At 48.2% G+C, this 72,089-nt stretch overlaps 1 protein-coding gene and 1 pseudogene across 1 annotated transcript; both read right to left on the bottom strand.

Moving 5' to 3' along the window:
• Window positions 1-18,166: 18,166 nt before the first annotated feature.
• On the bottom strand, window positions 18,167-42,056 carry LOC144942459 (fibromodulin-like; the record flags this gene model as incomplete). The annotated part of the gene is made up of 10 exons (XM_078869326.1): window positions 18,167-18,174; window positions 19,518-19,622; window positions 20,000-20,072; window positions 20,704-20,731; window positions 22,312-22,502; window positions 23,221-23,417; window positions 24,366-24,498; window positions 30,801-30,990; window positions 33,822-33,901; window positions 41,892-42,056. Coding segments are annotated over 10 exons (1,170 nt in total), but the record flags the coding sequence as incomplete, so codon positions are not given.
• A 684-nt stretch (window positions 42,057-42,740) lies between these two features.
• On the bottom strand, window positions 42,741-43,239 carry LOC144942366 (DCN1-like protein 5 pseudogene; annotated as a pseudogene).
• Window positions 43,240-72,089: the final 28,850 nt, after the last annotated feature.

Raw genomic sequence — 72,089 nt, 5'->3', positions numbered from 1 at the left:
TATCGCTTCAAATAACAGGAAAGTGTTTTCTTTGAATAACAGATCAATACTCTTTGGTTCTTTCGGTAAAGTCACGAAGGAAGAAATTAAATTAAAATAAATCACGACGTTTCGGACGCAACACAAGCGTCCGTCATCAGGCGAAAAATGGTGACCGCAATGGTGACCATTTATTTTATTTCTACCCACGTAACTTTACCGATAGTACCAAAGAGTATGGATTCCTGCAGTCACGAAAGCTTCAAAACAGATCATTGTGAATAGGAATAGAGTTTGCTTGAGTTAATATATTTCTGTGAAAACGAGTCAAGGTGAATGTAAGAGGTCTCTGTGTGAGGCATCATTGCGAATGGATGAGGTGTTAATTAATAAGGCAAATATATAGGACAATAATTAAGGAATAATCCACGATGGCCAATGTGCATTGACCACGGTCGACAACGTCCCCCTCGGAGATGGAGTAATGACAGCAGCTCGTGTGCAGGTGCGAAGTGTATTAAAATATTGCATGGTCGTGACGGCGGCTTGCAGTGGATTGATCATGCTTCTTGTTGATTACATATCTACGTATTGATCAATATACATGTCATACTAGAAAAGTGAATGCCTATGGTTAATGGTTTCTGCGCAGTGAAGAACTCGCGTCTTTCCCCGCGGGGGTGTTTGACAAACTCACCCAGCTCACTCATCTGGTTTTGGACACCAACCAGCTGAAGAGCGTTCTCAGGGGCGCTTTTTAAAAAAGGAGCCAATTCCAGCACTGCCAGGAACGGTCTCTGCTTTGTGGCTGCGCACCGGGATAGAGACGACGCTCGGCACAAGTGGCGTTCAGTTTGTAAAGCTACCGCGTTATTGACATTCACAGTCATCGTCATCATCATCGTCATGGTGCCCTCTTGTGCTCCGAGTTAGTCTGCAGTGTCACTGAGCAGTGAGGTGAGCGTCTGCGTTAGTGCATCAGTGAATATTGCATGGAGTGAATTATTATAGATGATATTTAGTGTTTATATAAACTGTTGGTGCAGCAACAGCATAACAAAATGACCACAACATCCACACAACGCAACACAACAAAAACAACGACGTAACAAAACAACAACACAACACCACAACAAAGCACAACAAGAGAAACCACCCGAAATAACAACTACACAAACAGCAGCAACAACGAAAAACTCTCCTCAAACAGGAATTGGCTGCACATTCCATTGTGGTAGCATCCTCCTGAATACAGTCTCAGAACTCAGTCAACCTCCCATGGACAGGCGAATGCCGGAATTAATTCCACTCATCGAAACACCCCAGCAGGGAGACCTGTGAGTTGATCGCTGAGTACAAATCGCATATCAGCAGCCTCCGCCTATTGCTGTAGAGCAGCCTCTACAAGAGAGCGTCGCTCTTCACACTGCAGTGGAGTTCAACACGGGTGCCTAGGTCGCGTTAGCGTCGTCGTGTTCACCTCACATCGCGGCACCTCGCTCCATGCCGTGCCCACAAAGCGGTGCAGTACAGCGACCCGCACGGTGTTCAGAGCTCGCATTCCCTATGGAACATTTTTACTCGATCAGTAGTGTAGCGGTTAGCGCGCTGTGCTGCGAACCTGGCGATCCAGGTTCGATTCCTAATCACGGTCAACACCAGTGACGATTATCTGAGCCGGTCTTGAACGTCGTCTCTATCTCGGTGCCCAGGAACAAAGCTGAGACCGTTCCTGGCAGCGCTGGCTCCGTTTGTCAAATGCGCCCCTGGGAACGCTCTTCAGCTGGTTGTTGTACAGAAACAGCTGCTGCAGATTCACCAGGCGGGCAAACACCCCAGCGTGGACAGACGTGAGGTCCTCATTGCGCAGGAACTTCAAACACTCTCTCGCTGCCGTTTAAGGACGACTCTAGCAGACTGAATGAAAAACGATTACAATGAGCACTGGTTACTTGTATCAACCCACCAAGCTTGTGAGCGAATTGGTGTTGTACAAAAATTATCAAAGTAATCATTCAAAGTCATTTGTCGATCCAAAAGTTCCACAAGGCGTCGGCGAGTCTACAAAGGCGATGACTTCAGGAACACATTCAGACCGAATGATTACAGCACCTGGACCTGGCTGGTGAGTCTACGGGAACTTTTCCTGGGTGATAACAAATTAACTGAGATGCCCGCAGGCGCAGGAAAGTTGCCGACACTGACTCACTTCGATCTGGCCCTAAACCAGTTGAAGAGCATTGCTGGGAGATTGGTTCAGGCTTTCCACCGTGTGCCGTTTCCAGGAGTCTCGAGCCGAATTCGGGCAAAGCGCTCAACACTGGCAGCGCTCAGTGCCCCGGGTCAGTTGTCAATCTTTTCAGCGAGGAGTAACAGATTGAGGTGCAGCCCTGCAATTGCCTGGCTCACGACACTGATGTCGGAAGGGTCTCTACTGGAAGGAGCTCTAGAAATCTCATGTGAAGGGTCTTTAGCCGATTCTTCTACGATGGCCGGACGTCTTGGACGCGGTGGGAGTAGCCACCCTTTGCTCCACGACACGGGATGCACCGATCGACTGTGATGAATCAATTTGTATTTCTGGGTGAACAGAAGCAGGAGGTTTAAAATATATATAAGCTTCATCATCATATCAGCGACCACTGGATTAAAATCCACTTTGCTAACATTTTCTCCACATTATCAGACTGTGGACTCAACCGTCACGAAGATCATCATCTAAAATAAGCATAAACAGCTACACCCTTTTCATCTTCATCCTAAATACACAGTAGGGTTAATGAATATCATAATCTACCATCATAATCAACATATAGAAGTAAAACACAATAACCATTACTGTGAAGTTCACTCTGCAGTTTAGACAGAATATCGAAACCAGTCCAAAGTTTAGTTTGGAATTAAGCACTCCCAGAAGGCCGTGATGCTGATGAGTTGTGCAAAAACTACTTTTAATAGTTACGTGGAGTGGAAAGACAAATCCGAGGGAGAGGCATTGTCTGGTTATGTAGTTTGTAAGAAAAATGCTGATAATACATTTCAGACGATTGATCGACTTCACGTGATAATCGCTCCATATCTTGTGTGTGTGTGTGAGTCACGTGTGGCTGTATGGATCAGCAATACAGTGAGTGCAGGGCTGGCGCCTCGGCGTCTCTGCGAAGCGTCAGGACCAGTCCCAGGGGTTACTGTGCAGCGAAATGTATTGCAGCTTCGTAAGTCTGTCGAAGGCGCCCTTGGGAACGGTCGTCAGCTGGTGACATTGGTCGGTTGTCTCCTTGTCCATCGATCCACATTATCCACACACACAGTGTACGTAGATAGCATATGCACATGCATACATGGACATGCAAATAATGTACTCAAAACGCACATAAAGAGGGGTGTACCAATATACATATATGCACTTACCAACACACGTATGTATGTGTAGTGGTGGTGTTGACGTGCGCCGACTGTGACAGTGATGGATCACGGGGCGGCGCGGGGTGCGGGGTTGGGCACGCGTTGTGGGCGTGGTGTGGACGCGCGCGCCGGGAGTGACAGATGACGGGGCGGCGCGGCGTGGGTGCTGAGGCACGCTGAGATGGGGGAAAACAGGATCGTAGCCAGCGCCCAGTGATTGGTCGAATAGGATGGGTGCTCGCAGCGACGTCCGCAGGTGGGGTATAAAGGGGGACGCGCGAGAGCACTCGGGGAGAGTTTCCCAGTTGAAGACCAGAAGACGGAGCTGAAGACCAGGTGCCCCGAGACCCCTAGTCCCGCCGTCCTTGTGGGGACCGGGGCCCTGTGTGGCTCGGAGGCGAGACTGTGGGACCCGGGGTCCGACGCCCACGTGGGTCGGGCTGGGGACCCACAGTCAAGACGGACACCCCGGGCAGGGAGTGTCCCGAATAGCTCAGTGGGCGTTAGTCGCCAGGGTAGCTAAGAGGGCGTTAGTCGCCAGTGTAGCTAAGTGGGTGTTTGTCACCCGAATAGCTCAGTGGGCGTTAGTCGCCAGAATAGCTCAGTGGGCGTTAGTCGCCAGGGTAGCTAAGAGGGCGTTAGTCGCCAGGGTAGCTAAGAGGGTGTTTGTCACCCGAATAGCTCAGTGGGCGTTAGTCGCCAGAATAGCTCAGTGGGCGTTAGTCGCCAGGGTAGCTAAGAGGGCGTTAGTCGCCAGGGTAGCTAAGTGGGTGTTTGTCACCCGATTAGCTCAGTGGGCGTTAGTCGCCAGAATAGCTCAGTGGGCGTTAGTCGCCAGGGTAGCTAAGAGGGCGTTAGTCGCCAGGGTAGCTGAGAGGGTGTTTGTCACCCGAATAGCTCAGTGGGCGTTAGTCGCCAGAATAGCTCAGTGGGCGTTAGTCGCCAGGGTAGCTAAGAGGGCGTTAGTCGCCAGGGTAGCTAAGAGGGTGTTAGTCACCCGAATAGCTCAGTGGGCGTTAGTCGCCAGGGTAGCTAAGAGGGCGTTAGTCGCCAGGGTAGCTAAGAGGGCGTTAGTCGCCAGGGTAGCTAAGAGGGTGTTAGTCACCCGAATAGCTCAGTGGGCGTTAGTCGCCAGGGTAGCTAAGAGGGCGTTAGTCGCCAGGGTAGCTAAGTGGGTGGTTGTCACCCGAGATACTAAGTGGGTGTTAGTCACCTGTGAACGAGTTTGGTAAAATAAAAGAGTGTGCTCCCCGTGAAGTCGTCTCCCGCCGAGTTACTACATTACAACTGGCGTCAGAAGTAAACCTGTCTTCAAGAAGAATGGACACGAGGAAGACTACCCGTACCCACGAGCGAGGTCGGGAAGACGACGGCGTACCGGGGACACCAACCTCGGGAGGAGAGGACGAGGAGTTGCCGCCGATGCAGCACTTCGCGGTGATGGCCGACGCTCCGCTCGCCTCCGACACCAGCCTCCAAGACGCACACTCCAGGTTGGCGGAGTTGCTACTCGCCGCCGCCGCTGTCTTGGCGGACATCTCCGTTCCGGCGAGCGAAAAAACGGCTGCGGGGTTGGTGGAGAAAGCGAGATTGGAGGGATCCCGCCAAAAGGCGCTTCGCGCCAAAAGTCTGGAAGTTGCCGCCGTTTTTGAGGGGCCGCCATCGATTGGCGGGAAGCACGGACACCACGTGGCCGGAGACCTCCGCTCAGCGCAGCCCACGTCATCAGCGCGCGCCGGAGCTCTCCATTTTGCGCCTGACAACCGAGCCGACATTTTACACAACTACAGCGGAGCGCGGGAAAATCTCTCCGACGTCGACGACGATCGGGTCCTCCAGCAAAGATTGCCCGCGCTGTCGGCGTTCAAGGCGGATGGGGGCGACTGGGGAGCCTTCCAACGAAGGTTCCTCGCTCATCAGGAGATTCTAGATTTGAAGCTTTCGTGACTGCAATGATTCATATTCTCAGGTTTTTTCCGGTAAAGTCACGTAGGTAAAACATTAAAAGTAATGAAAGTAAAATAAAACAAAACAAAAATAAAAATAAAATTCACGACGTTTCGGAGGCAACACAAGTCTCCGTCATCAGGTGGGACCGTCACAGCCAGATTAGCTGCATCAAGTGAAGCAATGATTCAAGATGTAATCCCTTATAAGCAAGTTGAAGGGGGGGAGGAGAGGGGGGGGGAGTTCATCAGAATGTGGTAGCCAATGAATGGAACGTATCGGGAGGGAGGGGGGTGGGAGGGGGAGGGAGCCAACAAAACATTTGGCGACGGCTTGGACGCGGCTGCTGCGCACGCCAACACAATGGGCAGAGAGGGGGGAGGGGAGGTCTGATACACATGATAGAACAAAGGAACGAAAATGCACATGTTTATACCAATGCAGGCTGAAAAATGAAGAGAGTACTGTTAAAAATAACTGGGGGTGTTAACACTCGGTGAAGTAAATTAAAATAGTGCCTGTCAGATAAGATGGTCCAACAAGTGTAATTAAGTCTTTTTTGCGTGGTTAATAACATCTTTCCAGTGATTACTGAGTTTGTACCCATCATCACGGTTGAAATTATGTCTGTGTTTGTATATTTGTATGGCTTCGTGTACAAACCTTTGATGGTAGCCAGGAGGCTTGCAGAGAACCTTGGTCTCGGAAAAGACAATTTCATGAGAGCCCGCCGAGTTGTAGCAATGATCGGCAACGGCCGAAGAATCAGTTCTGCCGTGTTTCAGATCTGACTTGTGCTCGCGGACACGATCAGCAACATGACGTTTTGTTTAAAACGTCACGGATTTAAAATCCGTGATCTGATTCCATCTGTGAAGGATGTCGTTCCTGACTTACAGTATCCTGGAGTCTACAAATTGAGTTGCATTTGTGGTGATTGCTACATTGGAGAAACAAAACGTCATGTTGCTGATCGTGTCCGCGAGCACAAGTCAGATCTGAAACACGGCAGAACTGATTCTTCGGCCGTTGCCGATCATTGCTACAACTCGGCGGGCTCTCATGAAATTGTCTTTTCCGAGACCAAGGTTCTCTGCAAGCCTCCTGGCTACCATCAAAGGTTTGTACACGAAGCCATACAAATATACAAACACAGACATAATTTCAACCGTGATGATGGGTACAAACTCAGTAATCACTGGAAAGATGTTATTAACCACGCAAAAAAGACTTAATTACACTTGTTGGACCATCTTATCTGACAGGCACTATTTTAATTTACTTCACCGAGTGTTAACACCCCCAGTTATTTTTAACAGTACTCTCTTCATTTTTCAGCCTGCATTGGTATAAACATGGGCATTTTCGTTCCTTTGTTCTATCATGTGTATCAGACCTCCCCTCCCCCCTCTCTGCCCATTGTGTTGGCGTGCGCAGCAGCCGCGTCCAAGCCGTCGCCAAATGTTTTGTTGGCTCCCTCCCCCTCCCACCCCCCTCCCTCCCGATACGTTCCATTCATTGGCTACCACATTCTGATGAACTCCCCCCCCCTCTCCTCCCCCCCTTCAACTTGCTTATAAGGGATTACATCTTGAATCATTGCTTCACTTGATGCAGCTAATCTGGCTGTGACGGTCCCACCTGATGACGGAGACTTGTGTTGCCTCCGAAACGTCGTGAATTTTATTTTTATTTTTGTTTTGTTTTATTTTACTTTCATTACTTTTAATGTTTTACCTACGTGACTTTACCGGAAAAAACCTGAGAATATCATCAGGAGATGTCGGGGTGGTCCGACACCACTGCCCTGCGTGCGTTGCCAGCGATGCTCGACGACGACGCGCTTGCAGCCTTCACATCTGCTGCAAGGTCGTCCCGCTCTACGCTCCAGGCCGCACTACACCTGATGGCGAAGGTGTTCGGACCGCCCTCCAAGTGTCGCCACCAGTTCTACGATCAGCGGAAGGTGGCTGGAGAAACGACGCTCGCCTATCGCACGGCACTGCTCGCCTTGGCGGACGCAGCTTTTCCCCGCATGGATAAGGAGGGGAAGGACGCCATGGTGACGGAGCAGCTGCTGGCGTTGGCCCACGATTTGGGGGTCCCCATCAATGTGGCGGACGAAATGGATATCTGCTCCCTGGCGATCGCCACGAGCATTCACGCGTACGAGGTCCTCAAACGCAAGCCGGGGGTCGTCTGCAAATTGGCGGGGAACGCGGTACTGGCCGCCACGATCGCCGAACCTCAGCCAGCTGCGGATCAGGAGCAGGCCTTCGCTGCATCGCGTCCGGGGGAGTGGAGAACAGGAGGTCGTTCGCCCACACGTTCATCCCGCAAGCTGGAGCAACCGAAACCTACGACGTCCCTCGTCGTCTGCTACAACTGCGGCCTTCGGGGTCACGTCGCAGCCGGGTGCCGGGCCCCGCGTCAGCGCGCCACAGGACCACGTCGGGACGACGACCAGGCCCACAAGGCATCCCAACAAAACCCGGCAAGTCGCGGCACCTCACACGCTCGGTCCACAAACACGGCACATTTGGGTCGCCGCTTGGCGGTGGGGGGTTCGCGGCTGGGTGCCGGGGGTTCATTTCGGCGAGGGGGGTCCGTACACGGCCCGCAAGCAGTCGAATGGTCCGAATTGGCCCACAGGATAGTGGCTGTGTCGGCCGGGTCGTCCGTGGTAACGGGGTTTATTGACGGGGTTGAGGTCCGGGTGCTTGTGGACACGGGTGCGTCGGCCACTATCATTTCGGACCTTATTTATAACATTCTTCCCGTCAAAAGTAGACCCCTTCTGCCAGTGGACGTGCCATTTTATGCGGCGAATGGGGGATCCCTGGGGATCATCGGCCAGATTCGGGCGACTATTTGCATTGGTGACGTCAAATTGGCGGGCCCTATTTTTGTATCATCATCGCTGGCCGTTCCCTGTTTGCTAGGTACGGACTTTTTGTCCAAAATGCCCATCAAAATTCTCATAGATCAGGCCTGCATTGAGCTTCCGTCAGGTCGGCGGGTTGCGTTCTTGACGAGCCCTACCAAAATACGCACGGTTTGTGCGACGGTGCAGGCGCTGGCAACTCAGACTGTACGGGTGCCCCCGGAATCGCAAATGTTGGTACCCCTTCGGTTGAGGAAGCCACTCGAGGTGGGTGCGGTGGCACAGGGGGTGCTGTTGGGGCCGTCTAACAGGGCCAGAAGGGGCCTCGACTTAGCGGTTGCTCAAACCATGGTGAGAGGGGACAGTGAGCCGTTCGTAAGGGTCCTGAATACGGGGTCGCGGCCGGCCGTAATTGCGCAGGGAACGGTGCTGGCTCACGCCGCGCCGCTACCCGTTGAGGAACGGCTCGTGGCTCAAGCGGATTTCACTGTCGAGTCGCATCCTCCAAGTGATGAGGGGACAGAGTGGTTGGACTCGTTGTGTGCCGGTTCTGCTAACTTGTCCAAAGTGCAATTGGGAGTCGACGCTCCCACGGGGAGGGATTCGCTGTTGTCGTTGCCCCTCATTGAGTGGGGCCGTCTCCAAATGTCCGACAGCTCCCTACTTACGCTACGTCGAAAAGTTGGCGCTCCCGAGGTAGGGGATGCGCGGGTCGGTTCCTGGGTGTGCAGACAGGGCCTTTTGATGAAGTGGGACAACATGTCCCGGCGTCACGTGCTCGTTGTGCCTGTTGCTATGCGGGGTAGGGTCGTTCTGGCAGCTCATGAACGGCTCATGCATCTGGGTTTTCACAAAACGCTCGCCCTAATCCAGCGAGACTATTATTGGCCGGGGATGGGTAACGACGTGGCGAACATTCTTAAGGGATGCGTAGGGTGCGCCAAAAGAAAACCGCCACCATTGGCAGCTAATCCACCGCTGCAATCCATTCAAGTTTCGCGCACAAACGAATTGGTTGCGTTGGACATCTTGGGGCCCTTTCCTGCTACACCGAGGGGAAATAGGTTCCTGCTGGTTGGCGTAGAATACTTCACCCGATGGCCCATGGCATGGCCACTCGCCAACCAGTCGGCTGCAGCGGTGGCGGACGCCTTCGTCCAGGGTTATGTTTTGGACAAGGGCGCCCCCGAACGCTTGCTGACGGATCAAGGAAAGAATTTTTCGAGCGTTTTGTTGCGCGAGGTGTGCGACCTGTTGGGTACAATGAAAGTGCGTACTTCCCCCTACCACCCGCAGACTGACGGGATGGTTGGGCATCTGAACAGGACGATTACGTCTATGCTGTGCCAACAGGTCTGCGACGATCAGGTTGATTGGGACTTACAGGTCCCGGGGGTACTCGCGGCCTATCGAATGGCCCCTCATGCGGCGACGGGGTTTTCCCCATTTTTTCTTATGTATGGGCGGGAGGCCGATCCGGCCATGGACGTCCAACTGGGGATTTCCCAGCCACGTGCAAAATCAAAATTGGCAGACCACATCAAATTTAATATCGCCAAATTGACTGAAGCGCGGGAGGCGGCGAGGTTGAATTCGCGGTCTCGGCAAATCGCGAACGAGAGATTGCATGGGCGGAGGGTGCATACGCATGATTGGAAACCAGGCGATAAGGCCTGGCTGCATTGTCCACATGCACCGTTGGCTACGTCCCCCAAATTGTTGAGACCTTGGAGGGGACCGGTGGAAATTGTGCGGGTTGCACGACCCCAGAGTATACAGATTAAATGGGAAAAACGCCGTTGGTACGTGCACCCCTCCCGACTGAAGCCCTATGCGGCACCGTGTGACCCCGTTCTGTGCCGTAACGACCGGGCGTGTGATGTGACCGTCGACTTGGGGAGGGAGGTGTCGCAGGCTGCTCCTCACGTGTCTCCACCTGACCCACCCCCAGGTGCCTCGGGCTTGACGGCTGCTGACCGTCGGGAACCTGAACCCCGCGGCACGCACGGGTCCTCGATGCCTGGCCAATGTCTTCCTGAACTGCCGGCACCACCGGACGTTCAACCGCGTCTGGTGCCGTACGACGGACCGCCAAGGCGGACTCGGGCTAGGGCACAACAATTTTCATGAAGACATTTTTTTTCGACACCGAGCTCGCCCGGTGTTCCCCTCTGCCGGGGTAATGTCCCGTTGTAGGGACGCTCGGAAAGAATGGGACGCTGCACGAGTCGAGAGAGGAAAAAAAAAAAACAATTTTTCCATTTATTTTTCTTTCTGCATACACATTGCTATTGTCACTCGCCGGATTGTATATATTGTTCTGTTGTCGCGGTGGCATTGGTTGATGGTTGCGGATGGTAGTGTTCGCATTGTGTTGTGTTGTTACGTTAGTTGTTGTTCTTGTTGTTGTGTTGTGTTACGGGGCACACAGGGGGGTTTGTATATTTTTATAGCAGCCGGGTCGGCTGCGAGCTATGTGGTAGGGGGTGATGTAGTGGTGGTGTTGACGTGCGCCGACTGTGACAGTGATGGATCACGGGGCGGCGCGGGGTGCGGGGTTGGGCACGCGTTTTGGGCGTGGTGTGGACGCGCGCACCGGGAGTGACAGATGACGGGGCGGCGCGGCGTGGGTGCTGAGGCACGCTGAGATGGGGGAAAACAGGATCGTAGCCAGCGCCCAGTGATTGGTCGAATAGGATGGGTGCTCGCAGCGACGTCCGCAGGTGGGGTATAAAGGGGGACGCGCGAGAGCACTCGGGGAGAGTTACCCAGTTGAAGACCAGAAGACGGAGCTGAAGACCAGGTGCCCCGAGACCCCTAGTCCCGCCGTCCTTGTGGGGACCGGGGCCCTGTGTGGCTCGGAGGCGAGACTGTGGGACCCGGGGTCCGACGCCCACGTGGGTCGGGCTGGGGACCCACAGTCAAGACGGACACCCCGGGCAGGGAGTGTCCCGAATAGCTCAGTGGGCGTTAGTCGCCAGGGTAGCTAAGAGGGCGTTAGTCGCCAGGGTAGCTAAGTGGGTGTTTGTCACCCGAATAGCTCAGTGGGCGTTAGTCGCCAGAATAGCTCAGTGGGCGTTAGTCGCCAGGGTAGCTAAGAGGGCGTTAGTCGCCAGGGTAGCTAAGAGGGTGTTTGTCACCCGAATAGCTCAGTGGGCGTTAGTCGCCAGAATAGCTCAGTGGGCGTTAGTCGCCAGGGTAGCTAAGAGGGCGTTAGTCGCCAGGGTAGCTAAGTGGGTGTTTGTCACCCGATTAGCTCAGTGGGCGTTAGTCGCCAGAATAGCTCAGTGGGCGTTAGTCGCCAGGGTAGCTAAGAGGGCGTTAGTCGCCAGGGTAGCTGAGAGGGTGTTTGTCACCCGAATAGCTCAGTGGGCGTTAGTCGCCAGAATAGCGCAGTGGGCGTTAGTCGCCAGGGTAGCTAAGAGGGCGTTAGTCGCCAGGGTAGCTAAGAGGGTGTTAGTCACCCGAATAGCTCAGTGGGCGTTAGTCGCCAGGGTAGCTAAGAGGGCGTTAGTCGCCAGGGTAGCTAAGAGGGCGTTAGTCGCCAGGGTAGCTAAGAGGGTGTTAGTCACCCGAATAGCTCAGTGGGCGTTAGTCGCCAGGGTAGCTAAGAGGGCGTTAGTCGCCAGGGTAGCTAAGTGGGTGGTTGTCAACCGAGATACTAAGTGGGTGTTAGTCACCTGTGAACGAGTTTGGTAAAATAAAAGAGTGTGCTCCCCGTGAAGTCGTCTCCCGCCGAGTTACTACATTACATATGCACAAGTAGTGTGTGCGGCTTAGGATCGGTCAAATCAGTGATGGTGTTGATGCAGACAGGATCGTCACATTCCTTCTCGCTTAAAACACAGTCCCTCCACCTTTCACGTGTTGTCTCCCCAGTGCTGACGCTTACACACCGTGGCAGGTACTCACTTGAGGCTGAGTCGAGCGAGGAGAGGCGCGTTCCTGCTTCAGATATTCAAGACCAATGATATAAATACTCATATCTGCCTTACGGCTGTCATCTAGAATGAACATAGCGCTGCACTCATTTGATTGTTACTACAAATACGTGTGGAGACACTGACATAGATGAGAGACTATTGTAATGTATATCTTAATTCTCAAGGGAGACCTGGTAAATACATTCATTATTTATCCAGTAGATTAACAAATAAATGAACTAAAGATGAAAATATGGAGTAAATTCAAACGATCAGTTTGAACAGCGTAAATATGTTCAAACGATGCACTCTGAAAAATATTTGGTTAAAAATTTTGGCGGAAATCTTGTGTAAATGTTGGACCACACGCGACGCCGCTCCCGTGCAAGGGGAGGCCGTTGTGAGCCGCCTCTAAACCGTCGACCGTCCCTCGCAGTGTTCGTGCTCAGGGACACAAGTGGACTGTGATCGCAGAAGCCTCGCGTCTGTGCCTGCGGGAATCCCCACCACCACGCAAACTCCGTTTTTGCGCTTCAATCAGATCACGAAGCTCGAGCCCGGGGTGTTTGACCGCCTGACGGCACTGGTGAAGACACGATACACCAAGGCTCCTGCTATTGCCACTGTGGTAATGAATCATTGCGTATAATCACCAGGATATCATATTTACCCAAAATATGACGTTACATTGTTTTTGGGACATCGTTTACGTGAACCATTGTGCCTTTAAAAATAATAATTCTGACAATCTAAACGGAACGAATCTCTCATGGTAGCCAGATGGCTTGCAGAGAACCTCTGTCTGATGCGGTCTGGTAGCAGTTACATTGGAGAAACCAAACGACGTCTCGGACCACATCTGTGAACATAAAGCAGACCTGAAACACGGTAGGACAAACACCTCAGCCGTGGCAGATCACTGTTACAATTCAATGGGCTCACATGACATTGACTTCTCCAAGACAGAGGTTATCTGCAAGCCATCTGGCTACCATGAGAGATTCGTTCATGAGGCGATCCACATATACAAACACAGCGACAATTTCAACCGAGAAGATGGATTCTGGCTCAGCAATCATTGGAAGGACGTAATAAACCATTTCGCACCTTTACTGATTGTGTTCACGTTTATGGTGCCTTTCAGACCGCAGGCCACTCACTGGCATTGACTATATATCTTTTATTCTCCGCAGGGAATGGATTCTTTGCTCCGTTGCTTCCTCTTAATACCTTTCACGCGACGGTCAATGGTATAGTGTATAGCAGATTGTATAATAATAAATAGTATAAAAGTGTAATGTTTAATATAATGTATAAGGTAATATATAGTATGGTAATTGTATAGTGAATATACAGCAGTGTGGTATACAATAGGGTAGGTAGAATAAAATATAGTGTAATATTACAATGTATAGTTTAAGGTATATGGTGGTGTATAGTAATGCAGTATATAATTTATTGTTGGGTTTGTCTATGGCAGTATACAGTACGGGGTAGATCCGTGTGATGTAAGGAAAAAGTTTAGCTGGAGGCATATTATATTTTTTGCTACATGGAATTGTAATGTATGACTTACTGTTAGTAGCTCAGCTTGTTGGAGAGTATATTGATGATATTGATGTAGTTTATATTTTAGTTTTTTACGTGGTGGTTTGGCTGCTGCAGCTCCTTACTATTAATATTCCTTCCCTTTATTACTTCTAACCCTACTTCCTCCCTTTATTACTGCTAATCCTACATAATACACGAGCATAATATGACTTTGAGACCACCCCCCACCTCCTACACATTCCACAAGTAGTGACTAATCCCATATCTGCATTTTCCATAAATATGCTAAATTCCTCTCTTGATATGCAAATTCCTTTGTCAAGGCGCCCTTCCTCCTCTAACCCAGCTTAAATATACGCTGCCAAGCTTGGTGGTGTTCATTCAGACGCTGTCTTTCCGACAGACCTGTTCTTCACCTGAGGACAGCTGCTTGCATTGTGGCCGAAACGTCGTGAGAATTGTAACCATTCAGACGTTTATGTGCCTACCCGCCTGTATATCAACAACAAACATTCTGACTTAAATGAACAACAATAGGTGATGAAAACAACTGCGTCCATTTCGTTTTTCTCCCCTTAGTGATTCTTTAACAATACAGTTTGGCTATTGTACATTTTGTTGTCACTCAGACATTCCATAGTGAGCCATTCCACTGCCATATTTGGTCATTATCTTTACGTAAAATTACGTTTAAGATGTAATTTAAAAAAACGTCTGCCCGCAAAGGGGGAACCAAAGAGCCGCATTCGGCTCCGGATCTGCAGGTCTCCGACCCCTGATACACACACGCAATGAATACATGAACGCACGTGTAAGCAGTCTTAATGTATATTTTACTGCGTCGGTTGTACATTTCATATTCACGAATGTACAAAGGCAGACGCTCCCCTCACCGTTCAGTGACACTGTAGACTAACTTGTAGCACAAGACGACACCGTGACGATGTTGATGGTGACGATGACTGTGGATGTCAATAACGCGGTAGCTTTACAAACTGAGCGCTACTCGTGCCGAGCGTCGTCTCTATCCCGATGCCAAGCGACAAAGCAGAGACCGTTCCTTGAAGTGCTGGCTCCCTTTGTCAAACGCGCTGCTGGAAACGCTCTTCAGCTGGTTGGTGTGCAGACTCAGCCACTGCAGGTTCCCCAGGCGGTCAATCACCCCAGCGGGGATGCTCTTCAGTTGATTTCCATCTAGACCCAAATGCTTCAGCCGGGTGAGTTTGGCAAACGCGCTACTGGGCAGCTCTGTGAGCTTATTACAGCACAAACCCAGAGCACAGCTCCCTGGCCGTCAAAATAATTCAAGGAGGATAGTTATTAGTGGTATTAGACGACAACCTCTTATCCAGTAACCGTTTCCAAAATCGGTCACCTATTCCCAAACGCTACATTCTGCATTCGCGGCCTAATTCACCGCATTGTAATGTTTTCCCTCGTATCTCAGAGAAGAGGTAAAGGTGCAGCCCTGCAGTTGCTTGCTTGCTCATGCCACTGCTCATGTGGGCAATGTGCCTCCCTTGGCGGCCACTCCTCCGCTATTCTCACTGCTGGGTGCACGACTCTGTCTTTAGTCTATCTCCACCCAGAGACATGTTCAGAGATGTTTAATAGTCTCGTCTCACGTCTCCCGTACCAGAAAACCTTTGTCTCAATGGGCTCTGGCCCCGATGTAAATAGAGCACGTCCCTTAACTCTTGTCTGACCAGACGAGATTCTCCGCTGAGACGGAAGTCTCTTTGGCAAGGGAGACTTCGGGGACAAACAAAGGGTGCACAACGCAAGATATTTCCCTGTTAAGCAAGAACACGTGGTTTAGTATCAAATTATAAAATGGACCTTTGTGTGTGTGTGAGTGCAATATGTCCAACACAATTAATGAAATTTGTAAACATGACCATTAAACGTCAGCTTTTTGCTAATTCATTCAGTCTTCAGCTCCACCACCAGTCGTGCTTGGGAACGCTCTTAAGCTGGTTTGTGCTCAGAGTCAGGTAAATGAGCCGGTTGAATCTGTCAAAGACCCCAGCGGGGAGAGGGGTCAGCTGGTTGCTGTTCGACCACAGCTGCCGCAGATTCACCAGGTGGTCAAACACCTCCTCGGGAAGATGCTGCAGCTGGTTGCCACTAAGATCCACCAAAGTCTGCTGGGTCAGGATGTGACTCACCGCAGAGGGTACTCATGGCTTATGGTGATGCTAGAGATTGCCTTATCAAAGTGACCTCTATTCATACTGTTAGGTTTTTTTTCGGTAAAGTCACGTAGGTAAAAAATAAAATAAAAAGTTAATAAAAGTAATAATGGAAATAAAATAATAAATCACGACGTTTCGGAGGCAACACAAGTATCCATCATCAGGTGGGACCGTCACAGCTAAAATTACTGCATCAAGTGAGGAAAATTCCAAAAGACCAGCCCTTAAATACAAGTTAAAGTGGGAGGGGCTTATCTGAATGTGGTAACCAGGGAATGGAACGTGGGGGTGGTGGGCGGGGCTACAAGAGAAATTGGTCAACGTCGTGTGCAAGAAAACGGAGCTAGAAGAGAAATTGTTCAACGTCGTCATGTGACTTCTATTCATTACAATGGCATCAGTTAGTTAAAGTGGCCTGCGTTCAATTCCATAGAGATTAATGAGAGCGCCAAGCGGACACCAATCACGTGCATGGAGTTAAGTTAGTGAAATGCATATCTATTCACATCACAGTGAAAACCGACTTCAATCCCTTTCATAGAGATGTGTTTCTTTTAATAAAATACAATCGCTTTCATAAGCATGAACTTAATAACACTCATGTCACTTCCATACATATGTGTTAGTTAACAGGAACTCCACTCAATGTCATATCAATCTTAAGTTACGCGAATTCCATTCACTTTCCGAACTATTTTATAAAAAAGGATAAATAAGCATTCACATTCATTGAGAACTTCGTTGAAGTGACCTTGATGCACAATTATATAGATATTTGAGCTAAAGCGACTTCTATTCTCTCTTAAGAAATGTTTACTTTATAAAGCCACCACTCTTTCATTAAACGAAGCACGTTAGAACATTGTTATTGCATTTGGTTTTCCATTATGCCGGTGTATGTGAGGTATTCAACATCATGATTCACGATCGCAGTGACAATGGCAGGTCCTCATAGCCTCGTGTCTCCACCAGTGCCGCCAGACTGTCAAACACCCCGGGCTCGAGCTTCGTGATCTGATTAACGTCCAAATCCAGCCTTTGCGTGGTGGTGGGGATTCCCGCAGGCACAGACGCGAGGCCTATCACTTCACAGAGCACTTGTGCCCCTGAGCACGAACACTGCGAGGGACGGGCGACGGTTTAGAGGCGGCTCACAACGGCCTCCCCTTGCACGCGAGCGGCGTCGCGTGTGGTCCAATATTGAGACGAATTGCCTCTTACTGATGCGCTCCGTAAAATGTTCTCGTTACATATTTTAGAGTGCTTAGCGTGTATGTGTTACGTAGTTTTGGTCATCCAAAACATTTTGATGTGGAATTGTGGTCGTGTTGTGTTAATGTATTTTTTTTCGTGAATAGTGAAGATACATTTTTTTTTCAAGGACTCCACTGAAAATAGTGTATTTCAAAAGTCTCTCGCCTGGTTAAATGTAGCAATGTGGTATCTATCTCGATATTTAGATGTAAATTCAACATCACCAGCGTGGATATTAATCCACTGCTGGACACTATAGCTGATCTATTGAGACGATATTCAATGCATTGTGTAGAATATCTGTCAAGTAGTTAAAATGCAGTATTTACTGACATCATTGCTGACATCAGTTATTTAAGAAGCACCATTGTTTTTTAAGGACTGGCGTTAAAGGAAATGCATTAACCTTGACACGTTATTCTTTAAACTGTCATTAATGGAATGTCTTTAATTTTTATACAAACATCCATGATTGCACAGCCGATTGCTACCAAGATCCATATTAGTGAGCTGCGTTAGACTGTCAAGCACCCCTGGCTCGAGCTTCGTGATCTGATTGTTGTACAAACGCAGCACTCGCGTGGTGCTGGGGATTCCCGCAGGCACAGACGCGAGGCTTCTCCCGTAGCAGTCCGCATCTGTCCCCGGGCACGAACGCTGCGCGGGATGGGCGAAGGTTTAGAGGCAGCCACGACTGCATTATGTTCTACCTTCATAAACGCCCTGCAGAGAGCGCTCATCGTACGCCTGGATTACGTGAATATTTTAAAGATCAGCGTTTTACTGAAATAAAGTAAAAAAAATACACAAATGTGATTTGATACTCGTTTTGCAGTCATTGCGGACCGGGCTGCGACCATTAGCTGGCAGGTCACGTGGGAAGAAAGCAGATAAATCCGACCGCACGTTTCGAGGAGGGGTGCCACTCAATCATGTAAGGAATAATCTCTACGTTACGTTTGTTCTACCGTGATATCACCAAAGCATTACATGTAATAAAGTTGCCCATGTTAGAATCATCGTGTACCTTATGTTCCTGCATATAGACCGCATACGCATATAACCCGCATACGCATATACCCCGCAAAAATAGCGTTTTGTGTAAAACAAATTCAAATAGCCAGCACCTCCATATATCTCGCATGCATGCATATCTTTAACGTTGTTACCGCAGCTTAATTCCATCATATTAATACGAAGTTTACATTTGTAATACATTCCACTATCAATTGTTAACTTTAAAATTATAACGTGCACAAAGAAAACTAACTAACCAGAAACAAGTGAACTAAAAACAGTAAATAAGTAACAAAAGTAAATATCCAATAAATAAGTAACACATAACTGGTAGATAAATAAGTACAGTTTTAGCACTGGTAGATTGCGCACTGTGCAGATAATAGCGGCACTACGGTAACGCCATTGCCTCTCCCCCAACCTCCCACCTCTCTCTCCCCCCAGCTCTCCCATCGCCGGTAAACAGAGTGCGCCCACTTCAAACATTGTTGTTTCATTTTACAAACATTTCAAATAATTTAAAATGTGATAACATGTGCAATTTTAGTGTGAGTGGTTTATTCAGCAGTGCTTTAGTCAAAGGTAAGTGTTGTGTGATGCCGCCGCCACGAAGCCATTCGGCAGGCGCCCCATCCCCGACCTCGCCACCACCAAGCAACGGAGCCAACCCCTCGCCCCCCTCACCTCACCTCACATGAACACACCCGCACGCATTTCCCCCCATCCATAGAGCTGGAAGGGGAGATCACCTGATTGACTGGTTTTTATCCGAGAAACCCTTATCGGGATTAACTCTCACGGTTTCCGGCGATCAGGGAATTGGACGACCTCCCCCGACGCTACGTTGCGCCGCGGCGCTGCGACCGGCCTTAATATGGTATGGTCGCGGCGTGGGGCATTCGGCCACCGCGGTTGAGGCGCATTCCCCCCCACACACACCCCCACGGGTCGACGAGACAGGCGGAGGAGGGACGGGGCGGCATAGTTTAGCGTGTGCAGGAGCACGGCGCCATGCATGAGAGGAAGATTAATACAGGTAGGAACAATGTTCCACACTGCCCACCAGGAATTATTGGTCTCTCTGTCGTGCATGAATGCGCTGTCCAACCAAGTTCCTACCTGCTCACTCCGAAGGACCGTGTTTGGAATCGGCACCGCAGCACATCCGATTAGCATAACAAAAGCGTCGTGGAGGCGCCGCGGAGCCGCCGTGCGCGTGCAAGGGGGGCGCGAGCCATTGTTTAGAGTTTACGCCGCGCAAGCAGGACATTGATTAGCATATGCGCCGCTCATGAGCGGAGAGCATTCGGGAAGTACGGGACAGAGGATAAAAGGGATCGTGGCAAGGTAGAGGGTTCTCACTTCTCTTCAAGAGGCACACGTTCAAGTCGGCTCCCAGCTCTGCCCTCCGGACGTCCGCGTGACGTGTCCCGACAGGATAGAGGAAAAGCCACAGGACGCCGAATACTTCGACCCGTGAGTAGCAAGGTGACAGGGTATCGTAAGCCGATAAATAGGGAATAGGTCCAGGGGAAGTAGGATAGGCCAGCCTCGCCGATACGTACTGACTCAAACTGATTTAGCATCAATTCGCAGGTAGCAAATAATAAATCATTAATAGCGAAGCGTGGCCTCGTGTGATCTCGTGAGCGGTGTGAACGCGTTTAGTGCTGCGGCTCGCCTCGTGGGAGCGCTGCGCAGAGCGGCGCGAGAGTGGGTGTCGCGTGTGGAGCTGCGTGTGTGTGCGTGCGTTCGCTCCGCGTAGGATATAGGTGCGCGATCACAACGTGAGTGCTCAGTGGTGAGTGAGTGCCGCGGGGGGCTGGGTGCGTGAGTGCGCGTACGTTCGCTACGTGTCGGATACGAGTGCGCATTGGTCACGTGGTTATTCGAAGGGGAGGCGAGTGCCGCACCGGGCTGTAGACGGGCACACGCTCGCAGCGTGCGAGAGCTGTACGTAGCGGTGTAAAGAGGGGGAGTATGGCGTTTGATTGATGATGCTGTGCGCACGTATGCTCGCAGCGTGGGAGCGCGGCGCGAGGCTGTAACAGTAGGGGTGTCGCGTTCGAATGCCGGCGAAACCTTAGCGGGTAATAGGGCGGTGCGGCAACGCAACCAAAATAGGGGATGCGTGAGGGAGAGACCCCGGGGGCCAACGGCCCCCACAGTTGCATAGTGGATATTCCTACCATGAAAACATTAAACGAGTTATGACGTCACACGTGTAACACATTTTTGGGATAGCCCGCACCTCCATATACCCCGCAGGGTCTTGTTTTGTTTGTAAAAAGTGGGATACCCCGCGGGTTATATGTGGGAAAATACGGTAATTGTTCACAGTGATGTGGTATCGCATCGATATAAAGTCCCTCAGGGACGCTTTTTTTTATAGTTGTGCAGACTCGATGGCCTGGTCAGTCTAAATGAACTAAAGTTGTTATACCAACCAGTCGACGGCTCTGCTCACTGGTGTCCGACTATAACTGACTCAGCTGAAGTGAGTGGAGCTGCACACAGCTGGAGACTGTTCAACAGGTCCATGTCTTACCCGCGAGCACGTGCAGTCCGTGTTCACGCTGCACACTCAAAGGGGACTGTGACGTAATTCTTCAGCCAAGGTGAAGTGGTGAATTTACACAGCTGGGTCAGGTTGTAGTGGATCATGAGTCCATTGATTAAACCAGACATGGGCAAAGTACCACCCGCGGAGCGTATACGGCCCGTTGGGCTTTATTATCCGGCCCGCCGAACTTGTCCAAATATTATTATTAAATTAAATGTTACCTTCCTCCTGTAATGCCCCCATTTCCCCATTAGATGGCGCACTTTGTGTAATTCCGTTCTAGACCCCACAGTTGTTTTAACAGTTTTAAGCACAGAAAACACAATTAAAGTTTGAGAAATCATTAATTATACAAACTTTTCAATAATTTCCTTCTTCACTTCGATTTAAATTTTATTTGAAAACTTCTCACCAACATTACCACTCATTACCACTTTCTCCGAAGGCAAGTTTGTAAAAGAATACATGGTAGAGACAGCAGACATCTTGTGTCCAGAGATCAAAAGCAAATTTGAAAAATTCCGTTTATCACGCAGGACTGTCAATTAAACAAAAAGTCTGATTCCTTTGAATTATATTCACTAGCACTGGATGAAAGTACGGACGTAAAATACACTGCTCAGCTCCTCATTTTTATCCGAGGCATTGACGACAGTTTTGCGATAACAGAGGAATTTTTGACCATGGAGTCCCTGAAATGAACAACGCGGGGAGAGAACTTGTATGACCAGGTATCTGCTATCATCGAAAGAATGACGCTACCTTGGAGTAAACTTGTCAATGTCACAACGGATGGATCGCCAAATTTAACTGGAAAAAATGTTGGGCTGCTGAAAAGAATCCAGGATAAAGTGAAAGAGGAAAACCCTGTCCAGAATCTTATTTTCCTTCACTGCATCATCCATCAGGAATCCCTGTGTAAGTCTGTATTGCAGCTTAATAATGTCGTGAATCCAGTCGTAAAACTTGTGAACTTTATACGAGCAAGGGGACTTCAGCACCATCAGTTTATTACGTTCCTTGAGGAAACTGATGCGGATCATCAGGACTTGCTGTACCACTATCGTGTCCGCTGGTTAAGCTTGGGGAAAGTGTTACAACGAGTGTGGGAGCTGAAAGAGGACATCATTGCATTTTTGGAGTTGATGGGGAAATCTGACGAATTCCCCGAGCTAAGCGACAAGAACTGGCTTAGTGACTTTTCGTTTGCTGTGGACATATTTTCACACATGAATGAGCTGAATGTGAAACTGCAGGGGAAAGATCAGTTTGTTCACGACATGTACAAACATGTGAAAGCCTTCAAATCCAAGCTCACTTTGTTCTCCGGACATATTGCGAACAAATCTTTCGCTCATTTCCCCACACTTGCCATACAGGAAGAGGCACCGCGAAACGCAAAAAATACTCGAAAGTAGACGCTCCCCTCACCGCTCAGTGACACTGTAGACTAACTTGTAGCACAAGACGACACCGTGACGATGTTGATGGTGACGATGACTGTGGATGTCAATAACGCGGTATCTTTACAAACTGAGCGCTACTCGTGCCGAGCGTCGTCTCTATCCCGATGCCAAGCGACAAAGCAGAGACCGTTCCTTGAAGTGCTGGCTCCCTTTGTCAAACGCGCCGCTGGAAACGCTCTTCAGCTGGTTGGTGTGCAGACTCAGCCACTGCAGGTTCCCCAGGCGGTCAAACACCCCAGCGGGGATGCTCTTCAGTTGATTTTCGTCCAGATCCAAATGCTTCAGCCGGGTGAGTTTGGCAAACGCGCTACTGGGCAGCTCTGTGAGCTTATTACAGCACAAACCCAGAGCCCAGCTCCCAGGCAGTCAAAATAATTCAAGGAGGCTAGTTATTAGTCGTATTAGACGACGACCTCTTATCCAGTAACCGTTTCCAAAATCGGTCACCTGTTCCCAAACGCTACATTCTGCATTCGCGGCCTAATTCACCGCATTGTAATGTTTTCCCTCGTATCTCAGTGAAGAGGTAAAGGTGCAGCCCTGCAGTTGCTTGCTTGCTCATGCCACTGCTCATGTGGGCGATGTGCCTCCCTTGGCGCCCACTCCTCCGCTATTCCCACTGCTGGGTGCACGACTCTGTCTTTAGTCTTTCTCCACCCAGAGGCATGTTCCGAGATATTTTATCGTATCGTCTCACGTCTCCCGTACCAGAAAACCTTTGTCTCAATTAGCTCTGGCCCCGAGGTAAATAGAGCACGTCCCTGAACTCTTATCTGACCAGACGAGATCCCCCGCTGAGACGGAAGTCTCTTTGACAAGGGAGACTTCGGGGACAAACAAAGGGTGCACAACGCAAGATATTTCTTTGTTAAGCAAGAACACGTGGTTTAGTGTCAAATTATAAAATGGAACTTTGTGTGTGTGTGAGTGCAATATGTCCAACACAAATAATGAAATTCGTAAACGTGACCATTAATTGTCAGCAATTTGCTAATTCATTCAGTCTTCAGCTCCACCACCAGTCGTGCTTGGGAACGCTCTTAAGCTGGTTTGTGCTCAGAGTCAGGTAAATGATCCGATTGAGTTTGTCAAAGACCCCAGCGGGGAGAGAGGTCAGCTGGTTGCTGTTCGACCACAGCTGCCGCAGATTCACCAGGTGGTCAAACACCTCCTCTGGAAGATGCTGCAGCTGGTTGCCACTAAAATCCACCAAGGTCAGATGGGTCAGGCTGTGACTCACCGCAGAGGGTAGTCATGGCTTATGGTGATGCTAGAGATTGCCTCATCAAAGTGACCTCTATTCGATAATTGTTTTTTTACCCTTCTATCTGGCAACAAAACTGACACCTTTTTACAAGGAGTCATGTTTGCATAGACCACAATATCTGCAGCCATAATGCAAACAAAAGACATAACTCTGATAATATATGCACTGTCCTTGAAGTTGATTGGTCCACACCCCAGACAGCTTTCCTTAGAGCCTAGTCTCACATGGGTTGGACCAGATGACGCCAAAAGGCGCACAACTCAAAGACAATGCACCATCAGAGTATGAGAGCTCGGGATAAGCATTTACACCATTCATTACAATGGCATCAGTTAGTTAAAGTGGCCTGCGTTTAATTCCATAGAGATTAATGAGAGCGCAAAGCGGACACCAATCACGTGCATGGAGTTAAGTTAGTGTAATGCATATCTATTCACATCACAGTGGAAACCGACTTCAATCCCTTTCATGGAGATGTGTTTATTTTAATAAAATACATTCGCTTTCATAAGCATGAACTTAATTGCACTTATGTCACTTCCATACATATGTGTTAGTTAACAGGAACTCCACTCAATGTAAATAAATCTTAAGTTACACGAATTCCATTCACTTTCCGAACTATTTTATAAATAAGGATAGGTGCATTCACATTCATTGAGAACTTAGTTGAAGTGACCTTGAAGCACAATTATATAGATATTTGAGCTAAAGCGACTTCTATTCTCTCTTAAGAAATGTTTACTTTATAAAGCCACCACTCTTTCATTAAACGAAGCCCGTTAGAACATTGTTATTGTATTTTGTTTTCCATTATGCCGGTGTATGTGAGGAATTCAACATCATGATTCACGATCGCAGTGACAATAGCAGGTCCTCATAGCCTCGTGTCTCCACCAGTGCCGCCAGACTGTCAAACACCCCGGGCTCGAGCTTCGTGATCTGATTGACGTCCAAATACAGCCTTTGCGTGGTGGTGGGGATTCCCGCAGGCACAGACGCGAGGCTTCTACTCTGGCAATCCACAGTTTTCCCTGAGCACGAACACTGCGAGAGACGGGCGACGGTTTAGAGGCGGCTCACAACGGCCTCCCTTTGCACGCGAGCGGCGTCGCGTGTGGTCCAATATTGAGACGAATCGCCTCTTACTGATGCGCTCCGTAAAATGTTCTCGTTACATATTTTAGAGTGCTTAGCGTGTATGTGTTACGTAGTTTTGGTCATCCAAAACATTTTGATGTGGAATTGTGGTCGTGTTGTGTTCATGTATTTTTATTTTCGTGAATAGTGAAGATACATTTTTTTTTCAAGGACTCCACTGAAAATAGTGGATTTCAAAAGTCTCTCGTCTCGTTAAATGTAGCAATGGGGTATCTATCTCGATATTTAGATGTAAATTCAACATCACCAGCGTGGATATTAATTCACTGCTGGACACTATAGCTGATATATTAAGACGATATTCAATGCATTGTGTAGAATATATGTGAAGCAGTTAAAATGCAGTATTTACTGACAATTGCTGACATCCGTTATGTAAGCAGCATCATTGTTATTTAAGGATTGGCGTTGAAGTAAATCCATTAACCTTGACACGTTATTCTTGAGACTGTCATTAATGGAACGTGTTTAATCTTTATACAAATATCCATGATTGCACATGAAGTGTTATTCTTTTTTAAAAGCTGGTGTTTGTTGTTGTTTACTATTGTGTATTTTAGTTATTTAAATTTTTTTACGCTGATCATTTTCGAATGCTCATATTGGGTGCATTATCACCACCGGTGTGACTCTCAGGGGCGTGACTGCAGCTCCACCGCGAGTCACGCCCCTGGGAACGCTCTTCAGCTGATTGTGGTCCAGTGCCAACAACTGCAGATTTACCAGGCGGTCAAACACTCCCTCGGGTAGGGCCTGCAGCCGATTGCTACCAAGATCCATATTAGTGAGCTGCGTTAGACTGTCAAGGATCCCTGACTCGAGCTTCGTGATCTGATTGTTGTCCAAACGCAGCACTCGCGTGGTGCTGGGGATTCCCGTAGACACAGATGCGCTCCTTGGGACATTCTGTCTACAGGAAAGCCACCCACACAGATTCCTACTTGAAACCGGATTCCCACCACCACCCATCTCAAAAGAATTATCTCATCAAAACGCTATACCACAGAGGCCATGGCATTTATGACCAACACCACCTGGCCGGTGAATTAAGACATGTACATCGGGCCCTCAAGATGAACGGATACTCTGACAGCACTATCCGCCAAGCTGTTTCTCCCACCACACAGAAACAGCCACATGAAACTCCGACCAAAACTATCACGTTACCATACATAGCAGGCGTGACCAAAAAAATCTCCAAAATTCTAAACAAACATAAGATCCAAGTCCGATTCAGTACAGTGCATAACATCCGTGATCTGATTCCATATGTGAAGGATGTCGTTCTGAACTTACAGTATCCTGGAGTCTACAAATTGAGTTGCATTTGTGGTGATTGCTACATTGGAGAAACGAAACGTCATGTTTCTGATCGTGTCCGCGAGCACAAGTTAGATCTGAAACACGGCAGAACTGATTCTTCGGCCGTGGCCGATCATTGCTACAACTCGGTGGGCTCTCATGAAATTGTCTTTTCCGAGACCAAGGTTCTCTGCAAACCTCCTGGCTACCATCAAAGGTTTGTACACGAAGCCATACAAATATATAAACACAGACATAATTTCAACCGTGATGATGGTTACAAACTGAGTAATCATTGGAAAGATGTGATTAACCATACAAAAAAGATTTAACTACACTTATTTGGCCAATCTTATTTGACACAACTATTACAGGTTTACCATGTTCAGTTGTTTTCTCCTTGTCACAGGTTGAGTCACAAACCGTACCTCTCCATAACAAAGGCTCACCCTCTTAAGTACAGTGTGCTGTACTTGGCCCTTCCCCCCTCTCCAACCATTATATAAACGGAGTGGTAGCTCCTGCAATCTCTCATTTACTTGATACAGCTGTCGTGGCTGTGGCGGTTCCACCTGAAGACGGAAGCTTGTGTTGCCTCCGAAACGTCGTGATTTTTATTTTATTTTACTTTTATTAATTTTAATGTTTTACCTACGTGACTTTACCGAAAAAACCTAAGAATATGAATCTTTGCAGTCACGAAAGCTTCAAATCAAGAATTAAGGTCCAGGTTTTACCCGCGAGCACGTGCAGTCCGTGTGCACGCTGCACGCTCATAGGGGACTGTGACGTAATTATTTAGCCGAGGTGAAGTGGTGAATTTACACAGCCGGGCCAGGTTATTGTGGATAATGAGTCCATTGGTTAATCCGTACCTTCGTCTAAGCCCGTCAGTGTCCTCACACACAGACTATTTACAAATCACACTCTACTCTGTGCTGGAGTCTCAGGAAATTTCCGCCAGCTCAGCAGTCCTAGAACTTGCTATCAGCTCCCCGTGTTTTCTCCAGTGTAGCCAACCGCTTTCACTTGGGACATTGACAAACAAATCTTTAAGAGGTGCTAATTGTCGCTACATAGTCTTTCGAATGTCATCATGAAGTCACTAGACGAGTCACCAACCCTTAAACACAGCAAACCGATACCGCACCTACATGGGGAAATGCACATGTGTTGCTGCATCTCTGGAATGTAATGCCTATATATTTAATACTTCGGTATCTGTAATAATAATCATTCGATAAATGTATCGTGTCAAATATTCAGAGACATAGTTTATAGGAGGAATTTTCTTTATTAACAACTTCCACTCTCCACAGTAGCTTAGCCTAGCCTATACACAACACTAGAAGTCTAACACTGACGGTGCTGACTGAGATAGCCAACTACTATCTTTCGAAGCGCAATATCTAGCGGAGACATTTAGCGACGACGGCGACGAGACCACAGCAACGAAAAGACGAGTCCATTCCCAGAACCGGCAGCCACGAGCCCCCGCTCTCGGCTCCTTTTATGCTACTAGCGCGGCCTGGCTCCGCCCTGACCGCGCCTCCCTTCTCGAACCCGCTAGCAGGTTCCAGGGGCCTCAAGATGGGGTCCTCTGTGACCCTTGCCCCAGTTCCTCCGCTCTGCCAGCACACCCGTGCTCACGCTCAACGGTGTGCGTACTGTCTGTCCACCACAGTTGCTGCTACCGTCCACCAGCCAGCGCTATTATACTACACATTTTCTGAACTATTCAGTACAACGTTAGTGTAGTTCCCACACACAGCTTCCACGCGTTACATAGTGCAGAAGAACAGCTTTCAGATGGGCATTGTACATCCAGCTCGAGAGATGCATGCCCCCAGCAAACGTCCGTTGGGAATGCTCTTCAGCTGGTTGTCTCGCAGATTCAGATAAGTGAGCTGGGTCAGTTTGTCAAACACCCATGGAGGGCGACAATTTAGAGGCGGCTCACAACGGCCTCGCCTTGCATACGAGCGACGTCCATGAATAACGTTTTGACGAAACATTTATAGTGTTTAGTGCATTTATAAATCACTTGTAAAAACTGATTGTTTCAGAGTTGTGTGGTTATATCTATTTTCTTCTATATCTAATTACTGTGAATGGTGAGGTTCATACATTTATTAATTTATTTCGCACATCTCCATTTAAGATAGAGATGTGTACTTGAAAAGGTTCTCATCGAGAAACATTTATATATCAATACCCTGATATTAATGTATTCATCAGCTATGATAAATCTACTGCTGGATGAAGGTTTCTGCAAGCAGTAATTCACGACCATGCGATGTATTCATCCACCTCGCACCTGCACACGAGCTGCTGTCATCACTCCATCTCCAGGGTGAACGTACTTCCACGCTCATGTCTTCCCATGGCTGCAACTCCGCTGTTATTATCGACCATGGTCAATGTGCATTGGCCATCGTAGATTATTCCATCATAGAGATGTTTGGGTTAGAGCGCGTAAATATATCAATGTGTCGTTAAAACCCGCCACCACCCGACACAGCCAACTAGTAAGGGTTGTCACGTAAACAGAACATGCCAATTCGTCACTAGCATGTTCTGTTTACGTGACAACCCTTACTAGTTGGCTGTGTCGGGTGTGGCGGGTTTTAACGACACATTTACATATTTACGCGATCTAACCCAAAAACCTCTATTATGGATGATATTGGTCGCGAAAGCCGATGTGTTAGAGTAGATTATTCCATCATTCCTTCTCGTGCCGTGGCATGGCCATGGCAGCTTACTTTATTAACTGTTTGATGTTTGATGTAATTTTGTAAGAGTGTATTACCTGATCCACGCGTTCGTCTATCTCTCAATGTTATTCCAAGCTTGTTATTCGCAGTGCTTCTGTTGTACTTCTGAACCATCTACTATAAGATGTGTTTGACGCGGATCAACATCTCTCGTTGTGGGCACATTGGAATGTTCCGTTGTACTGTGAAGTTAAGATTTACAAAAGCATTGTTTTAGTCTACTTATAGGTGTTGCTAAAACCTCGAATACGTAAACAATTATCCAGCAAATAATACATTGCTACAACTTAAATTATATAATGAATAGCCTTAAGAATGTCAATGTAAACTACGTCATTGTAGGTAATTAAATGATACATAACCAAGCAAAATGTTCATATGCACACATATAGTAAACGAAACACCAACGTTCTGTACAACAAGTGTGTAAAATAAAATAATTGTTGGAGGGATGCAACTTGAAACCGCATCAGATCAGATCGTGATCGAAATGGTAACATGTCCAGGTGAATTCTATTACTTTGAAGTGCGATGGAAAAATATTAAGACTCAATCTCAGCGTTCCATTTTTCCCCGATAACAAATGTCAATCCGCAGATACTGCTCGCCATGACCTATGGATCAGAAATATAATAATATGAATTGACAAAAAGATTCATTGATTTTACCCGACCATAAAAAGTCACCGTGCATGAAACACAAATATTGATTAAAGCACCCTCCCCCCAACCCTTTGATTTCTCCTCCCACCCCACCCCGAGAGGGGTATCCAAGTTAAGGAAGTAGACACCAGGGATGTATAGAGTTTTTTTAAAACATATGGCATAGACATTGTGTCTATACTGGTGTCAATTTCCATACATGCCCTCTGTGTGTACCTGAATCGTTTGTTCATTAAAATATTTTTGGGAAAAAGGCTTTCGACCGTGTTCACGGGGAGTTTGTTCTCAACGCCTCCGGTTTACCAGGCAAGATAACCGACATTAGAAAGAGCCTTTTGCGATGACAATCAATCTCAAGTACAATATGAAAGATAAAAAATGTGAAACGGTTCCATATTGTTTGAGAAAAATATAATTAATTAATTAAAACATGTGTAGAGTGCAGTCACTTTATCGGCTTAGTGCAGGTACAACAGGGATGATGTTCAAGACCTTCAGTTGATTGAGTCAGGTAAGTGAGCTGGGTCAATTTCTCAAACACCCTAACGGGTAAAGCCGTCAGCTGGTTCGCCCTCAGATACAGCTGCTGCAGATTACTCTGGCCGTCAAACAGCCCAGCAGAGAGAGACGCGAGTTCATCACTGCGCAGGAACTTGAAATACTTGCTCTCTGCTGTGTTGAGAAGACTCGAGCGGAGTAAATGTAAATACAACGACAGGGAACACTGGGTACATTTTACTTACACATCAAGCTTCATAATCAACGTTTTTGATAATCAACGTTTGTGGGTTAGATCGCGCTATTTATAAATGTGTCGTAACCCTCCACGACCCGACACGGCCAATCAGCAAAAAAGTATCACGTTGACAAAAGACAAATAGTTCACTGCTTTAGCCCACCGGTGTGTTGAAGCGTGAAACCACAGCATTTACCATTTTTGAGTACGACGTTTCGCTGGTAATTGCATCCAGCATCATCAGGCAATTCGCCAGAATGGTGAGGCTCTGCTCTTGCTCCCGGTCTTAAATAAAGCAGCAGCAGGGTGACGTCATCATTTAACTCATCAGGTGCAACGATTTGAGGCGGAGGGAGGGGCTTGTTTAAAGCATTAGGAAATTAAAATGTAAAGCTCGTTGTCCATCCACTGCGATGAAGTCACCACGTCACCAAGCTGGTTGTCACCACTCAGAGTGGATGAATTATCAAGCTTTAATTGAAAAGACTAAGAGAGAAATGAAATGAAATAAACAGAGCTCGAACTTGACTGGACATTCACAAACAACATCTATAGCGCTGTCTTAAAGTGAAACAAACATACTAGAGGTGAAGTGGTAGTTAATATTGAACGTAATTTACCTGAAACCACCCGAGTAAGAGGCAGGGTACCAACTCTCTCACATTTACAATAAAAACAACAACTTTCCAGATATGGTCGTATTTAAATTACCGTGTAGGCCACCTTATCATTGATCATCACGAGGAGGCAGAGGCTGAGAGAGAGAAGGCTGAGAGCTCCGCGCAGGGCACATTCCCAGGGGTTGTTGTACAGCCAGATGTGAGTGAGGCTCTTGAGGTTGTCAAAGGCGCCCCTGGGAATGCTCTTCAGCTGCCCCGCGTTAATGCGCGATTGCTTTGCACTGCGTTCTGTTAACACCGCAATGCAAGTCACGCGTGCCCAGCTTCACGTGTGCTCGTATCTGCGCTCACTGAGCAAAGCTTTTAATCAAGCAGGTAGGGATGAGATACGACGGACATCGGTGCGGCTTAGGATCGGTCAAATCAGTGATGGTGTTGATGCAGACAGGATCGTCACATTCCTTCTCGCTTAAAACACAGTCCTTTCACGTGTTGTCTCCCCAGTGCTTACGCTTACACACCGTGGCAGGTACTCACTTGAGGCTGAGTCGAGCGAGGGGAGGCGCATTCCAGCTTCAGATATTCAAGACCAATGATATCAATACTCATATCTGCCTTGCGGCTGTCATCTACAATTAACATAGCGCTGCACTAGTTTGAATGTTACTACAAATGTGTGTGGAGACACTGCTTGCCCCGCGTGCAGACAATGCATCCTCTGTGATATAGATGAGAGACTTTTGTAATGTACATCTCAATTCTCAAGGGAGACCTAGTAAATACATTCATTATTTATCCAGTAGATTAACAAATAAATGAACTAAAGATGCAAATATGAAGTAAATTCAAACGATAAATATAAACAGCGTAAATATGTTCAAACGATGCACTCTAAAAAATATTTGGTTAAAACATTTTGGCGGAAATCTTGTGTAAATGTTGGACCACACGCGACGCCGCTCCCGTGCAAGGGGAGGCCGTTGTGAGCCGCCTCTAAACCGTCGCCCGTCCCTCGCAGTGTTCGTGTTCAGGGACACAAGTGGATTGTGATCGCAGAAGCCTCGCGTCTGTGCCTGCGGGAATCCCCACCAATGCGCAGATTCTGCAATTGCAAGTCAATCAGATAACGAAGCTCGAGCCAGGGGTGTTTGACCATCTGACGGCACTGATGAAGACACGATACACCAAGGCTCCTGCTATTGCCACTGTGGTAATGAATCATTGCGTATAATCACCGGAATATCATATTTACCCAAAATATGACGTTACATTGTTTTTTGGACATCGTTTACGTGAACCATTGTGCCTTTAAAAAGAATAATTCTGACAATGTAAACGGAATACATTTTATCTGACATATGTTTATGATTGTAAACAGATATCGCTTCAAATAACAGGAAAGTGTTTTCTTTGAATAACAGATCAATACTTTTTGTTTTTTTCGGTAAAGTCACGAAGGTAGAAATTAAATTAAAATAAATCACGACGTTTCGGACGCAACACGAGCGTCCGTCATCAGGCGAAAAATGGTGACCGCAATGGTGACCATTTATTTTATTTTATTTCTACCCACGTGACTTTACCGATAGTACCAAAGAGTATGGATTCCTGCAGTCACGAAAGCTTCAAAACAGATCATTGTGAATAGGAATAGAGTTTGCTTGAGTTAATACATCTCTGTGAAAACGAGTCAAGGTGAATGTAAGAGGTCTCTGTGTGAGGCATCATTGCGAATGGATGAGGTTGTAATTAATAAGGCAAATATATAGGACAATAATTAAGGAATAATCCACGATGGCCAATGTGCATTGACCACGGTCGACAACGTCCCCCTCGGAGATGGAGTAATGACAGCAGCTCGTGTGCAGGTGCGAAGTGTATTAAAACATTGCATGGTCGTGACGACGGCTTGCAGTGGATTGATCATGCTTCTTGTTGATTACATATCTACGTATTGATAAATATACATGTCATACTAGAAAAGTGAATGCCTATGGTTAATGGTTTCTGCGCAGTGAAGAACTCGCGTCTTTCCCCGCGGGGGTGTTTGACAAACTCACCCAGCTCACTCATCTGGCTTTGGACACCAACCAGCTGAAGAGCGTTCCCAGGGGCGCTTTTTAAAAAAGGAGCCAATTCCAGCACTGCCAGGAACGGTCTCTGCTTTGTCGCTGCGCACCGGGATAGAGACGACGCTCGGCACGAGTGGCGTTCAGTTTGTAAAGTTAGCGCGTTAGTGACATTCACAGTCATCGTCATCATCATCGTCATGGTGCCCTCTTGTGCTCCGAGTTAGTCTGCAGTGTCACTGAGCAGTGAGGTGAGCGTCTGCCTTAGTGCATCAGTGAATATTGCATGGAGTGAATTATTATAGCTGATTTTTAGCGTTTATATAAACTAACGCGTGATGTGATGGCTTGGTGCAGCAACAGCATAACAAAATGACCACAACATCTACACAACGCAACACAACAAAAAACAACGACGTAACAAAACAACCACACAACACCACAACAAAGCACAACAAGAGAAACCACGCGAAACAACAACTACACCAACAGCAGCAACAACGAAAAACTCCCCTCAAACAGGAATTGGCTGCACATTCCATTGTCGTAGCATCCTCCTGAATACAGTCTCGGAACTCAGTCAACCTCCCATGGACAGGCGAATTCCGGAATTAATTCCACTCATCGAAACACCCCAGCAGGGAGACCTGTGAGTTGATCGCTGAGTACAAATCGCATATCAGCAGCCTCTGCCTATTGCTGTAGAGCAGCCTCTACAAGAGAGCGTCGCTCTTCACACGGCAGTGGAGTTCAACACGGGTGCCTAGGTCGCGTTAGCGGCGTCGTGTTCACCTCACATCGCGGCACCTCGCTCCATGCCGTGCCCGCTGTCTGTGCGGTGCAGTACAACGACCCTGACGGTGTTCAGAGCTCGCATTCCCTATGGAATATTTTTACTCGATCAGTAGTGTAGCGGTTAGCGCGCTGTGCTGCGAACCTGGCGATGCAGGTTCGATTCCTAATCACGGTCAACACCAGTGACGATTATCTGAGCCGGTCTTGAACGTCGTCTCTATCTCTGTGCCCAGGAACAAAGCAAAGACCGTTCCTGGCAGCGCTGGCTCCGTTTGTCAAACGCGCCCCTGGGAACGCTCTTCAGCTGGTTGTTGTACAGAAACAGCTGCTGCAGATTCACCAGGCGGGCAAACACCCCAGCGTGGACAGACGTGAGGTCCTCATTGCGCAAGAACTTCAAACACTCTCTCGCTGCCGTTTAAGGACGACTCTAGCAGACTGAATGAAAAACGATTACAATGAGCACTGGTTACTTGTATCAACCCACCAAGCTTGTGAGCGAATTGGTGTTGTACAACAATTATCAAAGTAATCATCCAAAGTCATTTGTCGATCCAAAAGTTCCACAAGGCGTCGGCGAGTCTACAAAGGCGATGACTTCAGGAACACATTCAGACCGAATGATTACAGCACCTGACCTGGCTGGTGAGTCTACGGGAACTTTTCTTGGGTGATAACAAATTAACTGAGATACCCGCAGGCGCAGGAAAGTTGCCGACACTGACTCACTTCGATCTGGCCCTAAACCAGTTGAAGAGCATTGCTTGGAGATTGGTTCACGCTTTCCACCGTGTGCCTTGTCCAGGAGTCTCGAGCCGAATTCGGGCCAAGCGCTCAACACTGGCAGCGCTCAGTGCCTCGGGTCAGTTGTCAATCTCTTCAGCGAGGAGTAACAGATTGAGGTGCAGCCCTGCAATTGCCTGGCTCACGACACTGATGTCGGAAGGGTCTCCACTGGAAGGAGCTCTAGAAATCTCATGTGAAGGGTCTTTAGCCGATTCTTCCACGATGGCCGGACGTCTTGGACGCGGTGGGAGTAGCCACCCTTTGCTCCACGACACGGGATGCACCGATCGACTGTGATGAATCCATTTGTATTTCTGGGTGAACAGAAGCAGGAGGTTTAAAATATATATAAGCTTCATCATCATATCAGCGACCACTGGATTAAAATCCACTTTGCTAACATTTTCTCCACATTATCAGACTGTGGACTCAACCGTCACGAAGATCATCATCTAAAATAAGCATAAACAGCTACACCCTTTTCAACTTCCTCCTAAATACACAGTAGGGTTAACGAATATCATAATCTACCATCATAATCAACATATAGAAGTAAAACACAATAACCATTACTGTGAAGTTCACTCTGCAGTTCAGACAGAATATCGAAACCAGTCCAAAGTTTAGTTTGGAATTAAGCACTCCCAGAAGGCCGTGATGCTGATGAGTTGTGCAAAAACTACTTTTAATAGTTACGTGGAGTGGAAAGACAAATCCGAGGGAGAGGCATTGTCTGGTTATGTAGTTTGTAAGAAAAATGCTGATAATACATTTCAGACGATTGATCGACTTCACGTGATAATCGCTCCATCTCTTGTGTGTGTGTGAGTCACGTGTGGCTGTATGGATCAGCAATGCAGTGAGTGCAGGGCTGGCGCCTCGGCGTCTCTGCGAAGCGTCAGGACCAGTCCCAGGGGTTACTGTGCAGCCAAATGTATTGCAGCTTCGTGAGGCTGTCGAAGGCGCCCTTGGGAACGGTCGTCAGCTGGTGACATTGGTCGGTTGTTTCCTCGTCCATCGATCCACATTATCCACACACACAGTGTACGTAGATAGCATATGCACATGCATGCATGGACATGCAAATAATGTACTCAATACGCACATAAAGAGGGGTGTACCAATATATATATGCACTTACCAACACACGTATGTATGCACAAGTAGTGTGTGCATACTTACATTTTAACGGCAGTGTTATTGACGAAAGTGAGTTGTTCTGTTATATTGAGTGTAAACTGACTAAAACCCAATACACAGACCATATCATGAACGTGTATTTTTCATCGTATTATTCCATTTGTACCAAGTTGATATTCGCTTGAGAATCAGCGTTGGCTCAACCCGCCGGGGTGTTTGAGAATTACCAATTGATCATTAAAATCATGATCTGGCATTGATATGACAATTTCAGGAAACTGGAGGAAACCCCCAACGAATATAACATCTTTCCATTTCGCATTGTCTTAATTTGGAAATAGCCACTCGTGTATTGATGTAGTGACGTTAATGGTGTCACGATGGTGTTAGCGCCAGCTACTGTCACAAGAGTGCTACTGTGTTCGCCTGGAACCTCTCTCTGTCACCAGAGTAAGTACGGCATGCGAGCCCGCCCTAGGGGCCATAGTCCTGGTGACGGCCTGAGAGAGGGCAAGTAGGGACGTGACAGTTTGTGTGAACCCGAGAGGGCACGTGACCGGGACAGGGTAGTGAGGGGGGCCCGAGGGGGGCTTGAGGGACACGTGGTGCTTAGTCGAGATCCTTGGGGCAAGGTCTCGAAGGGGGCGTGGCCGAAGGCGGAGCGAGGCCACGCTCAGGATCATAAAGTGGCAGTCCCGAGAGTGTTCTGGACTCGTCTGTGGGATCAACCCTGGGTGCGACATCTCTTCGGTCTTCGCTCAGCATCGTGGGTCAGACAGCGTGTAAGCTGACTGACCCGTTCGTGTAGTTAACCCGCTACTCACATAGTTAACCGTGTAGTTATCACCTAGATGTTGAAACAGTGTACGATAAGAGTTACCCGGTTGGGAAGTTGTTAAATAAACTTGTTGCCTCCAAAAACAAGTGTGTGCCTCCGTGTTCACCACTACATATATACACACAAAGCAAATGTTCATGAAATATGAGACTTATTCTGGCTGTAGTGAACCCCAATCCAGGGACATGCTGGTGAATTTCCACATCTTGTATTTGTCCTGGAATCTGCTGATGGTCGTTCCCGAGGGGGTGTTTGACCGCCTGGTGAATCTGCAGAAGCTGTTGTTGCATGATAATCAACTGTCGGCTCTCCCTGCCGCAGTGTTTGACAAACTTACTAAGCTTATTGAACTGAGTCTACCTGACAACCTTGTGAATTTACAGAAGCTCTCTTTGTATAAAAAAAATCAATTGATGGCTCTACATCCTGGAGTATTTAACAAACTCGCCAACTAACTATTCTGAGTTTGTCTGAAAACAAATTGACGGCTCTACCCAATGGAATTTTCGACAAACTCACCCAGCTCGTAACACTGGATCTGAATGGCAACCAACTGTCATCCATTCCCGCAGACACGTTCCATCAGCTTGTGAAATTACAGAAGCTGTGGCTCAAAAACAACAAATTGACGGCTCTTCCCGCTGGGTTGTTTGACAAACTGACCCAGGTTAATTCTCTGAGTCTGAACGACAACCAGTTGAAGAGCATGCCCTGGGAAAGTTTGCTGGGCGCAAGCGTCTCTATAGCTGGATGCACAATGCTCATCTTAAACCTCTTTTACTATTCTGTGTTACGCGTGCATGTGTAGAGGCTGTGTGTGTGAGTTTTAAGTGAAAGCCATGCGTCTCTCGAGCTGGATGCACAATGCCCATCTTAAACTTGTTTTACTATTCTGTGTTACGCGTGCATGTGTAGAGGCTGTGTGTGTGAGTTTTAAGTGAAAGCCATGTGAAGCCGCTCTTATTCGACTTATTGAAAGTCCTCAATTACAGCAAAGCCGTTCGCGTTGTTTCACTGTTTTTTAATCGTAATTCACTATCAGACGTACATCCGATCATGTCTCAAGACAAACATATATATAAATACTCAGCTCTGTCACTCTGTGACTGTGATTAACGCGGCACAGATTGGTTGAAGTGTGTCAAGTGACCGCGAGCAAGCAGCCAACCAGAGGTGCGCCCCTCCCAAACATGTACGCCCCCGAGGTGATGTGCGCCCTAATAAGGCGCTGTGGCCAGCTGATCTGCCAGCACGCTCAGGGGCCGACAAGGGTGGGGGCTGAGGGGGAGGGGGACCCCCCCCCCCCCCCACCACTTCCTAAGAGCTACCAAATAATCCTAACAGTTCTTTCACTGATTAATAAGTCAGAACTCTTAGAAGTGAATGTCAATATCACAACTAAAGTTCAAATACATTTTCATTCATTCACATCAAAGTTACATCGCGGGATCGTACAAAAAGGTATGTAGAGTGAAAGTTTTAAGCCGCTCTGATTCGACTTATTGAAAGTCCTCAAGTACAGCAAAGCCGTTCGCGTTGTTTTCTAGTTGTTTCACCGTAATTCACTATCAGCCGTACATCTGATCGTGTCTCAAGACATTAAGTTAATACGTAGTTGAAGGTGAGTAATTTAAGAATTAAATCTGACAAACAATGCACACGGTTCTAATTACATCTTTACTGTCGTTTTATTGGTGCTTAAATCCACTGCTGGATTAAGGCCCACCGCACGTTAAGCGACTGGATCCTAAGTGTTTTCTTGACCAGCTTGTTGGGGGGCGCCGCAGGCTGTGGTTGTTCGAGGGCACCACAGGCTGTGGTTGTTCAGGGGCGCCTATGGCGCCTCTGCACAACCACATTATATTATACAACCTAGTGTATAATATAGGGTACAAGCCCAGGCCGCGATAACACGTGACATGTGCATGCAGGCTGAACAAAGCTGAACAAAGACTGAGGCGCGTAGGCAGCATCTACAAGCATCCAGCAGCATCCCGTCTTGTGTGATGCTTTGCCGAGGCAGCCTACTCACACGAGGTAGTTCTGTTTGCTCAATCGCGTAGTGTCCAATTTGCATTATGAAACACGGGTTATAGAAGAACAGACTGTAAGAATGTAATAATAAAATGAATTCTAGATTTGAAGCTTTCGTGACTGCAAGGAATCATCTTCTTAGGTTTTAAAATGAATGTCCAATTACTGCCACTGGGTGGCAGTGATATCACCACCCTTGGAACTCATGGTCGGATTAACGTAGGGAGATTTCAGAGCTGGAAAGTCGGGCTCTCCCCTCAGATATTAAATCTATGAGAGCGGGTGTTAGCCTTTAAATGTAATTAAGGAAAACAAAACAAGGAGTAGGTTAGGATGTAACACTATATGGAGGCGATGTTTATTCAAAGCATATATTTAAAACATATATAAAATTATGTGCTATGAAGGGCCGTGATCCAAAACATTGCCTGTTATTATATTTTCTTTTAAAGGCCCACAGTGTTGTTGATGAACATGTTGATTTTTGTTGCTGTTGTTTGTGCTTGTACATCACCGTCAGTTGCAGTTTCACAAACAATGTTTTTATGTTGAGAAAGACAGCAGCCCAAGGGAGCCCCCAATCTACACAGCCGCATGTCACTGAACTTTACCCGAGGCTCAATGCAACGACTGGTGCGCCCTCTGGTGGACACAGTGCGGTATCGTACCCATAGTTGAACATGTTACGAGGATGGTGGTGGGAAGGATTCAAATGAGTCATCTCCCCACCTTATATGGCAGTTTTAGTCACGATTTAAATTTAAAATCATGCTACTCTGAGGATCTTAGCCGCGTTTTTGGCATTTACACTGAATTGTAAAGATCATACACGTGGTCTTGTCTGACGTAGCCGATCTGAAGCGATCGGCGATCGTAGATGTAGTATGCTGTTTGTGAAGGAATTTGTATTCGTTTTGTTAAACCAATTATATCGTTATTGGTAATTGTATTTTTTTCCTCAGCAAGTAAATCATTGCAATTGAGACAGAACAAAGCACCACAGTGCAAGGGAGATGGAAAACACGGCCAAAATAATAGTAGACTATTTAATTTAATCGTGACAATTAATCTAATGGCTAGTGGAGTGAATTACTGCATGTTTACCACCCAGCCATCAGCCTGTTACTGGACCACGATGGTTTCGATCAAAAGATCCGGCCATCACCACTTTTGTTGATGAACTCGGGCCTGTCCGAACAAGCACAAATAGAACAGAGAATGCGCGCAGTAATATTCTGTCACTGGATGTGATCGCTGCGAAGCAGACGAGGAGGAGGCTGCAGCGTCTTTGGAAGAAAACTGGTATTGAGACAACTTGCTTACAGAGCCACCTGCAGATCTGCCAACTGACTCATGATTGAGTCTCGCAGATCGTTCTATGCTCTGCACGTCAATGAGTCGGCTCGCAACCCCCGTGCTCTATGACGCATCTGCTGGTTTCCAACCACCCATCAACGAGGCAACCAGGTCTATGTGTAGTGACATATAATTTGTCATGTAGCAGCATAGCGCTGGCTGCTGGCAGGGAAGGGGATCTGCAGCTTACAGCAGCCCTGACGACAGCAGGCCACGTGATATACCAGAGAGGAATCTAGGGGAAATGTCACAGAAGGGTCACACGGGGAACCCGCGGGTAGGTTCTAGAAAGGGGGCGTGGCCGGGGAGGGAGCCAGGCCACACTGACAGTATAAGAGGGGCCCCTGGAGGGGACTTCGGGGCTGTCGTGTTGAGTGGGATCCCGTTGTGCTGCTGCTGGAGTCTTCGCCATTCTTCTCTCATCGTCTCCGTATTCACCGTCTCAGCGTTGCCAGTCAGGCAGTCTACCAACTGTCCTGACTGGGAACTGTAGTCGGCTATATACGGATTATTGGAAGTGTTAACTCGTAAGGCCGTGTTAATAAACAGAGTGCCTCCAACTCTTAGTGTCTCCGAGTCAGTCACTACAGGATTTGCAATGTTCTTCACCAATAAAATAGTGACGATCAAGAGGGCAGTTTCTTACCTGAAGGTAACACATTCTCCCGATCTGCCATCTGCGTTTTGAACAACCTGGCACCGATGCAAAACTCGAGACACTGGCACCAACGCCGGTGGCAGAGGTGTCGATGTTCATCGCACTGCTGCCAAATAACACATCGCCACTCAACTACATCCACACATCGATTCTCAAATCATGTTTGGACATGCTTGCGCCGCTGATTGTCCACCTGTTCCACGGCATTGAAATGACGCTACTAAAGATCACTGATGGCCTCTACAAGATAATGGATGATCCGAGCACCGCAGCGTTGGTTGGCCTCGATCACTCAGCCACCTTCAACACTATCGACAGTCATCGGGCGGCTACAGTCAAGGTTCGGTGCATCGGGTACGGCACTTGGGTGGATAGAGTCATACCTACATGGTCGATTGCAGTTCCTCAAGCAAGGTGACGAATAGTCATTGCATATGTATGTATGTAGAACTTCTTTCGCACCGTACATAGCTAACTGTGTCAAGTTGAAATATTACAGGGATCCATCCTCGGGCCCTTCCTATTTTCAACATACGTCTCTCTAATCGCCGATGTCATCTCATCGGATGATATCGAGTTCCATCAATATGCTGATGATACACAATTGTACACTGCAGTGAAGTGAAAGTGAGATATGGAGATCCTCGGTATCGTCGAAGATTGCACGTAAGTGGTGCACTGTGGTTTGCAAGAAACGAAATGCTGCTTCATTTTGAAAAATTGGTGGTTCTGCTGGTTACCACTCAGCAGTGGCGGCTCCTGCAAAATCTCTCAGGGGGGGCAAATGTCTGGATGATTGATAAGGATAAGGTCCACCCATGCAATGGATAAATTAACAGCTTAAGCATGTAAAGGCAACTTCACTTCTTTAATATTAATGAAAAATAAAGTGACTCTTACAATACATCTTGTTTGTTTCTATACTCACTATTAAAACAAACCACTCAAGTTTATTTTATTAAAGATTCCACTAGGTGGCAACAAATTATATTGTTGGATGAAACGTGCTTACGTATGATGACGTAAGCACGTATGATGACGTAAGCACGTTAGGGCGAGCCCTCCCGGAAGCCATAGAGAATGCATTGCAGCGCCCCCGTTCGAAAACAAACATCTTTGAATGTAAGTCTATGGGGCCACTCGGGGCGATTCTCAGCCGGAGGGAAATCGCCCAAAAAGAGGCGGTACTCCACAGAACGTAGCAGGACGCTGATTGGACTATATCCAGAAGCACAGTGACGGCTAGCGTGACTCTGTGGTTGAATGACATTGGTGGTGCGTCGCCCAATCGCCCTAATGAAGAAACCGCCCCTGCCACTCAGGGTCAGGTGGAAAAAATGTAGGAGAATGAGGTCTGGTGGTCCAGACTCCAGGGAGTGGTGGGGGGGGGTCGATCAGATGGAGGAAGCTGGACCATGGACCAATCCTTCGATAAAGGACTCAAGTTTGGTGCAAGATGACAGCGGCTTTAGCAGGAGACTCAAGGTCTCGTGTTTCCTCCAGTGCCGTCAGACTGTCAAACACCCCGGGCTCGAGCTTCGTGATCTGATTGACTTGCAAAGACAGAGACTGCGCGGTGGTGGGGATTCCCGCAGGCACAGACGCGAGGCTTCTGCGATCACAGTTCACAGCTGTCCCTGGGCACGAACACTGCGAGGGACGGGTGACGGTTTAGAGGCGGATCACAAGGGCCTCCCCTTGCACGCGAGCGGCGTCACGTGTGGTCCAACATTTACACGAGTTAGTTGCCTCTTCCTAAAGATTTCCCTCAAAATGTTTTACCCCAATTACATTTAAAAGTGCTTCGTTGAAACGTACTGTATATACGCCGCTAATACTGATCACTGTATTTGCGTCTATAGTTTACTTACTAGTAAATCGATTGCATCATTGATTAAAGTATTTAAGAGTTCTAGCATGAATTTAGAGATGTACATTTCAATAGGCTCTCACCTACTTCATATAACATTCTTTTCACGTCAATGCGTGTCTATGTAATCATTAAGAACAATCATCGATCCATTTGCAAGCCGATGCCACGACCATACGATGGATGAATTCACCTCGCGCCTGCACACGAGCTGCTGTCATTACTCCATCTCCCTGGTGGACGTCCTTCCAGGCGCGTTCTCTACCTTGGCCGTCACTCCACTATAGTTATAGATCGTGGACAATGTGCATTGGCCATGGCAGATTATTATTCCACAGCCCCCTCTTGCGCTATATCATGACCAAGCCAGCTTACTTTTATCATCGGTTTGATGTCATTTACAAGAGTTTGGTCTGTGATCCACGTGTTCCTCTGCCTTGCAATGTAATTCCAAGCATGCAACTCGCAGTGCTTCTGTGCACACTTCAGTCCACAAACTCGTCCAGGAGAACTGGCCATGCGCCGTCTTCATCATCGTTGCCGAGGTCTGCGTTCATAGTCCGGCTGAACTCCAGGACATTGCACCATTGATCCTTGTTGCCCACTTTGTATTTGCATTGCTCCAGGAACTGATGGAAAGAGGAGAAGAGAGGTCAAATTCTGCCCAGCAGCATGGCCAACATGTACGTGGCTGTGTCAATGTCCAAACTTCGCTGAACTTTGTCCCTAGCCAAGTCGAAGCAACATCTGTAGATCTGCTTGAAGAACACGGGATAATTGCGAAGCGAGCGCAGGTACCCAAACTTTCCCTGCAGCTTTTCTGAGCCTCCAGCTTCGATGGCAACACAAGCATGATTATATTTTCAGGTTCAACGTCAATGTCTTCACATAACTTCTCCATTCCTTCTGGACCAATAACATCATCATTTCCTGTGTATTCACTACACCAGGTTAAACACCTTTTGTTGGTGAAGGAGTCTTCGTTTTCCATAGTACTGCAAGGCTGTACCCTCACAGAGCCGTCTCTCTCAAGTGTGGTTCACACGGATCAACACATCTAGTTGTAGGCAAATTGGAATGTTACGTTTCAATGTGAACTTCAGCTTGACTAAAGCACTGCAATCTGCTCTCGTTTTGTTTAATTTGCAGATACATATTCTTGAGCAAATGACACCTTATAACAAGTTAATTCATACAATTGCAGCGATTTCTACCGAGTCGCAGACATACACTTGAAGCAACACATGTATTTAATACCAACACAGGGCAACTGCCCCTTAACAGAATAACAACCTATGGTGGTGACCACCAAGCTAACTACACTACTTACAACGTAACTAGCTACTTTGGACCGGGACCACAACTCGGGTTCAGGTCCACATGTGGGAGACTTGGAGAACAAAGAAAGTAGACAAAGGTTTATTCAGGATGAACAACGCCGGTCCCTCTGGGGGCCCGGCTTATGTTCTCTGTGGCGTGTCTGGCTCCGCCTTTGGCCATGACCACCTTCCAGAATCCTCGAGCAGGATCTGGACCTGGACCACGTGACCACCCCGAGCTCCCACTTTGGTCCTCCTTGTAGACTTAACTGGTCATGTATCCTTTCGGGTCAACCAGTGGCCTTTAGCAACCCCTTTCCTACGGCTAGCATCCCTACACCCTATCCTGTAGGACTGGAACTGCACACCGAGCGTGGTGCCATCCAGTGCTATCAATCGGCACTCACCGAGTCCCTCTAGGGCCGGTAGTACACCCACATCATAGCGGTGTCTGCGATGTGGTTACATCGCACGACGTGCCTTTCTAGGGCCGGCACCATTCAGTGACATCCCGCGATGTCACAGAATCACCATCCCCCCTTCGTAGCACTCAGCAATCCCGGCTGTCAACTTCCCCTGCAAACAAATAAACATAACCCCTATGTGTGCCTCAATAAAATAACCCACCCCCACCTATACAATATGTAAACTATATACAAATATACAGTAACTAACGGGGAAAGGGGACGAAAGTACAGAACAAGACAACAAAGGAAGAGAGAAAATATAAAAACGCAGTAAGTAACACGCAAACCCACGGGATCCGCCCCAGAACCCGCATCTCCCACCCTCACCGTGTAACACCTGCAAGCACAATAAAGGCCAGGTTCAGCCAATAACCAATACGGCCTGCCGAGTGCGACAGCCAACTGACGGTGTGGGAGTGTGTGTGTATGGGGATAATTTATTTGATGGAGTCCTTGTGGCCGGGCCCCCAGGGGAGGTGGGCTCACCTCTCCCTGGAGGTCCCGGGGGGAATTTGCAAATGCCACGTCGAACCCGGCTCCTCAAGAAGAGCAGCCGGCCGGGCAGTTGGGCCCTCCTCTCCCGAATCCAGTAGAGATGGCGCAGGTGGCAGCTTGGACGTTAAACGCGCAGCACCGGAGGACAGGATCACATGACTTCCGTGAAGACCAACCTCAACAGGTACACACCTCAGCTCGAGGGACACATCCGACACTCGGGCCCCTGCGTAGTTGGAGATGGGATGAAAGGCTTGAACCATCACCAGGCTCTGGAACAGAACACTCAGCGGATCAGTCCCGGGCACCTCGAGCCGGATCAGCAGGTCATTTTGAGCAGGATCATTAGAGAAATAAAATCCCGCCCCCGCCTCGAACAAGCCGAGTAGCGGAGTGAAATCTTCACCCTCTCCCCTGATTCCCCGCGCCTGGGCCTTTTAGTCAATCGCCCCCTTGGGGCCTTACCCCATTTAATTATAACGACGTGCCCATGAGTCCAAACCCCCGTGCCCACGAGCCAATCCAATCCCACACACCTGCAACCACTTTCACACACAGCCACCACCCGCAAGTCCTCGCTTCTCCCCAATCAAAGAGACACTCTACCCCCCCAAATGTATCATTGACTGAAACAGCTTTGTTGAGTAGTTTTTTGCTGTGTTGCGTTGTGGTGATTATTTTGCGTTGTTACGTTATATTGTTGTTGCTGCACTAACCAAGCCCGCACATCACGGGTGAGTTTCTATAATCGCTCAATATCAGCCCTAATTATTCACACAATTCACTACATGCGACATTTACTGATGCACTAATGCAGACGCTCATCTCACTGCTCAGTGACACTGCAGACTAACACATCGCACAAGGGGGCACCATGACGACGATGATAATGACGTGGATGTTAATAACGAGGTAGTTTTATAAACTGAACGCTACTCGTGCCGAGCGTCATCTCTATCCCTATTCCCAGCAACACAGCAGAGACCGTTGCTGGCAGCGCTGACTCCGTTTGTCAAACGCGCCCCTGGGAACGCTCTTCAGCTGGTTGTTGTACAGAGTCAGATAAGTGAGTTGGGTCAGTTTGTCAAACACCCCAGTGGGGAGAGACGCGAGTTCCTCATTGCGCAGAAACATCAGACAATCGCTGTCCACTGTTTTATGGAGACTCTAGCAGAGTGAATGTAAAAACGACTACAAATAGCGTTCATTGCATTTCACTCACCGATTAAGCTTGTGAGCGGATTGGTATGGTTCGAAACATCAAATTAATCATTCAAATCCCTTTGTTTATCTACTGCTGGTCTGATTTCCAATGTAGTGGTCGTTACACTGATATTGGGTGACGAGGTTTGAGCTTTATCTTTACCGTTCTTCCAATATTTTGGCATTGTCGTCGGAAAGGCGGATATGGAAATTTCACACTCCTATGCTGGGAGCCAAAACATTGAAGATCGATTCATGACTGGTTCCAATCAGTCTTGAATACATTAACCCGGCATGGGCCTCCCCTCTGTTTACTCAGCCTTAAGTGAGTACCTGGCACGGTTAGTAAGCATCAGCACTGGGGAGACAACACGTGTGTGAGAGGGATTGTTTTGAAACGAGGAATCTGTGACAGTCTTTGTCTGCATCATCACTGCTATGAACCATCACTGATTCGACCGATGCCAAGCCGTTGTGTCTATTTCTCACCTGTTTGATGTCACGCTCTGCCGAGTAATCGAAAATGCTATCACACGTGAAGCTGTGCACGCGTGACTTGCATTGCGATGTTAACAGAACACAGTTGCAAAGGAATCGCGGATCAACGCGGGGCAGCTGAAGAGCATTCCCAGGGGCGCTTTTGACAACCTCAAGAGCCTCACTTACATCTGGCTGTACGGCAACCCCTGGGACTGTGCCCTGCGCGGAGCTGTCAGCCTCCTCTCTCTCTTTCAGCCTTCTCGCCTCTCTCAGCCTCCTCGCCTCTTCAACAGCTCCCTCGTCTCTCCCAGTCTCCTCGTGATGACGAATGATAAAGTAGCCTACACCGTCGTTGCATTATGAGCATATGTAGAAGGTTGTGATTTGTTTAAAATGGCAAATGTGAGAGATAGCCGCGGGGAGTGGTGGGCCCAGTGGTTAACGTACTGCGCTCTGAACACGGTGACCTGGATTGAACGTCAGCCACGGCGAACATCAGAAGCGAGTGATGATCATCACCACTTCAGCAGTGACGTTTGGTCAAAACCCCTACAACCGACGCAGTGCTTGTGCCAGGCTAGGTGCACACACACACATCCATGCATATAACACTCGATGGAGAGCAAAATTATCGCCCTGCAATGCTCTTAAACTGGTTTACGTCCAAACCTATGTGAGTAATTTGAGGTTGATTTGACCTAGGGGAAGCACAGGACTGGTTCGGATAATCGTCGCTGGTGTTGGGAATCGAAATCGGGTCGCCGTGTTTATAGCGCATCACGTTAACTGATACACTCCCGATCCCCATTAAACTGGTACAATGAACAGTTTACCACCAGAGAATAGCCCTGGAAAAGGACGTCAACATTTATACGCCTCTTATTCTCACTCAGTGGCGCACTTTCCCACAAGCCCTGCCAAGTGGGTTCCTCGCATGCATTTATTTCAGCTGGAATGAGCCACATCAAGTGGATTCTCATGTGTAACATAATTAGATTGGATTAGGATTCACTAGGTTGTTTGTGCACTCATTGGTCACTGCGCTGAGCCCATCAGCTAAAAATGTCTCCTCACTTCTCATCTCTTAAGGATGATCTACGAATGCGTCGACGTCTCTTGCTAATTGCGCTTCTGCACCACTTCCAACGCGGCATCGCCAGACAATCGGTGAACCGTCATCTCAATTCACAACGAGCTGCAGACCTTTGCTGAACACGCGGCGTTCATCTGGGAATGGAATTTGCTTTCACAACCAGCGCGTGGTGGTTACAAAATCAAAGAGCCTAACAGATGATCGTCTTGGCCGTGACGTTAACATTCCCCGGTGATGGTGCGCCGCAGTGGCGAGATGTTAACTACCTCGCCTGATATGTAGCAGGTTGTAAGGTCGATTCCAACCCTAACTCTTGCTGTATATTTGTAATTTGGATGTTCTCCCGGCGGTCGCGCGAATTTTTTTCCAGGTCCTCTGGATTTTTCCCCTCGACATTTAGAAACACGCATTGAACATTTGGCTGCTATACATTTCCATCATTTATTGCGAGGTTGCTTCTGAAAAAGAGCTAGATAGCTTAGTGGACCTGACCTGGTAAAATAACAAGTTTAGTATAGAAAAGCACTGCTGTGGAAGACACGAGGAAGCACACTTACTGCCCCATCCCCACTTCCCCCCGGCTATGGCTCAAAAACCCGGGTGTGGAGTGCGGTGTTGCGATGTGAAAGATGGCGGTGTGGGATGCGGTGGCGTGGAGCGAGCTGGAGCTATGGACCTGCACTTCATTGGAGGACTCAAGCTTGGGATAATATTACAGTGGTTTTAACGGAGCCCCAGAGTCTCGCGTCTCCCCAGTCAGACTGTCAATAACCCCGAGTTTGAGCACTGGAATGCAATTGCTCTGCAAACACAGGATCTGCGTGTTGGATTTGCAGCTTATGCCTTGAGCACGCGACCGATTCATTAAAACTCGACTGCAGCTGATATCTTTTGTCTATCCGACCCATGGTTGTTTCATGGAGGCGATGGTTGATGCCCTCCATAGCCGTCGCCTGATTCTCGCGCGTGTGGCTCCAACTCCACCGCCAGTCATGCTCCTGGGAACGCTCTTAAGCTGGTTCTGATTCAGATACAGGCGTTGCAGATTCACCAGGCGGTCAAACGCTTCCTCGGGAAGGGCCTGCAGCCGATTGCCACTAAGAGACAAAAGGGTCAGCTGGGTCAGACTGTCAAACACCCCAGCTTGTACTAATTTAGATTTACATGTATGTTAATGAAAGCGGCATCATTTAAAACGAGATTAGTTAAAGAGACCTTCATTCATTTACATAGAGAAATGTTTAGTTTCAGCGATCTCAATTTACTGTTATAGACATATGTATTTCATACCAATGTGCATTCACAATCAGAGCGACTTCCTTTCACTTCCATAGATGTATTAGCTTAAGCGACATTATTTCATTTTTATTCACACATTTTACGTAAACATACTTGCGTTGACTGAAATACAGATGTGTTCGTTAAATTGTTCGTGATTCACATGCATACTGTCAAACACCCCAAGGAATACTTATGGATTATGATAATGCGAATGACCTGTCAGTTCAAAGTGGCCTCTTCACTTCTAGAGACTTCAGTTGAGTGGTAACCTCCATGCTATTTGTCCAAAGGGAACTACCACCTGTCTCATGGAAATATATTAGTGAGAGCGAAATCCATTCACGTAAAGTGTTCAACCAAGGCCGCTCTCTCTCATGCAGATATGGGAGTTGACACAACCTGCATTCGCTATCATAGAGACTCATGATCTAAAAGAACTTCTACTAATTTAACGTGAAAATTTTGACAGTTAAAGTGATTCCAGTTAACTTCCGTCGAGATCTGCTCGTTAAAATGAGAGACGTGTCAAGTAAATAAAGTAAATATAGTGTTTCTATTTAAAGCTTTCGTGACTGCAGGGATTCATCTTCTTGGTTCTTTCGGTAAAGTCACGTAGAATATTATTTTATTATTTCCATTCTACGTGACTTTACCGAAAGAACCAAGAAGATAAATATAATGTCATAGATTACAGCGTTATTAATAACTGCGTGATCCATTCGCATTGATGCTTCTCACAGAGACCTATTACATTCACCTCGATTCTCTTTCACAGATGTATTAAATCAAGCAAACAACATTAACGTTCACAAATATATGTTATCCAAAGAAAGACATTAATGCACTTATGTTATTTTGAAGAAATATCAGTTTACAATCATAAACATCCGTCACGTAAAATTACCTACATTTTAATTGTCAGTTATACTTTTTAAAGGCACAAACATTCCCCGAAACACTGTCCGATAAACAATGTTAGGTTAGCATTTGTGTTAATATGAAATATGTGATCATACGCAATAATTCACTATAGTAGGAGCTTCAGGGTCTCGTGTCTGCACCAGTGCCGTGAGACTGTCAAACACCCCGGGCTCGAGCTTCGTGATCTGATTGCTGAACAAATACAGAGTCTGCGTGGTGGTGGAGATTCCCGCAGGCAGTCCACAGTTTACCCGTAGCACGAACAATGAGAGGGATGGGCGACAGTTTAGAGGCGGCTCACAACGGCCACTCCTTGCACGCGAGCGGCGTCGCGTGTGGCCCAACATTTACACGAGTTACCTCTTCCTGAAGATTTCTGTTCAAATGTTTTCCCAAATAGTTTTAAGAGTGCATTGTTTAAATATATACGTTGCTAACACTGATCGCTTTGGATGTGTTTTTTTAATAGAGCTTTGCATTTCGGTCTGTAGTTCATTTATTGGAAAAGCTACTGGATCATTATTTTATGTATATAACGTTCAATTGGCTCTCACCTACTTCATATAAAATATATCTATATCAATATGTTATCAATCTACTGAAAGTCGTATTCACGACCAAGCGATGTATGAATCCACCTCTCACCTGCACACAAGCTGCTGCCATTACTCCATCTCCATGGTGCACGTCCTAATGGGCGCGTTCTCTCCTTTGGCTGCCACTCCGCTGTTGTTATCGACCATTGCCAATGAGCATTGGCCATGGTGGATAATTCCATAACCTCTTCTCGCACCGTTTCCTGGCAAAGCCAGCTTGCTTATATAATCTGTTTGATATAATTTGCGAGAGTTTGGTTTCCGGTCCATTTGTTTCTCTCTCTGCCTCTCAATGTAATTCCAAGCATGCAACGCACAGTACTTCTGAGTTCACTTCTCGGTTGCGTTATAGTCACCGTGTTTCTAAACCATCTGCCATAATAGGCGGGTAACATTGATCAAAATATATCTTCATTAGTGATGTTAAATTTCTTTGTGAAGTTCAGTATTACAAAAGCACTTCAACCTGCTCTCCTTCGCGTCGTTATTTGCATTGCTTTAGTCTCCGTGTCAGTGTTGGTGAAATCTCGCATGAGGAAACAATTGGCGTTCAAGTTACAGCGTTGGCTGTGATTCGTAAACTCATACGAGGGTGCGGTGAGAATGCGGGTGATGCATTGAGTCTAGAGTCGAAGCGTTGACTCTATAACGACCACCAGTCCCTGGGAACACTCCTCGGTTGGTTGTTGTTCAGAACCAACCCATGCAGATTCCATAGGCGGTGAAATACCCCAGCGGGACGAGCCTGCAGCTAATTCCTATTTAGATCCAGAATTGTCAGCTGGGTCAGACTCTTAAACACCCAGCAGATACTGATAACTTGTGCTGATGATAATGACCTGTTAGTTCAAAGTGGCCTCTATTCACGTCTAGAGAACTCCATGCTATTTACTCATAGCGAACTCTTACTGCTCTCACGGATATTTATAAGAGAGAGCGAAATCCATTCACATGAAGTTATCAACCAGCCCCACGTCCATTCACTTTCATGCAGACACGGGAGTTGACAAAACCTCCATTCGCTATCATAGACACGTCTTGTTTAAAACAATCTTGACTTACTTCCCATGAAACCTGGCAGTTGAAGTGCGATTCCGGTTACTTCCATCGAGACCTGCTCGTTATAATGAATGTAATTTACTTGCAGAGACATCTGTGAGTTTAAGATACCTCAAATCACTTTCATGGAGAGACGTGTCATGTAAATAAACTAAATTTAATGTTATAGATAACCGCGTTATTAATTACCACGTGAACCATTCGCTTTCATGCCTCGCACAGAGACTTACAGTCACCTCAATTCACTGTCAAAGAGACGTATTAACTCAAACATACTCCATTTATGTTATCCACAAAAAAAAAACACTGTCATGAAAATATGTTATTTGAAGCGATATGTTAACAATCATAAATATCTGTCAGATAAAATCTCCTCCATTTGGATTATTAAAACCTTACTATTTAAAGGTACACATTCACGTAAACGATGTCCGAAAAACAATGTCACGTTATCTTTTGTGTAAATATGAAAGATGTATTTTTTATTATACGTGTAGTGCCTGAAATACACGCCATACGCAGGAGTGGGCGTACGCGCGAGCAGAGTACAGTGGGAGCAAATGAGGTCGAGGTTGTTATTGTCGTTAGGCGTGAGGAGGCGCCCAGAGACAGGTAGGGGGCAATTAAGGACACAGGGCGCTGATTGGCTGAGAGGTTGTTATTGTCAAACGGGGTGCCACACTGTCTGGAGAAGGTAACAGGTGGTAGGGGGCGATTAAGGACGCAGGGCGCTGATTGGCCGGGAGGTTGTTATTGTCGCCAAGTGGCACCGCGTTGTCTGGAACACGTGGCGGGTGCCAGCGGGGGCTGGGGGCGAGGAGCATCGCGGGGGACGCCACCTGATTAATTAGAGATTAATTGGCTTGGGCATAAAGAGAGGGGGTTTGAAGCAGACGGGAGTTCGCGCCTGGGAGGAGAGGAGAGATGTTGGAGCCGAAGCAGCGGAGCCAGAAACAGTGGAGAAGCGTAGGGTAGCAGTGGAGAAGCGTAGGGTAGCAGTGGAGAAGCGTAGGGTAGCAGTGGAGAAGCGTAGGGTAGCAGTGGAGAAGTATAGGGTAGCAGTGGAGCAGGGTGACAGCGAAGCCAGCGGAGAGTGACTGAGTGTGACGGAGAAGCTGATAGAGAAGCGGCTGAGTGTGACGGAGAAGCGGCTGAGTGTGACGGAGAAGCGGCTGAGTGTGACGGAGAAGCGGCTGAGTGTGACGGAGAAGCGGCTGAGTGTGACGGAGAAGCGGCTGAGTGTGACGGAGAAGCGGCTGAGTGTGACGGAGAAGCGGCTGAGTGTGACGGAGAAGCGGCTGAGTGTGACGGAGAAGCGGCTGAGTGTGACGGAGAAGCGGCTGAGTGTGACGGAGAAGCGGCTGAGTGTGACGGAGAAGCGGCTGAGTGTGACGGAGAAGCGGCTGAGTGTGACGGAGAAGCGGCTGAGTGTGACGGAGAAGCGGCTGAGTGTGACGGAGAAGCGGCTGAGTGTGACGGAGAAGCGGCTGAGTGTGACGGAGAAGCGGCTGAGTGTGACGGAGAAGCGGCTGAGTGTGACGGAGAAGCGGCTGAGTGTGACGGAGAAGCGGCTGAGTGTGACGGAGAAGCGGCTGAGTGTGACGGAGAAGCGGCTGAGTGTGACGGAGAAGCGGCTGAGTGTGACGGAGAAGCGGCTGAGTGTGACGGAGAAGCGGCTGAGTGTGACGGAGAAGCGGCTGAGTGTGACGGAGAAGCGGCTGAGTGTGACGGAGAAGCGGCTGAGTGTGACGGAGAAGCGGCTGAGTGTGACGGAGAAGCGGCTGAGTGTGACGGAGAAGCGGCTGAGTGTGACGGAGAAGCGGCTGAGTGTGACGGAGAAGCGGCTGAGTGTGACGGAGAAGCGGCTGAGTGTGACGGAGAAGCGGCTGAGTGTGACGGAGAAGCGGCTGAGTGTGACGGAGAAGCGGCTGAGTGTGACGGAGAAGCGGCTGAGTGTGACGGAGAAGCGGCTGAGTGTGACGGAGAAGCGGCTGAGTGTGACGGAGAAGCGGCTGAGTGTGACGGAGAAGCGGCTGAGTGTGACGGAGAAGCGGCTGAGTGTGACGGAGAAGCGGCTGAGTGTGACGGAGAAGCGGCTGAGTGTGACGGAGAAGCGGCTGAGTGTGACGGAGAAGCGGCTGAGTGTGACGGAGAAGCGGCTGAGTGTGACGGAGAAGCGGCTGAGTGTGACGGAGAAGCGGCTGAGTGTGACGGAGAAGCGGCTGAGTGTGACGGAGAAGCGGCTGAGTGTGACGGAGAAGCGGCTGAGTGTGACGGAGAAGCGGCTAGAGAAGCGGCTGAGTGTGACGGAGAAGCGGCTAGAGAAGCGGCTGAGTGTGACGGAGAAGCGGCTAGAGAAGCGGCTGAGTGTGACGGAGAAGCGGCTAGAGAAGCGGCTGAGTGTGACGGAGAAGCGGCTAGAGAAGCGGCTGAGTGTGACGGAGAAGCGGCTAGAGAAGCGGCTGAGTGTGACGGAGAAGCGGCTAGAGAAGCGGCTGAGTGTGACGGAGAAGCGGCTAGAGAAGCGGCTGAGTGTGACGGAGAAGCGGCTAGAGAAGCGGCTGAGTGTGACGGAGAAGCGGCTAGAGAAGCGGCTGAGTGTGACGGAGAAGCGGCTAGAGAAGCGGCTGAGTGTGACGGAGAAGCGGCTAGAGAAGCGGCTGAGTGTGACGGAGAAGCGGCTAGAGAAGCGGCTGAGTGTGACGGAGAAGCGGCTAGAGAAGCGGCTGAGTGTGACGGAGAAGCGGCTAGAGAAGCGGCTGAGTGTGACGGAGAAGCGGCTAGAGAAGCGGCTGAGTGTGACGGAGAAGCGGCTAGAGAAGCGGCTGAGTGTGACGGAGAAGCGGCTAGAGAAGCGGCTGAGTGTGACGGAGAAGCGGCTAGAGAAGCGGCTGAGTGTGACGGAGAAGCGGCTAGAGAAGCGGCTGAGTGTGACGGAGAAGCGGCTAGAGAAGCGGCTGAGTGTGACGGAGAAGCGGCTAGAGAAGCGGCTGAGTGTGACGGAGAAGCGGCTAGAGAAGCGGCTGAGTGTGACGGAGAAGCGGCTAGAGAAGCGGCTGAGTGTGACGGAGAAGCGGCTAGAGAAGCGGCTGAGTGTGACGGAGAAGCGGCTAGAGAAGCGGCTGAGTGTGACGGAGAAGCGGCTAGAGAAGCGGCTGAGTGTGACGGAGAAGCGGCTAGAGAAGCGGCTGAGTGTGACGGAGAAGCGGCTAGAGAAGCGGCTGAGTGTGACGGAGAAGCGGCTAGAGAAGCGGCTGAGTGTGACGGAGAAGCGGCTAGAGAAGCGGCTGAGTGTGACGGAGAAGCGGCTAGAGAAGCGGCTGAGTGTGACGGAGAAGCGGCTAGAGAAGCGGCTGAGTGTGACGGAGAAGCGGCTAGAGAAGCGGCTGAGTGTGACGGAGAAGCCGATAAAGAGCAGCTGGACTGTAACGGAGAGAGTGGAGACTCGACGGAGGGGGAGACGTGGAGCGAGCGAGGCCGGCGGAACGTGGCGAGCGATCGGAGAGAGCACCGGAAGGAATGTTGGATCGAGTTTTGCAGAAATAAAGTGTGAAAGAAAAGCAAGAAGCTGTCGTGTAAAGTTAAGCACTACATACACACTATCGCAACGCAATAGCAGGAGCCTCAATGTCTCGTGTCACCTCCAGTGCCGTCAGACTGTCAAACACCCCAGGCTCGAGCTTCGTGATCTGATTGCTGCCCAAATACAGCCTTTGCGTGGTGGTGGGGATTCCCGCAGGCACAGACACGAGGCCTATCCGTTCACAGCGCACAGTTGTCCCTGAGCACGAACACTGCGAGAGACGGGCGACGGTTTAGAGGCGGCTCACAGCGGCCTCCCCTTGCACGCGAGCAGTGTCGCGTGTGGTCCAACATTTAGATGAGTTGGGATTTCCGTGAAAATCTTTTACCCCATTACTTTTCAGAGTCCTGTGTTTAAACATGTATAAGTTAACACTGGTCACTTTCAATTTGGGTTGGGATTTGTGTTATATTAGCGTCTAATAGTTATTTGTAAATCTATTGGATCATTAATGTATTTAGCAGGTGCTCCCTTGAGCAAACAGAAACAGATTTCAATAGGTACTCACCTACTTCATATTAAATGTATCTATATCAATACTTGTGTAAGTAATCGTCAAGAGGCATAATTATTGGAGGCGATGTCTTTGCTGGAGTCGTTGGGTCTCTCGCTATCATCCCATTAGCACGGTTGGCTACGTACGGTGCGAAAGAAGATAAACATACTTTACTGTACATATATACGGCACGCATAATCACGTGTCCCTCGCTACACCAACACCACCATCACGAATAATATTGAACTACTAATACGATTATAATGGATGAAATACTGCTTTGATAATAATTATCACATGCCATCATCAATGTATTAATATACTCCCACGATTACTGCCACCACCAGTGCTGTAGCGAGAACAGCAGATCCCTGCTCCGTGATGTTAGGCGTTGCATGGACACAAGTCAGCTCTTGTTTAAAAATTATCGCGTCGTGTTTGAACGCTTACCGCGGGTGCCGTCGCTTATATTTAACACTAAACACGGAACTGATGAGTGCTTACCGACGGACAAGCGGTGGCAGATCGTTATCAAAGGCGTCTGTGGTTTCGAACAATTATCCTGAAAAAATCGAGACCGTACTAACGCCGTGTCTGCATAAAATCCGAAAACGTGTTGCATAATGAGCACGCGTATGAGTTTCTGGAGAGGAATATTTTTTTAACATAGTGAATCCAATGGCATGGAGAATTGGCAATTCGTTGACACTGGATAATAACGTACATTAATAGTTAAACTTGAGTACACTAGAATTTCCTTAAAGAAGCATGGAGAGATGAACGCTTGAATTTACATGTACAGTACTGTACGCTAGCTATAGGAAGAAACATCGCGAGCCGTGGCTCAACGTCGCTGCCTCCTCACTCGAGGCTGGAAACACCGCGTGGCCTGGGACCCGCGATGGGCCGCTTGGGAGACAAGATGGCGCGCGTGGGCTTCCGTGGCAGCATCATCACGAGCAGTGCAGTCACAACGCGTACAGGAATCTCGTGGCCAGCCGCGAATGGTCGAGCCACAGGGGCGCGGTCGGTGAACTCTACCTCAATAAACCGCGATAACTTTACCCGCCAGAGAAAAGGGTTTGCTGTATTCTCGGCTATTTGTCTGTGTGACGAGATTTGTGGCAAATTCCCACATCATGAATGAGTACATGCCGGCTCCAATCAGGAACATCTGCTGGACTACATAGTGAAGGCACAGTGAATGCGGGCCCATATCCTTGACACCAGGACCTACCGTGAACCTGATCTGTTAACGGACTATCGGTTTGTCATCTGTACAATTCGGCTGTCATTCTTCCGGGTGGCTGAAACCCAACAAGTTGGCTCAGTGGGGAGCAGAGATGGTCGTGCACTTTAGCCACATTTAATTTGTCTACATTCCAGCTCTTGACAACTAAAATAACGATTTGACTGTCTTGCGATGGATATCACTCTCATATGTAGAGCGATTGGTAAGTGATGCTCTCAACTGTGTGTGGACCTCAAGGAACTTGAATGGATCTCATAGGAAGCTCAGTGGATATCCACTTGCGTCAAACCATTCTGTAAATATCACACTCGGGGAAGTGATGTTCACGTGGATAATTTATAGTGAGGCAAAGTAGCTTGTTTTTGTGTTCGTGACAGATTGGACACCGAAGGAGATGGCGGTTTTCAACAGCGGACTGCTGTTACTTCTACGTCACGAGTCCAGGTTGTTTGTGTCTCTCCCTGTCGACAACAACACCCTGACCCTAGCTGTTCTCGTGGTCGATCACGGACAATGCCTCGGTAGCCGCAACGCCATCACCAGTCGGGGTTCTTTGCACCAAGTTAAGGACCAGACGATCGTAGTCAGCACCGTAGAAATGGTTGATTAAAATGAACACCAACACTGTCACTGAATATGTCCCTCTCGGTGTGAATGTTTACATTGATTTAAGTTATTACCACTGAGGTACATGATCATGTCTGTTTTCAATCGAACAATACCTCTACATCAATGTGTTTATTACCTTCCGTACTCATCCAGTTCTTAGGATTTGATGGAAACGATACTCATTTGGATTCCAATTCCAAATTTTCCGACCCTTTTCCCTCCACCTCTAAAAATACACAAAACACCGTTATATGTTGTACAATGTGTTATTACTGGATTAAAATAGCATGCCAATCTGTGAATTTAAATGATAAAACTAACTATGTGTATGGTACTAAATAACTGAACATTACACACTACGGCTTCTAAGGATTATAAAATAGAACGACCAGGTGCTACGAGAAATAGAACAGGTTGTGATAATTAAGAACGCAGGTGGCCAGATGTCAAACAATCGGAGAGCAAGGCATTGTAGCAAGAGACGACATTGTAGAAAGAGACGACATTGTAGCAAGAGACGACATTGTCGCAAGAAACGACACTATAGCAAGAGACGACATTCTAGCAAGAGACGACTCTATAGAAAGAGACGACATTCTAGCAAGAGACGATATTTTAGCAAGAGACGACACTGTAGCAACAGACGACATTGTAGCAAGAGACGAAATTGTAGCAAGAGACGACACGTAGGAGCTATTGAAGGGCGGAGAGAGAGAGAGATTGAAACAGGGGAGCGTCGCCGACAGTTGGGGCACTTGCCTGGGACGAAGATCAGTTGTTGGATACGCTAGAGCAGTACTCGACGGAGAGATGTGAACATCTACACATACGAAAATAAAGATCGTGCCTCAATCTTCATGAACATCTCGTCGGAGCTTCTTTACAAATGTACAGAAACAGAATATACATAAACTGAAGGTTCTGAATATTGTATGGTACCTGAATGTTGATCAAATACTTGAGGATACCTGCATATTGAAAACTATATTTAAAAAATATCTTGAAAAAATAACAATGCAAGTAATAACCCATGATCGTAATTCACACACAAATAACTGCTAAGTAAAATTCATCTAATTTGCTTGGCGATTTATGTGTTGGAGCAGGCGAAGTCTGTGCAGGAGCCGCGCGGAGCCGCACGCCCCTCGCAGTCTTGGTGCTACGTGGGTTCTGGATTCCAAATAACGGACTGTGACGCCAAAGGACTGAGTTCAGTTCCCTCTGGGATCACTGACAACACCCAGATCCTGAATTTGAAAAACAATGGCATAGAGAGACTCCCCGAGGGGGTGTTTGGCCCAGTGTGGTCTCATCCCCTCGCTTCATTGAGAACTTGATCCCCGTGTTGCATGTTGCGGATAAATAAAGGACGCTTTATTGCAAAAGGAAATTGCTTGATGTTTCCGATAGCCTTTTGATATCGTTTGCACGTGAACTCGACTGATGTTTTATATAAACAGAGATTGTGCCTTCACAATTAATGATGAGGCAGGACTTGCTTTAATGTGGTAAATCATTATGAAGATTGGATGGACTTCGAAAACTAAATTCGCGAACCGATTCATAAATGCCGTCGCTCACGATATACGCTTGGATGTGCGTGTAACGAATCTGTTGTCGCGGTCGATACAATACAAACTACTTTGTGGGGAAGTCAACAATGGTTGTCCTTTGGAGAGACTCGCACCCGGTATAGGAATGTGGAATTTCCACCACTCACTCTGGGCTCTACGCATGGCTGTACACATGAGCACCAAGGCCTCAATGCTCATTTGAGCAGGAGATCATTTTGACTCAAAATGCAACGCATTTGTCTGGAACAATAACAAATGGTGGTGGTGCATACTGACGGTACCGCCATATTTATGCCTCGCCTGTTCCGACATCCGCACGACAAAGTCTACCCATGTGAGCAGTGGAAAACATCAGCCTTTCTCAATCAACAGCTGGATGAAGACCTCTCCACACCTTTTCGTAATGGGGCATTCATGAGCATACTTCATCCTGTTGGCACTGCATTTTTCTGCATGCGAGTGGGGAGCGCTTCTGCATCGGAGCGGAGCAGTGCAGCACGAGGGGGGGTGGTGGGTGGGTTTGGGGGTTCTGCTGCACTGCGCTCTGCTGCGAACCGCGTGGCCGCGCTGCAGTCTCCACCATGGGTTGCGCGTCGTGGTCGCCCACACGAGGTGCTCTGAAGGCTCAAAGCCCTGCTGAGATGCCGAGAGCGGTCGCATTCCGGGCGATTAGGGATCAAAGCTCTCGATTGGTGCCTTGACCGTGAGGTCACACGGATTCAAAACCATGGCCATTATCATCACCATCACAATCCTTACTCGCCAACGCCAAGAGCAGGTCTGGTGCGATGAACACAGGAACTACAATGATAGTTGAAATTCCCTTTCGGTGTCATTGCGCACTGCGAGTCGCATCGCCTGTCTCGAGTGATCTGCCTATCGTCCACGCGGTATCGTGTCACTGTTACATCTCTGTACACGTTTTAATATAATCATCAGCAGCTGTAGCCACGATCATGCCACTGCTAGATGAAGCCTTCCCCAAGCGGTCAGTATCCGTATAGTACATATGTCTATATGGGCATGTCTACATTCATATGAATGTGTCTATATTTGCATGAGAGAGCTGCTTCTGATCGCTAACAGAAGCTGCTGCGTCCCTCTTGGACATCAGGTGTTTCTCTATCGATATCTCACTGTTCAGGGGAGTTTGTTTGCTACCTATTGGGAGACTGGGTTCATGCGGCAACTTCAGATTCTTCAAGGAGGCCTATTGTGGGTCGCGGGCTTCAACCAAACATCAATCAAACTGCCCTCTCTTTCTGCTCTGAAGAAAGGCCATTGCACGAAACGTTAGCATATAATTTATGTTAGATAACATCGAATTAAACCAACCATCGTATACACATTATGTGGAAATATCTCGCTGAAGTAACGGTGACTTAATGTATATATATACTGTAAACACGCCATGGAAGACCCGAAGCATCACAAACTCGTGCTGTGACGGTGAGCGAATGATGAGCGGTGTCGTGTTTTAATTTGTAATTTCATACGCAAGAATGAAATATAAAATAATCTCCGAGTGATGTATGTCTGACGAACGCGTCGGGTTCATCATTAGTCGCTGTCGCTCGGCCTCTGTGATTGGCGCGATTCGACCCCAGCCATCTTTCTGTACAACAACCCATGGGACTGCGCCTGTTCACACGGCCTGCGTCTCAGCCGGCGAGTGGCTGAAGCCGAACTCGGGCAGTACCGCGACGAGTTTGTGATGTCCGTGAGACCCAAACCAACCAATAGCTCTTGTGTTAGTGATGCCGGGCATGTAAATATTAATATATTGTAATTCATTCCTATATATAAGGATATCGCGTTATTAAGTACCACCTCATCCATTCGCTTTGATGCCTCTTGCCGATACCTCTTCCATTCGAATACCTCGATTCGCTTTAATAAAGATGTATTAACTAAATGTAACTCTATTCAGGTTCACAAAGATCTGTTATCGAAAGAAAACACTTTAATGCACATCTGTTATTTGAAGTGTTATCTGTTTACAATTATAAACATATGTCAGGTCAAATAACATCAATTTTAATGGTCACAGCTATACTTTTTTAAGACACGAATATTTCCCTTAACGATGTGCGAATTTTTTCATCTCATATTTTGTGTAAATATTAAATATGTATTCGTGATCATACGCAATGATTCACTACCGCAGTGGCAATAGCGGGGTGCCTCAGAGTCCCGTGTCTCCAACAGTACCGTCAGGCGATCAAACACCCCGGGCTCGAGCTTCGTGATCTGATTGTAGTTCAAATTCAGAAACTTCGCATTGGTAGGGATTCCCGCAGGCACAGACGCGAGGCTTTTGCTATTGCAGTCCACTGTTGTCCCTGAGCACGAACACTGCGAGGGACGGGCGACGGTTTAGAGGCGGCTCACAACGGCCTCCCCTTGCACGGGAGCAGCGTCGCGTGTGGTCCAACATTAACACGAGTTGCCTCTTCCCGAAGATTTCTGTCCAAATGTTTTCCCAAATACTTTTAAGAGTGCATTGCTTAAATACATATACGTTGCTAACACTGATCGCTTTGGATGTATTTTCATAGAGTTTTGCATTTCGGTCTGTAGTTCAATTATTTGAAAAGCTACTGGATCATTAATTCATGTATTTACCAGGTCTCTCATGAGCTAAGAGATACCCATTTCAATTGGCTCTCACCTACTTCATATGAAATATATCTATACTGTATCAATATGCGATTAATCTACTGCAAGTCGTATTCACGACCATGCGATGTATAAATACACCTCTCACCTGCACACAATCTGCTGTCATTACTCCGTCTCCATGGTGCACGTCCTAATGGGCGCGTTGCCTCCATTGGCTGCCACTCCGCTGTTGTTATTGACCATTGTCAATGTGCATTGGCCATCGTAGATAATTCCATCATCTCTTCTCGCACCGTTTCCTTGCCAAGTCAGCTTACTTTTATAATCCGTTAGATATAATTTGCGAGAGTTTGGTTTCTGGGCCATTTGTTTCTCTCTCTGCCTCTCAATGTAATTCGAAGCATGCAACGCACAGTACTTCTGAGCTCACTTCTCGGTTGCGTTAGAATCACCGTGTTTCTAAACCATGTGTAATGCGGGTGTAAACGGCTTCGCGGATATGACATCATGGGGGGAGGAGTTAGGTCACGTGTGAGAGAGGGGTGAGGTCTTAAGGGAGAGATACCGGAAGAGACGGGAGAGTGTGGGAGATAGAGTTACAGTGAGGCCACGCAGGGTGGAGGTCGAGGAGTGGCGAGATCGCCACACACACGGAGAGTAAGACTTGGCACCGTCGGCCAGCGGTGACCAAGCACGGAGGAACGACGGGCAGCGGTGGAGCTGCAGTGAGGGCAGCCGGAGGACTGCACAGGGGATCTGCAGCGGAGCTGCAGAGGTGTGGAGGCTACGGGAGCGAGGGCAACTATGGAGCTGCCAAGGGGAGAGCTCTGAGCGAGGGCCGTGTGGGAAAAGTGTAAGAACCCGAATAAAGGACAACGGAGACAGACCCAGGATCGAGTCCTTTATTACACATGTGCCAAAATAGGCGAGTAACACTGATCAAAATATATCTTCATTAGTGATGTTAAGTTTCTTTGTGAAGTTCAGCTTTACAAACACACTCCAACCTGCTCTTCTTCGCTTCTTTATTTGCATTGCTTTAGCCTCCGTGCCAGTGTTGGTGAAATATCGCATGAGGAAACAATTGGCGTTCAAGTTACAGCGTTGGCTGTGATTCGTAAACTCATACGGAGGGTGCGGTGAGAATGCGGGTGATGCATTGAGTCTAGAGTCGATGCATTGACTCTATAACGACCACCAGTCCCTGGGAACACTCCTCGGTTGGTTGTTGTTCAGAACCAACCCATGCAGATTCCACAAGCGGTGAAATACCCCAGCGGGACGAGCCTGCAGCTGATTCCTATTTAGATCCAGAATTGTGAGCTGGGTCAGACTCTTAAACACCCAGCAGGTACTGATAACTTGTGCTGATGATAATGACCTGTTAGTTCAAAGTGGCCTCTATTCACGTCTAGAGAACTCCATGCTATTTACTCAAAGCGAACTCTCACTGCTCTCACGGATATTTGTAAGAGAGAGCGAAATCCATTCACATGAAGTTATCAACCAGCCCCACGTCCATTCACTTTCATGCAGACACGGGAGTTGACAAAACCTCCATTCGCTATCATAGACACGTGTTGTTTAAAACAACGCTCACTTACTTCCCATGAAATCTGGCAGTTGAAGTGCGATTCCGGTTACTTCCATCGAGACCTTCTCGTTATAATGAATGTAATTTACTTGCAGAGACATCTGTGAGTTTAAGACACCTCAAATCACTTTCATGGAAAGACGTGTCACGTAAATAAACAACATTTTATGTAAAAGATAATCGCGTTATTAATTACCACGTGACCCATTCGTTTTCATGCCTCTCACAGAGACTTACAGTCACATCGATTCGCTCTAACAGAGATGTATTAACTCAAACAAACTCCATTTACGTGATGCACAAAAAACCCTTTCATGAAAAGATGTTATTTGCAGCGATATGTTTGCAATCAAAAATATCTCAGGTAAAATCACCTCCATTTGGATTATAAAAACTTGACTTTTTAAAGGTACACATATTCACGTAAGCGATGTCCGAAAAACAATGTAACATTATCTTTTGTGCAAATATGAAAGATATAATTTTGATCGCAAGAGCAGGAGCCTCATGGTCTCGTGTCTCCTCCAGTGCCGTCAGACTGTCAAACACCCCGGGCTCGAGCTTCTTGATCTGATTGCTGCTCAAATACAGAGTCTACGTGGTGGTGGGGATTTCCGCAGGCACAGACGCGAGGCCTTTGTTCCAACAGTTCACTTCTGTCCCCGAGCACGAACACTGCGAGGGACGGGCGACGGTTTAGAGACGGCTCACAACGGCCTCCCCTTGCACGGAAACGGCGTCGCGTGTGGTCCAACATTTAGACGAGTTGAGATATCCGTGAAATTTTTTTACCCCATTACTTTTCAGAGTGCTGCTTTTAAACATTTATACGTTAACACTGATCACTTTCGATTTGCGTTGGGATTTGTCTTATATTTGTGTCTATAATTATTTGTAATTATATTGGATCGTTAAATAATGTGTTTACCAGGTGCTCCTTTGAGCATACAGGTGTCGTGTTTTGAATTACGGACGAATAAACTCATTTGAGGCACACATTGTTTATTGTCTTTTCTGCGACACGGTCCCTAACACACAAGGGGTATACGGTCCCCTTACCCGCTAACCTAAGGAGGTACAGCCTCCGGACTTGGCGGGACCTACTCACAAGTTTACCCGCTAACCTAGCGTCTTCTGGCTGGGACCTAGGGGAGGCTAACTGACCCACCGCTGGCTCGGTGAGTCCCCGACCACTTGTCACGCTGAGCCTCAGCCCTTAGAAGGACTGCAAGGCTGGGTTCCAGGGTCCTGCCGATCCAGGACCTACTCTCCCCTGACCACTGGTAACACTGAGCCTCAACCCTTAGAAGGGCTACAAGGCTTTGTCCAGAGTCCTAGCTTTCTTCAGCATGGGCTTCGGTGTTCGTGTAGGTAGATCTCTTTCGCGCTCTCAGCTCTCACACTTTTATACCGGTTCGTGGCTGGCCCTGTCCAATCCACTGCTCCTTCGTGGAACCCTCTGATTGGTCCTTCCCAATCTGTCGTTTTGATCCGCTTTTACCTTATCTGACCCCGGCCGTTTCCCGAGCAGGAATCTGTGTTTTTGATCCGCTCTCACCTCTACTTTTCCCGAGGGAGGTAACGCTGCAGCGCCCCTTTATATATCAGAATAGACTAATCTAAGAATGTGTATTAGAGACAGTCATATTTTATTTTCTATTTATTTTCGAAAATGGTTATCTCGAATAATGACGGGACAATACGAACAAGGAATACATTACTGTGTTATCTTGGATTGAATCGTGACAATTTGTTGAATTGCTGTGTAAATGTGCCTGCCCTGCATAAATGTACTTAGGCTGAGTCCCATGCTGACCAACACAAGTGTAAATCTGTATGATTGAGTAAAAATACCTTAACATAACGGTAATGCTCTCTTCTCTTACATATGTAATAAAAGACTTGACCACGATGTCTGGCTCAGTGTCCTTTATTTGGTTCGTACTATATTTCCCACACGGCTGTCTCCTATTTGTTCAGTCCCCACAGTGCTGACTCCGATGTCGCTCCAGTCACCACCAGCAGCCCCGCTGTTGGTCTTTGTCGCTCCCGTAGCACCACAGCAGCTCCGCTGCTGTTACTCTCACACAGCCCCCCTGGCTGTACTCGCGGCAGCTCCTCTCTCTCTCGGTCACTCCGCAGCTCTGACAGCCTCGTGCTGTCTCTCTCTCTTCGTCGCTCCTGCAACTCCTGGCAGCCACACCGCTGCCTCTAACACACAGCCTTCCTGGCTGAACTCTCTGCCGCTTCACACCACCCAGTAGCTCCCTACTGTTCTTGGGGTTGGCTCCCGCTGGCCGACGGTGCCCCCCTCCTCTCGTTCACCCGCGTGGCCTCACCCTTTTCCATTCACAACCCGACTGACTTCTCCTTCCGGTTTACCCGCTTAAGGACCCGAACCTTCCTCCCACGTCACATGACTCCACCCCCCCGTGACGTCACATCCGGAAGGTCGCTTACGCCCGCATTACACCACCCTCCCCCGTAGAGAAAAACCCAGCCGACCTCGGCTGAACAATACCAAACCGTAATGCGGCGAACCGACCTTCCCCCCTAAAGGACACTAAGCATGCAATATAACAGCAAGAACAACAACACAAAGTAACATCAAAGAACGTACGAGAAGCATGCAATAAATACAGCGGTAAGAACAAGAACAACAACACAACATACAATCAACGAAACGTAAGCGATTTAGAACGTGTGCGGGTCGCCGGCCCGTCCCGGACGGTCGGCGGCCCACTCGCAGAACGGGAACGCGATGGAACTCGAGGAATGACAGGGGGTAATTCTCCTGTTGCGGTTGGAAGTCCACCAACATCCCGTGTCCCTGAAGAATTAGTCTTGGGCGTGTCCCGCGAATGTGCCTGCAGCGGGGTCGGAAGGGCTGCAGGGCTCGAAGGTCCCGCAGACCTGGCAGGCGCCCTCCGAGCAGGACCCCTCGTCCCCCGCGGTGTCACGGCCGGCCTGTCTGGAACAGGTACGACAGGCGCTCTAGCAAGATCAATGGACGCAGGCAGGGGAGAGTCAGCAACAACAGACCCCGGCAAGGCAACATTGGGAGATGACGCATCATGTAGGGGAGCAACATACGGTTTCAAGTGCGACGTATGAACAAACCAGCGACGAGATCCAATCTGAACGCGTGCTGACTGTGGGTTGGGAACCTCAATGTGGCGTACGAGACCATGCCAAGGTTTGTGCAATTTAGGCGAGGTTCCCGGCCGTACCTGCGGACAATGGAGCCAGGCCAGGTCCCCAACCTTCCAGGGGCACTCCCCCTCGGACCGTCGAGCATACCGCTCGTTCCGGGCCTGGGCTTTGGTCGTAGCCACGCGGGCATTCTCCCGCGCCTCCGTGACCCGGCGAACCGTGTCCTGAATATATTCAGGGAGTGGTTTACGAGGTCCCTTCACCCCAGTTCCCAATTGCACATCCACCGGCAGCACGTTTTCCCGACCATACATGAGGTAAAACGGCGAATACCCTGTAGCCGCATGAGGCGTCATCCTGTACGCCGAAAGCACTCCGGGGATGTGCAGATCCCAATCTGATTGTTGTTCACTCACAGTATGGCAAAGCATGGCAGACAATGTCCTGTTCAGCCGTTCAACCATACCATCCGTCTGCGGATGGTATGGGGATGTCCGTACTTTCTTAGTCCCAAGGCCCGCGCACACTTCCGCCAATAATTTAGAAGAGAAATTTAGGCCCTGGTCCGTGAGGAGTCTCTCAGGCGCCCCCTTGTCCATAATGTACCCAAACAAAAAGGCGTCGGTAATGGCCGCGGCCGACTGATCAGGCAACGGCCAGGCCATCGGCCAACGGGAGAGGTACTCCACCCCTACCAGCAAATATTTATTACCCCTCGCCGATGGTGGGAAGGGTCCCAATATGTCCAGTGCCACCAATTAATTGACTCGAGACACCTGAATCGACTGGAGAGGCGGCACGTAAGGATGTTTAGGCGGCTTACGTCGGGCGCACTCAGGGCACACGCGCACGTGCCCTACGACATCTGTCGCCATGCCGTGCCAAAAATAATGACGTTGCAACGTCAACAAGGTCTTCTGCACCCCTAAATGTAAGAGTGTGTCACAATGGAGAGTTCTAATCAACTCGAATCGCAAGGACGTTGGTACCACCAGACGCCAGCGTTCCTGGAACCCCTCCCGCCACATAAGCAGACCATCTCGGAGAGCGGGTTGCGGCCCCACAGCCGTACTCGGACTCCCATTGTCCCTCGTAAACCGCTTCCGCAAGGACAACAACGACTCATCCATCATCTGTTCCCGAATCCAGACAGACCGCGGCAGATTCAAAACCCCGTCAGTCGGTCCCGGTTCCATCGGAGTATCCGACTTCTCGACGGCCAACGTAAGCGGCTGAGGGGGGTTTAGAATCGGCGAACACCTATGCGTCCCCGACGCACATTTACAAGGGGCGCGCCGCGGTAATCTGGAAAGTGCGTCAGCGTTCGCATGGCGCACTCCCTTCCGATGTTGAATTTGGAAGGAAAATTCCTTAACTGTGGTGAGGTGGCGACTCCGACTCCTCTTCACGCCGTCTTCCAATGTTGGTTGTTCTGGTGGCAAATTCAAAATGGCGTCGGCCCGCGGCGTGGCCAAGATGGCGGTTTGGCGCCGCGGGGCGCGCAAGATGGCGGCTTCTTGCCGCGTGGCTAATGGCGGCGGCAGGGCAGGCAACGTGGCGGCCCGTGGAGCACCTTCAGCTTCCTCCGTCGTCCTTGGCGTGACGAGTTGACATAGTTGCGCCAGGACGTCCTTGAGTGCCTCCAGTTGTACCGCCATCTGTTGCCATCTTCGATCAGCGTCCGATGATGTTGACGGCCCCGCCATCGCGCCGACATCTTCCACTCCCGTCCCCATGCTCGCTTCAGCAGGGCTCTCCTCCACCACCCCAGCAGGATCCATGGTTGGAGGGAGATCGTCGTCGTCGGACGAAGAAGCCGATGCTGGCGCCGGAGTAATTTTCTTCCTTACTTGCTTCGACATGCCGTTTCACTTCTGGCACCAGTGTAATAAAAGACTTGACCACGATGTCTGGCTCAGTGTCCTTTATTTGGTTCGTACTATATTTCCCACACGGCTGTCTCCTATTTGTTCAGTCCCCACAGTGCTGACTCCGATGTCGCTCCAGTCACCACCAGCAGCCCCGCTGTTGGTCTTTGTCGCTCCCGTAGCCCCCCTGGCTGTACTCGCGGCAGCTCCTCTCTCTCTCGGTCACTCCGCAGCTCTGACAGCCTCGTGCTGTCTCTCTCTCTTTGTCGCTCCTGCAACTCCTGGCAGCCACACCGCTGCCTCTAACACACAGCCTTCCTGGCTGAACTCTCTGCCGCTTCACACCACCCAATAGCTCCCTACTGTTCTCGGGGTTGGCTCCCGCTGGCCGACGGTGCCCCCCTCCTCTCGTTCGCCCGCGTGGCCTCACCCTTTTCCATTCACAACCCGACTGACTTCTCCTTCCGGTTTACCCGCTTAAGGACCCGAACATTCCTCCCACGTCACATGACTCCACCCCCCCGTGACGTCACATCCGGAAGGTCGCTTACGCCCGCATTACACATACATCAGTGAAGTCACTGCATAGAAATTGCATTAAAACACATGCAAGTTTTGGTTAAGCGCCTAATAAACATGAGCTCGACCATAAATCAACGGCTTTTGGATAATCATCGAACAAAAACGGTCACTGCATTGCGCGCTTTCAGATTCACGTGTGTGGTCGTCTGGAGCGTTCTTCCATCCAATATTAGGAAGCCACTGGGAGCTATGCATTTGCAAATCTCCATTGAAAAGTCTCTTTTTGTTGTAAGTTTGCTGTCCTTCCCCCACATATCCGATTAGCACGGTTGGCTACATACCGTGTGAAAGAATTTCAACACTACATTGTAGTGTCAGCGATTCAGAGACAAGGCACCTTCTTTATTATAACATTCACGGTCTCGTCCACCCACTCTCCACAGTCTCTTAGCCTAGCCTGTACACAACACTAGCCATCTATCACTGACGTCGCTGACTGAGACAGCCAACAACTATCCTGTAGCGCAATATCTATCGAAGACGGCAGCGACGACGGCGACGAGACGACAGCATTGACGAGACGAGTCCACTCCCAGAACTGGCAGCCTCGAGCTCCTGCTCTCAGCTCCTTTTATTCTACCAGCGTGGCCTGGCCTCGCCCTGACCGTGCCTCCCTTATCGAACCTCCTAGCAGGTGACCCTTGCCCCATTTCCTCCAGTCTGCCAACACACCCGTGCACACACTCACCAGAATGTGTACTGGCTGTCCACCACAGTTGCCTCTGCTGTTCACCAACCAGCACTATTACACTACATCACCCTACCCCCCCTTGTTTAAAAAACACAGCCGTCCCGGTTAATATACAGCAACGCAACTGGGTGGACAGGCAGAACAATCCCACAACCGAGGAACATCAAAATTCCGACAAAAAATACAACAAACAACTAAAAAACATAGTCGTGACACTTCCCGCGAATCGACAATCACAACAGCTGCTCCACCCAATCATGCCCGGCGCACGGCACAGGCAAAAAACCAACAACATTCCTCCAATATTGGGCCACAAGGTTGGAGCTTCATCATTACCCTGATTGCAATATTTCACCACTTTCCTTGGCACATAATTGCCAACTGGAGGAATTGACCTGATAAAATATTTTCTGAAGCTGTACCGCAACTGAGTTATGTTGACTGATAGCACTTCACTCTGTCATACAACAACAAGAAGCAACAACAACCACCAATAACCAACCACTTACCGGACACCTGAACTGGAACCCACAAAGTGGCAGAGCCGGGGGCACCTGCTAATGACTGCAAGTTTTGTGCAGTAGCCAATCGTTAGCGACTGCACTGAACGTGCCGTCATCTCTGCAAGGTGGTAGCTCCAACACACAAGCTCCACTAATTCAATCGTTACACAGTTTAAAGGAACAGGTTTCAGATGTTCTTAGGTTATTTCGGTAAAGTCACGTAGGTAAAACATTAAAATTAATAAAAGAAAAATAACATAAAAATCACGACGTTTCGGAGGCAACACAAGCTTCTGTCTTCAGGTAGAACCGATGGGCATTATCCATCCAGCTCTAGACACACACACGCCCAGCAAACTTCCCCTGGGAATACTCTTCAGTTGATTGTCGTGCAGACTCAGACCAGTGAGGGGGGGGGGGGGCTTGACAGCCCTTTTACAAATATAAGTATTTAACCAATATTCGTGTTTCATGCGCAGTGACTCTTTATGGTTGGGGAAAGTCAATCAATCCTCTGTCACTTCATATTTCTTATTGATACGTCATGGCGAGAAGTATCCACGGATTGACATTTGTAACTGGGGGAAAGTTGGAACGCTAATATTTTCAAACGCACTCCAAATTGACAGACTTCACATGTAAATATTACAATTTGGATCACGATCTGATCTAAAAAATAGCCCTAAGGAGGATATTCTGATGCGGCTTCAAGCTGAATCCCTCCAACAATTATTTTATCGCACTTGTTTGGTGTTTAGTTTATTATATGAGTGCATATTGTAGTGACTGACTCAGAGACAATAAGAGTAGGAGGCCCTCTGTTTATTAGCAGCCTTAACAGTTAACATTTTAGCAACTACGGTTCCCAGTCAGGACAGCTGGCAGACTGCCTCTGACTGGCGACGCCGAGATGGTTAAGACGGAGACGATGGTGAAGACTCCAGCAGCAGCACGACGGGATCCCACTCCAAACGACAGCCCCGAGATCCCCTCTCGGAGCCCCTTTTATACTGTCAGCGTGACCTCTGGCTCCGCCCCGGCCACGCCCCCCTTCTGGACCATGCTAGCAGGTTCTCGATGTGCCCCTGCCGTAACCTTTCCCCTACATCCCTCTCTCTTGTCTATCATGTGACCTGCTGTCAGTCAGGGTTGCTGTAGCCGCAGATCCCCTTCCCTGCCAGCAACCAGCGCTATGCTGCTAAGGGGACGTCCATAAATGACGTCACGCTATTTTGGACGATTTTTGACCCCCCCCCCCCCTTTGTCACACGACGTCACACGACGTCACAAAGCTCTGCCTCCCCCCCCTAAATTAAACATGCTTCAAATCGCTTTAAGCTATTGTCATTGTAGTGCGTAGTTAATGTGGCGCTGCACTGATGTTGTAGGAGAAAACATTTATTAAACGTTTATTTAATTAAGTAGAACGTGTTGTCTATATTTATTTAAAGTTGTGCATATTTACGTGATGTCAAATTTCTCAACTCCCCCCCCCCTTCGTCACACATCGTCACAAATGTCTAACCCCCCCCCCTCCCCCTAGGTGCGTGACGTCATTTATGAACGGCCTCTAAGTGAACGATTCTATGTCACTGCACATTATGAATTATTTTATTACCTGCAATGATGTAGTTTACATTGACATTCTTGAGGCTATTCATAGTAAAATTTAAGTTGAAACAATGTGTTATTAGCTCAAAAATTGTTTCCGTATTCAAGGTTTTAGCAACATCTAAAAGGAGACTAAAACAATGCAAATAAAACAATACAAACGAGAGCAGGTTGGAGTGTCTTTGTAAACCTGAATTTCACAATGAAACAATTCATTCCAATGTGCCTACAACAAGACACGTTGATCCGTGTGAACCACCTCCGATAGCAGATGGTTCAGAAGCACAACCGAGAAGTGCGCACATAAGCACTCCGAGTTACATGCTTAGAATGACATTGAGAGATAGAGTAACACGTGGATCAGAGAATACACTTTAGCAAGTTACATCAAACAGATGAAGGTAAACAGGCTTGGCCAGGCTATGGCACGAGAAGGGATGATGGATTAATCCACGATGGCCAATGCACATTGACCATGGTCGATAACAATAGCGGGGTGGCATTCAAGGTAGGGAACGCGCCCTGAAGTACGGATACCATGGAGATGGAGTAATGACAGTAAGCTCGTGCGCAGGTGCGAAGTTGTTTAATACATCGCATGGTTGTGACTACGGATTGTAGAGACCTTCATCCAGTAGTGGGATGATCATGGCGAGCATATTGGAATACAGATCTCTATTTTCAAGGGATACATCATGATCTTAATACATCATGAATAAATAATTACACTTATGATCCAAACCAATTACAGTAATTAAAATAAAGAAACAAATAGATTTCAC

The sequence above is a fragment of the Lampetra fluviatilis genome, chromosome 27, assembly GCF_964198595.1.
Source record: "Lampetra fluviatilis chromosome 27, kcLamFluv1.1, whole genome shotgun sequence".
Taxonomy (NCBI): Eukaryota; Metazoa; Chordata; class Hyperoartia; order Petromyzontiformes; family Petromyzontidae; genus Lampetra; species Lampetra fluviatilis.
Note: the sequence above shows the minus strand (reverse complement) of the source record. Positions and strands in the feature narration are given on the sequence as shown.